This window comes from Symsagittifera roscoffensis, chromosome 7, assembly GCF_963678635.1.
Source record: "Symsagittifera roscoffensis chromosome 7, txSymRosc1.1, whole genome shotgun sequence".
NCBI lineage: Eukaryota > Metazoa > Xenacoelomorpha > Acoela > Convolutidae > Symsagittifera > Symsagittifera roscoffensis.
In genome coordinates this window covers 57167340-57239428 of record NC_087068.1, presented here as the reverse complement: position 1 = coordinate 57239428, position 72089 = coordinate 57167340, and the positions used below count along the sequence as shown (strand labels likewise).

General features: G+C 36.2%; 2 protein-coding genes across 3 annotated transcripts; both read left to right on the top strand.

Moving 5' to 3' along the window:
- The first annotated feature begins 3841 nt into the window (after positions 1-3841).
- Positions 3842-30138, top strand: LOC134851335 (TBC1 domain family member 1-like). Of its 2 annotated transcripts, XM_063867373.1 has the most exons (15): positions 3842-4122; positions 6501-6695; positions 7602-7789; positions 8256-8424; positions 13550-13639; positions 16236-16365; positions 19830-20167; positions 22787-22855; positions 22957-23227; positions 23764-23964; positions 24787-24858; positions 25611-26015; positions 26604-27181; positions 28525-28848; positions 29532-30138. In XM_063867373.1, the coding sequence occupies exons 1-15, from the start codon at positions 3952-3954 to the stop codon at positions 29922-29924; spliced, it is 3594 nt and encodes a 1197-aa protein (XP_063723443.1). In that variant the 5' UTR covers positions 3842-3951; the 3' UTR covers positions 29925-30138. The 2 variants fall into 2 exon arrangements, with proteins under 2 accessions (XP_063723443.1, XP_063723444.1); XM_063867374.1 differs by lacking the exon at positions 24787-24858.
- Positions 30139-38676: 8538 nt separating this feature from the next.
- Positions 38677-51293, top strand: LOC134851103 (uncharacterized). Its single transcript, XM_063867033.1, has 8 exons — positions 38677-39098; positions 39503-39582; positions 40734-40888; positions 41727-41987; positions 42527-42812; positions 45516-45700; positions 46408-46691; positions 50433-51293. The coding sequence occupies exons 1-8, from the start codon at positions 39061-39063 to the stop codon at positions 51118-51120; spliced, it is 1977 nt and encodes a 658-aa protein (XP_063723103.1). The 5' UTR covers positions 38677-39060; the 3' UTR covers positions 51121-51293.
- Positions 51294-72089: the final 20796 nt, after the last annotated feature.

Sequence of the window (72089 nt, the reverse complement as noted above, 5' to 3'; positions counted from 1 at the left end):
AATTTTCTGACTTCACAAAAACTACCATTTCAAATTTAGGACTTAAAATCGAAAAAAAAACTGGTGGTGATGATCTTTTGAGCACAAAAGGCTATGCTCTATTTTTCATTTTGAATTATTGTGGCCTCAGAAAGACATTTTTTTGTTATTTTTTACCGTTTTTGTGAAAGCATTCAGATTTGCTCGAAGACTACCCTCCCAAATTTGAGTTTTAAGTATCAAAGAAAGAAAGAGATTTGGGAATATTCCCGGAGTAAGCGGCTACGCCCCAATTTTGGAAAAAAAAAGATGGTAAATTCCGAAAAGTTTTGATCGTTTTTTTGGAAAGTTTTTTTTCTCGAAAACTACTCTGCGTTATCTGATATCAAGGGTTTAATCGATATAGAGGGTTCATACAATCATTGTTGCACTGGCTTTTGTAGCTTCATTTTTGTAAGAACCAATCACTTACCTTGGGAAAAGTTAAACATTTTATAATTTGACCGTTTTTGGAAACTGGGAAATTGACTTTTCTCAAAAAATATCCCGCTAATTCTTAGGTTAAGGATTCTATCGAGAAGCTCGTTTGTTTGAATTTTCTCTGCATAATCGGCTACACCATAGTTTTAGTAGAAAAAATGAGAATTTTTTCACTTGCGATTAGCAAGCTTTAACAGATCGGAATATATACTTTTTCCGGTTAACAAATTATTTATCAGAATCACTTGGTATCTTGGTTCATAATGAATTCAAGTTTCTAAGCGTTTCCGTTACACTTAGTGTGGAGGCAACGAATACGCTCTGGACGCCAAAGGTCCTAGGTGTGACTCTGACCAGGGCCTGTTTTTTAAAGCAAAATTTCGTTTCAAAAAATTTTCGGCTTATGTTTTGTCGGCTTTTTTGCCACAGCTCATGAGATTTTCTGCTACATGCAGTTCTCAATTTAGTTTCTTTCTTATGCTTTCATTTACCTCTGCGATTTATAATTCTTCTAACCTTGACTTCGTATTTACTCCATTTTAGATTTTTTCGCTTATAAAAATTTCCCGGACGAATTGATTTCGGCTGATATTTTATGGGCTTACTCACCTATTCTTGGGTCGTTCAGTGGAACCATCATTTGTATGCTTTCCTCTGGATTGCACAACACGTTAAAAATCTCAAAATTGAATTTTTAGTTCAAAGTTTTGCTTGGAAACAATTTTATTTTTGCTCAAATTTTTTTTGGCTCTTAATAAACGCCGCTTAATGTGTTTCTGGATGTGTTTTCCGCAAATAGAACATCCTTCCAGACAACGTGTCCAAGTTTTTGAGTGGCTTCTTCAAAAAATGTTCCGTTTTCGTTGACTTTGTGGCTCTGTTTTTTTTCTGTCTGCTAGCTTGCACTGGCATGGACTTTCGGCTGTTTTTTTTGGAAACCGTTTATGGACTGTTCTCAAAAATGTTTCTACCAATTTCAACATTTTTGGTTCAATTGAAAAAACTTATTTTGGGCTGCTTCGCTGCTTAATTTGGTAAGTCCTTATTTTTGTAGAAAAAAACTAGTCTCTGGAAAAATTCATATTTTTCATTTTTTTTTGAAGTTTTCGATTTTTTTTCTCAAAATGTTTTTAAAAAACTATCCTGCCAAACCTGAGATTGGGGTTGAGTCTGAGGAACAGGAGAAATTCCGTGCCCTAATTTTTTAATGATATAAAAGTTATGGCCTTAGGAGAAGTCCTATGTCTGAAATTTACAACGTTTCTGCAATTTTTTTGATCTCGAAACTTACCCTGCCATATCTGAGACTTCGAGTTCAATAAAAAAATACTGGTGATAGAAATCTTTCCTGTATAAGTTTCTCCGCGATAATAGGCTCAATCAAATTAACAGCCTGTGTGAATCTTCACTGTTGAAGCAGCTACGACTTGTTTTCGTAGAAAACTGTAATGAAGAATAATCAAATTTTGATCGTTTTGGAAACTTTTTTCCTTTCTGAATTATTGCTCTGCCAATTCTGAGGTTATTAAGATTTAATTCAAAATATATGACTCAAAGATATTTTCTACATAAACTTAACAACCGATTGTTTGTAGAAAAGCAGGCATTGTTTAGGAAAAGTACGTTTTTAAAATATTTATCGATTTTTTTCTGAAGTTTTTTTTCTACATGAACTTCTCCAAATCTGATGTTAATATCAACTGAAAGAGCGAAAAATAAACTCTTTTCTGTATAAGCGAAAAATAACTTATTTGACTAGAAACCACTAGTATGAGCTTGACGCATTACAACCCGCATCAGTGCATATTTTGTAAAGACTCTTCAAATTTCATAGCTCAAAGTTTAAATATCACAGCAGTTTTTCGACACAAATTGCTTTGCTTTGTTGCCGCTCGGTAATCACTTTTTTTTCATGTTATTTTAAGCAATTTTTTAAACTTCTTTTTTCAGAAAAAAGTCCGACTTCAGTCTCTTTTTCAAATAGGAAGTGCTGCAAAGCTGCTCCGCTTGGCCTTTGAATTTAGTTTGCGGTTTACTAGGTTATCAAATCGGGCATACACTTTTTCAATACAACTTGCGTGAAACAGAATCAGCATATCGATTTTTGATGCTATTTGGAATTCATCGAAAACAAAAACGATTGAACAGTTCGAGTAAAAACTGGCAATTCTCTGCAAAGACGTGAAAAGAAAAAGACGTGTAATAATTTTTTTTGCAACAGTCGAGGTTTTGGTCTCAATTATTGGCGATTTTTTAATCTATATAATTCACGCGCTGATTTTTCCTCAATTGTGCTTGATAATTTGGTCGTCAAGCATAAAATCGAAATACACCTAATATCTTAATCTTGAGGCTAAATGGCTTTTGCAAAATGGCAATGACACAATGTCACCAGAAGTTACCAGCAATTCTAATTTCAAAGTGATCCCTTAATGGCTTTTTTCTCCCCGTCTAATTTCTACAAGTCACTGATGACCTCAGATTTATAATCGGAAATGAGAGTAAAAAATTGGTGACGTCAGGCAATCGAATCTTGTTTTTTTTTCTTTTGTGACTGATTGTGAATAGGTAGATTATTTGTATTTTTATTACAAAAAGTATGCTGCCATAGAACAAAATGGTATAAAAATAAGCTACCATATAAACCAACCAAAAACACCGAGCACGTATTTAATTGTTATATAACAAGTATCTAAGAGTTTCTAAAATCATGAAAATTTGAACTGAATCGTCAGCTATTTTTTTTTATTTGGCTGATTTTTTCATGCTGCAATTTATTATGGTGAAGGGAGGGTATAAATGGCTTTATTCTTCGGATGGTTTGATCTTTAAAAAAGTCAGAGTTGATTAAAGACAGCGTTATTGACGTAAGCTTGGGAGATTGACAAAAGGCTATAATGAGTTCTGAGGCTTGTTTTTCTCTGTTGGGTAAGTTTCTGAGAGGTCTATTGATGGCCTGGTTTAATGAGCTATTTTAGCCCCTGTTAAAAATGTTTTTTTTTTGTCTCAGTTTTTACTAGCCTTTGTTAACATTTGAAGCCGTGGTTTCTTATCTTCAAAATAATAACGATTTGGACATTATCAGATTTTCATTGAAGATTGAAAAAAAATTGAATTGAATAGTTGAACAATTAGTTTCGACCTTTTGAACTTTTTACCACAGCTTAATGGCCTTTAATGTTGTGATGTTTTTGAATACCTGATTTAGAACGTCGATAACCTCATCTTTTGGAATTTAGCAACACTTTTTGATAACTTATTTTGTTATCGGGATCTCGATTTCCCCTTGTCACTTATTTATAAGGTCCACCCCTCTATATATGACTAATTCAGTTATTAATCATATGCGGATTTTTTACGGTCTTTTTGAAATGGGGGAGGAAGTTGTTTAATGAGATCCTGGTATCGATTTAATTGGGTTATCTTATTCAGATAGTCATGTTGTGACCTTTTCTACCCATAATTTAACTCCCAACCATTCCATTGCGGTCCATGATGGATGAAAACAGTGCGGACAATTTGTCCTATCTGGGCACTGTGACTCTGACGCCCTACCACACGCAGACCATGCTGCCCTGGATCCTCGCAGAGATGCAGAGTAGAAGCACGGAGGCTGGCGCTAAAATAGACTGCACCCTGGACTTCGATGAAACCAATGTCAAAGTGAGTGACAAACATTTAGACATCTGATAACATCAGTATTTGGATCATTGGTTTCGGGAAGGGGCAGGGCGATTCACTGTCTACCCTAATAGTTCCCCTTTTCGTACTACATTGTCGCATCCATTTTTCGGCTTTGACTCTGACTCCAAAAATTTTCAATGTTTTTGTCTGCTTGAGTTGTAAGTTAATGGTATTGATTTTGTCCGTAATGTTTACACTTGCGAGATTGCGAGCGTTAGTGTATTAGTACGAACCTCCTTTTTTGTAACCTAACTCGCAAATAAAAGTGTTCAAAAACGTGTTCTATTTTTTGGTGGCCATTTTGCTGTAGTCACGATCTGTAGCATTGGAAATCTCCTAGCATCTGTTCTCTGCTTTATGTGTGGCGAGTGCTTGAGTGTGAGGCAACGTTACCCAGCCCAGAAAACTAGCCGAAAAAAACTTGCGTGTAATTCTTAAGCAGGGGCACAACAGCGGTTCTCCGTGAAGAGCTGAACAAATCGTATATTGGTTTCTTCACTTGTGGATAAATTGTCTCTAAGCTATTATTCTTCCGACTTCCGAAGAAGTAACAAAATTTTTGAGTAGTTTCTTCTTAGTCGATATTAAAACGAAGTTTCTGACGGAGTTTGCTTATACCTTAAAAGTTTTAAAAATAGTTTTTTTTGTTATGTTTTAACCTGCTAATTTGGCGTAATTAAACGTGCGATATATTTTGTTCTAACGTGTAAGTGGCAAATCAATCCGGCTGAGAAATTGCTTCAAGTTGAATTGCGGTAAGCCATTTGATTTTGCTACTTTATTTGATACATATCGCGTGGGAGAAAGATTTTTTCATAGTCAGTAAATTTTTTCTAGAACTTCATTTTTCTTGCAAACGGAGTGGAACGTCTTTTTGTCAACTTCGATCAATTACGTTGCTTCAATAAATAGTTTGAAAGTATTGATATACCAAACCAATTTTTACCATGCTTGTGTAATCTTTCATTTTTTAAAGTCAAAGGAATCCTTTTGAAAGATTTTTCTGTACAAATCTAGGAATTTAAGGAAAAGTTTAATGCATCCATTGATGAATTTTTTTCCAGGTCATCACTGGTCTGATCCTATTATCCCCACTTCGTTCTAAAAAGTCCGTTAGCGATAAGTTAGGTAACTACCTAGCAACTTTGAGCATCGCTTTAAAGGTTTTCTAGAGTAAACGGGGTTCGGAAAAGCTCCACGTTGCTTATAAAGTATCTTAGGTTTGTTCATGTTTTGTACAGCCGTAGGACTAAATTACCCTCTTTTTAGTTCGAAATCTCCTATGTTCAAATGAAAGATAACTAACAGGAAAAAAATCAAACAAAGAACAAGACTGTTCGTATCAGGGCAAAGCTCTGAAGAACGTCCCGACTGCCCTCGATCGTCAATCACAAGCTTTTTGATTCTAAAAAGTACTGCTAAAATGTTTGATAAATAATTAGAAATATTCGAATAGCTTTTGATATTATTTATGTTTTTGATCACTCTCACTAGATATCTAAGGTACCTAGTGGTATATTTTGCGCGGGGTGAGGGACTATTAAGAGCAAATTGCTTGCCTTAGTTTAATTGGTAGGATTTAATTTTCCGCTTACGCTTAATTAGATTTGTTAATTATCCCGATTTGAATTATAGTCGTCAAAGTAATCCCAAGTTTAAACCATTATAATTTAGCGAGAAATGATTACAGTTAAAATATATTTTTTTAACATTCGAGCTCAGGACAACAATATCTTCCAGATGGCAAAAAAATTGTCAAAAACGCTTAGTTAAAAAATCGGAATAAAAAATCGCGCCAAGCATAAACTTTCCGTACTTTTTTCGGAAGTCGGAACAATTGGAAGATTCAAAGCTAAAAATAGTAAAAAGGGTTGTTTAACAGCTATGGCTTTGAGGTCGTCTAACTGTTTTTAGTTAGCAGCAGAGAATACTGTATTTTTTTGATCTGCCAAAGTTTTCCTCCTTTCTTGAGTGTACATTTTTCCCTATATGCATTTGAGAAAAAATAAATGATTGCGACTGCTAGCACGGAATGTTCTCTATGAATTCCATATATCTAGTTTTAGGGGTAGAGGTTCTTTACTAGATATCATAGGCGGAGGGGCGTTGGAAAATAGTAAAAGAGATGCCTGAGTTGTAATAGGTACCTTTTGAAAAGTAAAATGGCGTTGTGGCGCACTGGTAGTGATGGTGCCCCTCAATTATATGGTTACAGGATCCAATCGCACTTGCGCTGCAATTACAAGGTGAGCTTTCGTAAGATCGCATAGCTTGGTTAACCTTAAGTAATTAACTTTCGGGTTAGGCCTCTGGCTGGTTAACTAAAAATTAAAGAAACCAAATGTTATTTTGTTCAGGCGGTGTCTCAAGATGACGGGACAGTAGTGTTGTCTCATCCAATTCTCTCCATTTCTCGATTCGTACATCCGAGAACAGAAAGTGTGGGCTCAGGCGGAAACTCCAAGTTCCCGTCGTTCGCCTACATTGAACGAGATTTACACAATGGAAACTCGTACAAGATTCATGCGTTTCAATGCTTCAATAAGTCACAGGTTAGAACGCAAGGCGTGCGACCAACAAGCCGATAGTTTTTATTTCATACTCTTCAGTGAACTAGACAAGTTTCATAATTCTTAATTATGTTTGACTGAAAAATATTTGGTTTTGAAATACTCTTTCGTATTTCAAACCTGAGTTATCCATAGGCCGCAGATAAGTTTTGGGACACTTGTTGAAACTTTAAGCAAATAGAACGAAGTAGATAATAATTTGTCTGCATACTGGACTGTCTGTTTACTAGTACGTCTGCAATTTAATTGTTCAAAACTTTGTTTTGTTTAATTATTGTTCGGCATGATTTTATTTGTCCTTATTTGAACTGGTGTCGAAATATTTGCCCAGGCGACAAATATTTTCGAAATTTATTTGAGGTGATTGTTTGTCGCTGGCTATTATTGCAGTTTCTTTGATATTTTTTTTGTCAAGTTCAAGGTTCAAATTACATGAAGTGTGTTCAGACTTGGCTTTTGGTCTTTTGTAGGTTATTATCTGATTTGGATCTTAATTGAATTGGATAAATTATTTATTTACTTGCAAGCGTAAATTAATGTTTGCACGATATTCAGCCACTCTTGTTTTATTTTGCACCACACTAAATTCTCTATGTCATCGGAAGCATCGTTTCATCAATTTTATTTTATTTCTAACTTCGGCATCTATAAAACTGATCGATACATAATTTGTCTTCTGGTTGAATTTCCAGATCTTTCGAACAACATAATTCTGTGAGGCATAAAATTTGAAGACAACAATAAAAAAAAAGACTCGGACGCTTTTGTCTCGTATACAATTGTCGAACCATTACTTACCTATCGGAAATTTCGCGTGGATCACAATTTTCCCAGAACAGAATGACAGAAATATTTTTGTACTTATCCTTTGATGTTTGTTTTTCTTAGATCGAATCATACGTGAAGCTGTTGAACAGTGCTCTGGAAGGCGCGTTTGCTTTGAAGTCGGAACGCGAAATATCTGGCAACGATTTCCAGTCGGCTCTGACCAACTCAGTGTTTAAATTAGTGGCTGTAGGACCTGTGAATACGAAAACACTGACATCTCTGAACGTAGACGAAATTATAACTAGCCGGTGAGCATTATCTTTTCAGTAATGTCATGTTATGTTTTAAGAGTGAGTTTTTGAAATCAAGAGAAACCTTCGGTTCTTCGTAAGGAGCCAGCCAGTTTTTTTTATTGTTTTCAAACCGTTTTTCTCGACACAATGGCGTCCGAACATTTTGATTAGAGCTCGAATCATGACTGAAAGGGTGTTAATTGGCGATGTATCACTTGGTCCCATCTGAAGTTTATTTAAGCTTCCGGATTTTGCTACCGGTTCTTTCTATTCATTGTGTACTTCAGGAAAATCTCAAAACCCGACGCTAATTTTTCGGCAATACGTTCGGCATTAAGTTTTGATTCTGAGACGAGGAATTTCTCTGGAGTTTTTGAGACCAGGAATTTTTACGGATGTTTCAAGACAAGCAATGTATGTATTCTATTAGTATCCGAATATCCGATAACTCTCCGGTTTTTACTGACTTGTGTTTACATAGACTGCCCGGCGGACCGAAGAACTTCCAGATTGTGACTCACTTGCGAATGATGGAAGTGGCCACTTACATCAGGACGGGCTCAGACCACTTTTACATTGTGAGCAGCTACAACACAGCCAAACAGACAGTGGTGGCCAGGAGATACACTGACGTCACAGGATGCTCATTGGTAAGATAAATTGTTGAAAGTTAAGTAGGAGTGAAGGTGAAGTAGCTAGTATGTCCGCCTTGCAATCAATAGATTGCCGGTTCGAGGTTCATCGTGATCCCATTTCGTTGTTTGAGGGTGACTCATAATTTTCCAATTTGATAAAACAGCAGTTGCGAAGGTGAAGTAGCTAGTGTGTCCGCCTCGCAATCAAGAGATTGTCGGTTCGAGGCTCATCGTGATCCCATCTCGTTGCTTGAGTGTGAATCAACATTTCCCAATTCAATATCATTAAGAAAAGATTGCATGTACAGAATTCCAATGAGCTTTTTTGCCGCTGTTTGTTTTTTGTGTTTGCGCGGTAAAATAACGCATTTGTAAGTTTTTTCTCAGAGCTCCAATACTTTAGGCAAAACATAGCTGATTATTTAATGCTCATTGGACGGTTTTTATATCCTGGACGATCTTGAAAACGCATTCTAAAGAATTTGGCTAAATCTCCCTTCAAATTGAAATTAATTGAGGAAACTGAAATTTTTGATGGGAGCTTAGTCGTATTTCAACTAATTAAGAGTCGATGAACGCAGTTCAGGCTCTTATATAGGTCGCTATGATTTCCCCTTCTTTCAGCAAAAGTGTTAAAGTTTTTTCAGCCCATATTAATTTTTTGCGGTTTAACTTTTTTTTTAAGTTCGGTTAATTTCCTTTCTTGAAAAGGCAAACTCAACTATCGAACAGAAAAGTGTAAAGGTCACGAAAAACGTGTTTGACTTCTACTTTCGAAAAAAGAATTTAATTTTCAAATTTTCCAGCGAAGTAAAAATTTTGCTTATTGATCCAGTTTTCTCAAATTGGGTTATTTTTTTATCAAAAAAAGTGTCTATCATAAATTGTTGAACAAGTTTAAAGAGTTTTAAGACCATCAATTTTCAGTTTCCTTGCGTTCATCACTCTTCTCCAACTGTCAGTTGGCTGCTTAGATTTTGTTTGAAACTTTGATTTTGTTTTTCTATTTTTTATCGAAGAGAATTAATTACGGCTTCATTTAGTATCACTTTCGAATATGCTTAGGTTCTAGGCTTGGTTTTGGTTCCTTGTTTCAAATAATGCCGGTTAGATTTTTGCATTAAAGTGCATATGGGAAACTCCGTTGGAGAAGCGGGAAGAGGTTGCTTTTGTCGAAAAAGTTAGGCCTGTATTTTTTTGCCGAAGGGTTTCCGATTTTTTTCCGAAATTTTTTTCTACTTGGTATTGAAATTGGTACTTATGAAAGTTGTTTACGCTCAATTTTTACGTTTCATAGTTCGAATTTTGATATCTTAGCAAGATCAATTCAAATTGCTTAAAGGAAGACATTTTAAGTTGCAATTTATGCTCTCCAATAACAAGGATGATTTAACTGCAGATTTAACAAATTGTCTATTGATTCAGCTTCATCAAATTGGGTTAGTTTAATCAAAAACGTGTCAATGATAACAGATTTGTGAAATTCAAAACTTTGAAGGTCATTCAAGTTTTTGTCTAAATTATTGACTCCTTTCCAATTGTCTGTTGGCTGGGTTTTTTTAAAAGTTGCAATGGGTTTCTTGGAATTGTGTTTAAAATTTCTTGTTCGCAATTTTTTGATTCGTATGGCTGGGAATTAACCTAAATAGGCTATTTTCATCTTTCTAATATTTCTTAATAGTTTTATAGCTTTAGATTTTTGTTCATGAATTGCAAGTGATGCGTTGTTTCGCTTCTGTTCTCCAAAAACAATTACTGTCGTCTCTGATCTTTCAAAAAACATCACTTAGTTTGGGGGTCAACCAGAGTGTCTTTCTGATGACTCGTTTCAAGCCTTGCCACAATGTTTCTTCTATCAAAATGAAAATTAGTATCTGTTTCTAGGTGTGTTTCCAATTTCTGATTTTTGGAGCTTATTGATGTGAACGCCTTAACACTAAGTAGTGGTCCTCGCCTGGATACGTTTAAAAGTCGATGGACGCAGTAATTTTTTCCTGCTTCTTCGAGTTCATTGACTCTTTTCAACTGTCTGTCATGGGTGGCTAGTGTTCGTTCATTCCCAATCGATGCTGGCGCAGATGCGAGGACGTAAGACTCGTAATCTACAATTCTGGGTTGGAATTCCTGCACATTGAAATTGTTTTATTTTTATTTGCCAGCAGTTTTGCTGCATAGCATTGGCAATTTAATAGCAACTGTAGCTGTTTTATTGACACCCAGTTTTAGCAAATTTTTAAGGGGACCTTGGCGCAAATCCGAGGACGTGAGACGCCAACTCTTGATACGGAGGTTCGAAAATAGCAAAAAGTTTTGCTATTCTAGGCGTTTTTTTTTTACCTTTTCTTATTTTTTTAGAACTGCTTTTTTTTCGTTTTCTCGCTTGTTTGCGATTTGCAGCTTCGACTCTGTGAAAAACCAAATTTTTAGGAAGGTCATCAAATAAATATTGTTGCAAACTATCAGAGTAAGCATGTGCGTTTTCCTCATTCACAAAAAATACACCATGGAAAGTTTTTAGATTTTGAAAATTTTGACAAAGGACGCTTGTGCCGAATTATCTTTGCTGAAAATATACCACGGCCAAGAAAAATATGTTTTCTTACGTGTTAATGAACATAGTGAAGGCATTTGTATAGGTCGTTTTTAAGAGTAATGAACGCAGTGAGAACTCTTATATAGGTCTTGCTAATTTTTTTTTCAGGAAAAGTCTTCAAATTTGTTCACGCTCAGTTATGATTTTTCGCGGTTTGATTTGTGATTTCTTTTTAAATTCAGTGCATTTCCATTGTTGAAAGGAAGGCAAAATCAACTATCTAACAGCAAAAATATGAAGGCCAAAGTGATGAAAAACGTGATTATTATCAGATATCCCAGTGAAATGAAAGTTTTGCCTATTGATCCAGTTTTCTCAAATTGGGTTAATTTTAACAAAAAAGTGTCTATCGTAAATTGTTCTACAAATTAAAAGAGCTTTAAGGCCATCTATTTTTTTCTCGAAATTCAAAAGTGGAATGTTTTTGAAAAAGAAACAAGTCAGTTTTTGTTTCAGTTTCATTGCGTTCATTACTCTTTTCCAACTGTCAGTTGGCCGTTTTTTTTTGTTTTGTTATCAGGAAAATGATCAAAAATTGTTCTTGCTCGTGAAAAACGAGCAAGAACATTATTGATTAAATTATTGATTGATACAGTTTTCGCGAATTGGCAAATTGGGTGAATTTTATCAAAAAAGTGTCAATTATAAATTGTTCTTCAAATTCAACGAGCTTTTAGGGTATCTGTTTTTTCTTCGAAATTCGACAATTGAGATTTTTTCAGAAAACAAGTCAGATCTTCTTTTCGGTTTACTTGGTTTCATTCACTGTTTTTCTATTGTCTGTTTTTACTTGGGTCTGTTGGCTGTTTCAAGCTAATTGCCAATATTTGTTAGCGTTTTTCGACTATGTGCTTAATGCAGAAACAGGGGCATGGATTTTAAGAAATACAGAATTGTAAAGAGAAAATTTTGGGGTAAAAGACCTTGAAAGATGATTAAAAGAGTTTTCAGACGTGTCCTTTGGTGCGTGTAATTACATTGGCAAGAGGATATAGTTTCCAGGGTAATCTGAGATCTTTTATGAGAATTAAAACCGTTTTAAGCTTAAATCGCTAATGAAGTACCGGGAACTAGGGCAATTTGCATTAACCCTCCGCTCCGCCTACACTCTTACAGTGATGTTAAATGATTTACAAAATTGTGTTTTATATGTTTCACTGGATTTTTCATCAAAAAAGAAACGCACAAGCAGTATTGATAGTCACATTTTCATGATTTATTATTGATTCATCTGCCATGAATAATCGCCAAAAGGAAGTTGGCTTAGCAGTGATTCAAAAGAGAAAAGCAGCCGTTTCATCAATGGCTGGAAATTAATTTCGGGATGCAAAGGTGGGCTTAATTAACTACAAATTTTCGAAAACTTGGGGTCAAAAGAATGTCTGGAGGGTATGGTGATATTGTATCTTCTTTCAAAAGTTCAAATCATCACCACTCAAAAAGGGTAGCTCCTAAGATCAGATCAGTTGTTTTATTATATTAAGAAACCATGCGTTGAATTGGCATTTAAAATCTCATCGAAAAAGTGAATATAAAAGTTCATTCTGAGACCAATTTTGGCAGATAGAGCGAACATTTTTTATTATTCCGACCATTGAAAATGGGGAGGAACTTTGTATTCGGGTGTTAGTTTTTCCACGCAAAATCAGGTACTACAAATAATCATCGGACTGGGTTAAGTGATATATCATTTTAAAGCCCTTAAAGTCGAGATTCGAACCACATTTAAAAATTTTAAAATAGGTTTCCTAGTGTCGAGAAAAACCGGTTTGAAATTTTTTATTTTTCGTGTTATTTCCTGCAAACAAAGGGGGCGAGCAGTTTTATTTTTATTAATTAATTGCTTAAAACCTTACAATAGCTTAATTAAAAACGTAAAAACATAGTCTTGGTTGTATTTTTTAAAACTATGGTCGAAACACTCTGTGCTTCATGCACAGTAACCGGCTATCCTTGTTTTTTTTTGTTTTCCAAGCAAAATCAGGTACCACAAATAGTGACTGGAATGGGTCGAGTGATATATCATACAAAAGCGATTTCAATCGTGATTCGAACGACATTAAAAAAAATTTTAAGTTGTCCCAGTGTCGAGAAAAGCTGGTTTAAATTTTTAAATTTCGAGCGAGAGAAGCGATCGATTAAATTTCGTTATATGTAAATTTGACTTTTTTTGGCTTTGAGGCTAAGCAAACTTTATTTTACTAAAAAGAAAATTAAACCTTGTTTTCTAAAAGAAAATAAAAATATTGCAATTTTTTTTTCATTTTCTTGTTTGTTCATTTTTTGAAGACAGGACGATTATGCCTAATTTACCAACTTTCCACGCTTTTTGTATAGTTCTCCTATCACACGATGCACTTAAGTTTTTTTTAATGATGGTGATCGGAACCTTCTCTGCTACTTGCACAGCAACAAGCTATTCTTGTAATTTTCAAAAAAAAAAACATATTCCTTGTCAATTAAAAAAACATCCCGTTCCTTGTCAAAAAACATAATTGTCAAATGTTGCTTGTTTTCATTGTGGCTTAAGTTCTTTTGTTATTTCAGGGCAAGACATACAGCGATGGAATGGCCATTGTGTGCAGGGAGAACAACACTTTCGTGTGCTACTGTTTAGTCAACGATGACTCAGAAATTGTGAGTAGAATCAACTCATTTCCATTATAGTACGTCTGATCTCTCTCTCTCTCTCTGAACGAAAAACGGTAGGAAGGCTTAGATAGTTTTGAGGGTGAAATTTTTGAGGGGTTGGAAGAGTGATTGTTTTTATAGTTTTGAGTGTTCATAAATTTTCGAGGGGTTCGGGTTGTATAAATGGGAAAAGCCGCTGAGCAGAATCTGAGCTTGAAACCATTCTTCCTAATTGAACTAACTTGTAGCAGTTGTCACTGTATCATAATTCTGTCAGAGGGTGTTAACATGATCCATATGTTGACCAAAACAAGCACTCAAAGCAAATCATTACCTTGATGTAATTATGTCTATCATGTAAAGTTGATAATAAAAGGTTCTTTGTTATTCACCTTCATAATTATGGGCCGTTTCTGTGTAATTGACGGAAAAATCAAGTAACTCGATAAGACAGAAATTTTGATTGATGAGAATATATTATCAAGGGTCAATGAACGAAGTTAGGACATCTAATTAGCCGTGCTGATTATTCAGGGATTTTTTAAAGTTCAATTCAAGTTCATTTGCTAGAAGGAAGGCAAATTACGCACTCAAATTACGAAGTGCAAATGCGCTAAGAAAGTGAATGATTTGATATTCAAAAGTGGATTTAATCAAAAGATTTTGGAGTTTTTGTAAAAAAAAAATTTGAGCCAGTTGTCTCTAATTGGATTTGATCCATCGAAAAACTTTGATTCATTTTTTTTTAGGTTCACAGAGCTTAAGGTGACATATTTATATCTTTGAAATTCGAATATGATTTTTTTTGAAATCAGAATTTGGTTTAATTCTTAAGCTCATGGACACTTCCAACTGCCTATAGGCTGTTTTTTTTTAAATTATAAGCCACTTTTTTCTTTGAATGAGCTCCACAATTGAGCACTAAAAACAAAGACTCAAAACACGTTGTTAAGTCCTTGATTACCCCTGCGATAAGCAAGGGTATTGCAATCGGGTAGTTGACTTTTTTCCCGTAAATAACTTTGTTCACAGAATGCTAAAATGGAAATCAGTATGCTTTATACACATTGGTTTATACGCATGGTTGATTAATAGAATTATTACTCTTTTGGCATTGTGTTTAGAGTAAGAGATGCCTAAAAATATTTTATTTGATTCGAAAATTTTTGGAAGATTTTCGGCACTGATGTCGTTCGGCTTTAATTCTGTCGGCTTATTTCCTAATGTTTTTAATCTATAAGTTATGTTGATTTTATAACGATTGATCTCTAACAGGGAATTTTTCCAAAATCGAATTTACCCTCTTAAATCCTCCGTCGTACAATTAGAAAAACTAAACATGAAAAGAATTATCAAGCTTTAGAAAACAATTTTGAATTTTTTACCTACCGTACGTTCTTTATCGAAAATTTCAGTAAGAATTTTGATCGATTTTTTCTTTTTTAAAAACTACCGTGTCAAATCTGAAAGTAAAAAATGAAATTTTTGAAAATTTTGGCCGTTTTAGAGAACTTCGTGATTTTCTCGAAAATACAGTGAAAAATCTGAGATAAAGGGTTCATCGAAAGAACAAGTAGCAGGGGTATCTCCTGCATAAGCGGATTCTCCCATTTTTGACAGGGAATCTTCCATGGTTTTTACCACTGTCCCATATATGACATTTTGACCCAATTTATGGGCTTCGTTCAATTTCTTCCCAAAACGACAAAATTAGGAAATTTAATCGGCTGGATATTTTTTAATGATCTCTCCTGCAAAAGTGTTTGCTTCAAAGTTTTGATAGGGAATCAGCCGTGGACTCGGAAAATTTCCAATTTTTGACATTTTGACACATTTCGAGAATTACGCATTACCTTTCGCATCAGTACATATTCTTAAAATTATCAAACATGTACCTCCAGTTTTAGCTGAGACCCTAGATATATTCCTAGATTCGTTGGCCAAAAAAGTTATTGCCTTCAATTTGGCACTAACTATTGTTAAATTATTGGCAATATTAGTGACCTCGAACAACTGATTTGTTCAAAAAATAAGAATTTACATAATTTAGTTTTTGGACACGGTTGTTACGAGTGGAAATGACTGAAAACTGGAATCCGACGTTAAAACAGGGGCCAATTTAGGGGGGGGGGGGCGGACGCCCTCCCTCACGGATTCGACCCCCTGCAGACGCAAAGGGTCCCCGCTTTGATACTTTTAAAGAAAACCATTTTGGCCGAGCGACCCTAAGAATTTTCTAAAGGCGCCTTCGGCGCGAATATATAATAACTTCGAGGAGCGCGCGCCAAAAAAAACGCAATTTTTTTGTCAAAATTTTTCAAAAAGTGCCCAAACACGGCTTTTTCGACTGTTTTTTTTTAAATTTGCCTGCGGCGCTGAAAGTTTCGCCCAAAATAGGGGGAAAACAGTGCTTTAGGAAAGTTTCAAAAATCAATTTGGTCGTCCTAAAAAAAAGATCGTCAAAATTTTCGAAAATTTTTTGAAAATCCGCCCCCCCCCCCCCCCCCTCGAGAAAATCCTAGATCGTTGACCGAAGAGAATATTGCCGACAATTTGGCATAATTTATACAAATGGTGGAGTGAAGATCTTGATTTGGTTTAGACATTCATGATCAGTCAGAAGTTGCAGGAGCTGATCAAACAGGGTCTGAAGCGACTGCAGTCCAGCAGAGCCACGGTTTGCAGCCAGTGTCCCATGAATGCGTTCCACGAGTTGTGTCGAGACCTCGAAAGTAAGTAGCTTTTCCTTGGTTAAAATCTTTTATTGGTTGATCTCCAGCGGAAAGTTATCTCTTGGGGGCAATGATTAACGAAGCTAGTTAGAAGTGGTATATAAGCGAAATGCACGAATAGTCTTGAAGTTTATTATAGTCTGAATCAGGATAGAATTTTTAGAGAGATTTAAAAACTTAATTTTGACTAGTTTGCAATGGCTCCTTAACAACTTTTCTCCTTTAGAACTATTTGTCAACTTTGTTTTGACATCCCAGTAATTGCGAAATTCTTTTTTGCAATTGAAAACGTTGATTCAGCCTCGTACTGAGAACGAACTTAGTTGTCTGATGTTTCATCTCTTGAATTGATAGTTCAAAAAAATGGCCTTTTTAACGAATTGAATGTAACCTTCAAAATCGGCTTGAATTGTTCTATCACTTGAAAAACACTTGTTTTTGCGATCCAATTCAAGCCTTCAAATTAACTGAAATGTTTCAGTTTCATTTTTTTGAAATGCTCGCTCGATAGATTTTTATTTGGTGAAAATAAATTGAATGTGTCATATCAAATTGAAAAGTTTCAAAAATTCATCGGTGGGAAATCATAAATTGCTTTCAGAAAAATTAATTCTTAGGGGTAATGAACGCAGTGAGTACTCTTTTGTTTTGTTTTTTTTTTCAGAAAAAAGTCTTAAAATTTGTTCACGCCCAATTTTGTTTTTTCGAGGTTTGTCTTGTGATTTTTTCAAATTCAGTGCATTTCCATTGTTAAAAGGAAGGCAAAATCAACTATCGAACAGCAAAAGTGTAAAGGTCACGAAAAACATGATCGACTTCTAATTTCGAAATTGGAAATTAATTATCAGATATCCCAGTAAAATAAAAGTTTTGCTTATTGATCCAGCTTTCTCAACTTGGGCTAACTTTAACAAAAAAGTGTCTGTCAGAAATTGTTGAACAAGTTTAAAGAGTTTTAAGACCATCAATTTTCAGTTTCCTTGCGTTCATCACTCTTCTCCAACTGTCAGTTGGCTGCTTAGATTTTGTTTGAAACTTTGATTTTGTTTTTCTATTTTTTATCGAAGAGAATTAATTACGGCTTCATTTAGTATCACTTTCGAATATGCTTAGGTTCTAGGCTTGGTTTTGGTTCCTTGTTTCAAATAATGCCGGTTAGATTTTTGCATTAAAGTGCATATGGGAAACTCCGTTGGAGAAGCGGGAAGAGGTTGCTTTTGTCGAAAAAGTTAGGCCTGTATTTTTTTGCCGAAGGGTTTCCGATTTTTTTTCCGAAATTTTTTTCTACTTGGTATTGAAATTGGTACTTATGAAAGTTGTTTACGCTCAATTTTTACGTTTCATAGTTCGAATTTTGATATCTTAGCAAGATCAATTCAAATTGCTTAAAGGAAGACATTTTAAGTTGCAATTTATGCTCTCCAATAACAAGGATGATTTAACTGCAGATTTAACAAATTGTCTATTGATTCAGCTTCATCAAATTGGGTTAGTTTAATCAAAAACGTGTCAATGATAACAGATTTGTGAAATTCAAAACTATGAAGGTCATTCAAGTTTTTGTCTAAATTATTGACTCCTTTCCAATTGTCTGTTGGCTGGGTTTTTTTAAAAGTTGCAATGGGTTTCTTGGAATTGTGTTTAAAATTTCTTGTTCGCAATTTTTTGATTCGTATGGCTGGGAATTAACCTAAATAGGCTATTTTCATCTTTCTAATATTTCTTAATAGTTTTATAGCTTTAGATTTTTGTTCATGAATTGCAAGTGATGCGTTGTTTCGCTTCTGTTCTCCAATAACAATTACTGTCGTCTCTGATCTTTCAAAAAACATCACTTAGTTTGGGGTCAACCAGAGTGTCTTTCTGATGACTCGTTTCAAGCCTTGCCACAATATTTCTTCTATCAAAATGAAAATTAGTATCTGTTTCTAGGTGTGTTTCCAATTTCTGATTTTTGGAGCTTATTGATGTGAACGCCTTAACACTAAGTAGTGGTCCTCGCCTGGATACGTTTAAAAGTCGATGGACGCAGTAATTTTTTCCTGCTTCTTCGAGTTCATTGACTCTTTTCAACTGTCTGTCAAAAAACATGCATGTTCATAGATCTGACGTTTAAATTCATTAATCAGATCTGTGAACATCTTGCGTGTCCATAGCGAGCTGCAAATTATTCCTAGGTTTAACTTGACAACCTCCTATTCGACTATTTGTGTAAGCCATGAAAATATAGATTGTGAGGAAGCGAAGTGAAACTTCTTTTAAGCATATAAACATGTAGCGCTGACTGCTCGTGTGGCGCCATCATGTGTTGGTTTCTAGCAAGGTGTCATCAATAAAACTGGAATAAAAAAGTTTACAAAAAAAACTGAGTGAAAATTTTTTTCATTAGTTCGCGCAAATCAAAAAAATCACAATATTGGATCGATATTACTAAGAAAGATAGGATAATAAAATGGGACCGGCAAAAATAAAGCATACTTCATCTAATTTAGACTCATTTTTTCTCATAGATTTCACAATTATGAAACTAAATGCGTTTTTAATTGACGTTTAATTTGCATTTTGTAATTTTCCAAGTTGATTAAACGCTCTGCATATGCATTTCCCATGTAAAACTGATCCCATTTCATTATTTAGCGAGTGGGCGGGGGGGGGGGGGGGGGTGGGGAGCCAAAAAGACTACATCCTTGTCTGTGGGAAGCTATTTCAAACGATGTTTTAGACTATTTTGTCTCTTCAAAGCCTTGTGGTTTTACCTTTGCATATTTGATATTCGGAAGTTAGCATATAAATTAACACTTTATCACAGGGTTGATTTGTCTGTTAGGATCAACTGAAGGACTCATAATATCATCAGTCAATGACTTTTGACACCCCTAATTGGTTCTTCATCTTCTGCAGCGGATGAAGCCAACCAGATTTTCTTTTGATAAGCGAAGCACGTAGGCGGTTACAATAGACCTTGCGTGGGGCTATATATGCGTTGCAAAAGGCAATCCATAGTTATTTCATTTTACATGGTCGAACAAATTACTTATTTACATTTATTTTGTTGATGCAATGTTTTTTTTTATGTAGGAGCAAGTTGTTGTCTTTTTTGCCATTGCTTTTAGTTGCACTTAAATCGCAGAATGCTTGTTACTTTTCCAGCAAAACATATATAAATATTACTTTAGAAGTGTAATTTGGGATTTATGGAAATCTTTCATAAAAATTGAGAATGGAAAAAGAGCCAACTGTTTATTTGGTGGTATTTAAATCAGCCATTGCTTAATTCAGATACATAAATCAGCCGGAAGTATTGATCAGCTTCATAATTTTGATGTTAAAATCATATAAACTCACGAATATGAGGCATTTCTCGACACAAATGACATAACTTTTTCGACTGGATTATATTCTCTACTCGTTTTCGACTAGATTTTACTGCGGGTAATTTAACCGCACTTGTTTATTTGTACCAGAGCTCGACGACACCTCAATCAACAGTGCAATAAGGACAAAGTTCGAGTCAATTTTGACAAGTATAGGCCAGTTTGGCTCCAATTCGAACCCGAATTTAAATGCTTCTTTCGTGGACCCTATTCAACAATTCGTCAACCAATCACAATCGGGAAGAAGACTTTCTGTGGCGACTGAAAATGGGGCTATGATGGCTCTGCTTCGGCAGCACTTCGAATCGATGCAGCAGACACACCAACATGTTTTCGGATCGGAATTGGGAAATAATTTGAAAGGCGGATTTTTTGACAACTTCAACAAGGCCAAGAAAGCTATGCAGGGGTCTCTGCAAGAAATGAAGGTGAAATTAAAGGAGATAATCAATTATCCGAGTAGATAGAGAGCGAATCATGGCTTAGAGTGTTTGTTAATAATACTAGCCCAAGTAAAGAATCTTTTTAGGTCAATTTGTTTTGAGAATCATGATATTTTGAGATATGACTTCTGAGTTTTTCAGTTCACTCCAAATGCATATGATCAAAAGAAGGCAATTCGTCTGAAAAAGTGACTTGACTTTTCATTTCCAAAATGGATTTAAGTTATCAGATTTCTAATAAGAAATTTACTATTTGAATATATTTGATCAGTTTCATCAAAATTGATCAATTTTATCAAGAAAGTGTCAACCTTAAAATTTTCCTGAAATTGAAATAGCTTTTAATGATATAATTTTTTCTTTAAAATCAAAAAGTCTTCTTATTGGGTTTATTAACACTTCCAACTGTCTTTTGGCTATATTTGTAATTAATATTAAGATTGGTATTGAAGCCACAGGAGGTTTCTTCGATTTTTTCTTATGAAAATCTTTCAAATATATTCTTAATTTTTCAAATTTTGCATACTTATTGGATATGCGTTTTTCAGATGTTCAATCGAAGTCTAACTCTTTTAATTGACGCGAACGTCGTGTGAAGTATTTTGAATATGAAAATTTTTGAAATTTTCCTTTCAATATCGTTCTATTGAAATGTAGAAGGGAGAATATTGAAAATTAAAAGCAAATGGCGCAAAAAACGCCATGTAAAGTTTCAAAAATGATTGCTTAATGAAATGTCAATGAATGGAGTGAATGCACTTATTGAGGTTAATGTGTTTTTTTTTCAGCAAAAATCCAAGAGTATTTTTTTTCTCAAATCTGATTTTTCGCGTTTGATTTTTTAAATCTTTTTAAATTCAGTTCAGTTCCTTTGTTAAATGGAAGACAAAATTCACTATCGAACAGCGAAAGTGTAAAGGTCGCGAAAAACCTGATCGTTTTCTAATTTCGAAAGTGGAAATCAATTTTCAGCTGTCCCAGCGAAATATAAAATATATTTATTTATCCAGTTTTCTCCAATTGGCTTAATTTTTATCAAAAAAGTTTCAATCATAAATTGTTCTGTAAAATCAAAAAGCTTTAAAGACATCTATTTTTTTCTTAGAAATTCAAAAGTTCAATTTTTGAAAAGTGATTCATTGAGAAAATGTTTCAAAACGACATATCCAAAATGGCAAAGCCAGAATCTGGTATTTACCTTATCATCCAGTCTTTCATCCACACAAACCAGGAGAAGTCAGAAGGTTTCGAAATGCAGCTTCGAAGTATCAAGGGATATTTTCGGAATCAAGGGATAAAGTTCAGATAAAGTGGATTTTTTTTCATTTTTCGTAGCAGATTAAAAAATACCGATTTATCCAGTTTTCTCAAATCGAATTAGGCTATTTAAAAATACCAATCATTAAAGCTTTTTTTAATTAAATGAAATTTAACGTAATATATTTTATCCCTCAAACTCGAAAGTTGTAAAAATGCTCAAAAATAAAGCATTTTTTTCACACTTAACTCTGAAAAACCTTTCCATTGGTCTGTTGGCTATGCTTGTAGATATTCGAATGGTGCGTGCTACGTAGTTTTTGAAAATTTCTGGAATTTCTCGTGTAATTTATGTTGGTTTCCAATGGTTTCCTTTTGCACGTATAATCCATACGCCCGGGAGTTTTCTAGAATTAAATGGAAGTGAGATAATATTTCAATCTTCTTGAATGATGTGTCAGTTTTTTTTTACTGTTGAACATGTTTTGTTTTGCATTTGTGTGAACCTCGGTTCGTCTTGTACAAAAACATTAAAACCTTTTAAAAGGATTTTTCGAATCTTCTGTCTCCATTTTAAAAGTCGATGAACTTAGGGAAGACTTTTATATAGGTCATTATATTTTTTGTTATTGTTTTGTCAGAAAAAGTCATAAAATTTGTCCGCGCTCAAATATGAGTTTTCGCTGTTTGACTTTTGGTTTCTGTTTAAGTTCAGTTTGTTTCCTTGGTTAAAAGGAAGGCAAACTCCACTATCGAACAGAAAAAATGAAAAGGTCAAGAAAAATGTGATCGGCTTCTAATAGCGAAAATGGAAATTAATTTTCAGATTTCCCATCGGAATAAAAACTTTGCCTATTGATCCGGTTTTCTCAAGTTGTTAGTTTTATCAAAATTATAACAATAATAAATAGTTACTGAAATTTTTCACCTTTAAATTTGAAAGTTGAGATATTTGAAAGTTGAGAAAAAACAAGTCTTCATTTGTTTCTGTTTGCTTGCGTTCACTGAATTTTTTCCAACCGTCTGTTGGCTATGTTTTTATATGTGTTTATCTGAAAAAGCCTAAATTGATACAAAAATCATAGAATAAAATAGTTATAGTTTTTGGTGATATTAAAGAAGCGAAAAAAATTGATACATTTTTTTTTTCGAATTTCGCAATTTATTCAAGCAATATTTTTTAAGGTGAAAAATGAAAATGTTTACTTTCAATGTAAACATTACTAATATGGGGGAGCTGTAATTTCTTGTTGTGGCCATAATGAAAATGAGCTGAAAACAGGGTCAACATTTAATCTATGCGTAAAATGTCAAACAAAGAATTAAAAACATCGTTTTCCGTTTCAGCACGTGAAGAATGAAATGATTGAGGAAGCTTCGAGGAATACGACATCCATTTTCACTCTTCCCCAGAAGGTATTATCATTTCTTCTTGCATTCGGAAAAAATCAGGATTTTTTTCTAAATGATTTTAATGAAAAAAAACAGCTATAAAAAGAACCGGTGGATTATTTCAGGCCATTGGAAACGGAAGCAATAAAGGTCTGATGTCTACTCCCAAAAACTGGAAAGAAGGCACAAATGCACTGGAACACAATCTGAAGGTTCTAGCCGGACGTATGAAAGGTCAACAGATGACCCCTGACCCGGTTGGCAGTTTGGCTGAAGAGTGGCTGGCCCTGAGGTCAAAAGGACGCAAGCCTTCTTTGCCGGTGTTCAGAGGCATTCCCACCTGGAGGCAGGACATCTACACACTCGTCACCACTCCAGTCAAGAAATCCACTGAAGGTCGGTTCATTTTCATTTTATGGACTCGTGATGTGGCCTATGGTAGTATCCTAACAAGCCTATGGTTGCCGGTTCGAAATGCGCCAGTGCACTGCAGTTATTGTTGCAGTTAAGTCGCAGCTTAGCTAAGCTTATTTTTGTGCTTAACGAAAATATAATGGTTAAGATACCGCGAGTCTTTATGCGAAGAAAATGAAACGATTGATTTTGCTCAAGAAATAAGCTAACATATTGAGTTTGTTGTGCTAGAGAACGTTCCGATTATAAGCTGTTTTTTTTTTGGACAATGCCAAAAAATAACTATAATACTTTCGCCCAAAAATAGAGTTTTCAATAATTGTTTTGGCTTAATATCGTAGACGATTTATGAAATTTTTGTATTCCTTGTGTGAAAAAATGAAACCCTGCAAATTTCAAATATTGTTTCTGAAAGGTACCGGCAAAATGACAAATTGGACGTGCATGTGATACGATATCAGCAAACAGCCACTATCAGCAATAAATAAGTTGTTATATGAATTTGATTTTTTTTTCAGAGCCAATCGGAGCCGTTGGATATGCGAATGTACTAGAGATACCAATGGACTTTAGTGACTGTTCTCCTCTGGGGGTGAAGCCAGACCTAGAGGTGGTTGTAGCCAAAGTTACCAAACGAGACTACAAGGCCATTTGGAAGCGGGCCATTTTAGACCAGATACTTCTCATTCGAATGGAAAAGGCAAACTCTACGCTTAAAGGTAAACATTTTCTGTTTCGAAAGGCAGATAAATTGATTGACTTTTGTCATACTTCAAAACTTCTGATTATGAAAAACAACTAGTATTTTTTTTCTAATTAAGGCAGTTGAACTATTACTATCAAGTTCTGTGCCGAGAACCTTATTTTTTTTTCTAAATCACCTGCGATAATTCTATTCCGTTTCTGTATCAGGAAGCTAGGGCAATGATTGATACTTATGATTGCTACCTATGTACTTTTTAAAAGCATTTCTTACTGATTCTTAAGAGTTTTGATCTTCCGACCTCGTTTTCTGTAAACGGAGAGGGTGCTGTCCGAAGTGAACGATTGACTGCTTCATTAACATATACGGCTTTTTGTTTTCGTAACTTATGGCGATTCTGGCTCTAAAGAGAAAACTTCTTCAACGAAGTCTTCGTTTTTTCATGACACTCAAACATTTTTCTCACTTTTCAACTCGAAGTTTGACTGAGAGGGCTTCAATGAAATAGATAATTCAATCAGACGTGACGTTTATTTCCGGAACCTGAATTAGCTTAAAAACAGCTGAATCCAAAATTTATCGACGCCTTTAGTGGTTGGAACAGTAATAGTTTAAAAGTACACAGCAGTGCTTAGTTGGGGACGGTCAAGATACGGAATGCGTAATGGGTGGAATGGATCGCGGCTGAAATTACCTGAGAAAGGATGGAATTTGAGCTGGGTTTTGTTTTTATCATAGATGCAGAATATTTAAACGCCAATTTGAGTCGACATTCTTGTGTAAATGATGGTTTTAATAATTGTTGTTTATTTGTAATTATGGCTTGCGTTTGGTTCAGGCTGCTTTTTGCTGCACATGGGAAAACGTGCAATGGTGTTGTTCCCAGCAACACTCACTCAATCCGATCAAGGTACTGAAATGATTTCTGTATCACTTTTCTGCATCTCTTCTTGGAAAAACACCGGCATGATTCTAGCTGATTCGGCTCTTTTCCACTTACCCCTATAGTACATTATCATGGCTAAGTGTGGGACCAAAGGATGTGAAATGTATGATCAAAAATTTGTTCAGAAACGTTTAGTTATTCATCATGCTATATATTATTTAAGGCGATGAAATAATTTGCTTAATTTAATTTTGAGTTTGGTGGTTAAACTGGAAAAGAGCCATTAATTTAGCCCATGTAACTTTTCACTTAATTCCTTGAAATCTTTTTGCACTTTTATTTTGATTTGTTATTGATTTTGCCGAATGTCTTTCATTTTTTGAGTTTCTCAATAAGTATTTATTAATGGAATTCAACCATTTTGGGAGCTATGAAATTTAGTAGATAGCTTTTTCAGTTCGAAAATTTATCTATAAACCCAGAAGATAATTGAATGAGCTTGAAGTGTTTCACGCGAGCTATTTGTGCAAAAACTAGAACTGAAAAAAGAGGAAATCAGCTTATCTAGTTGAATAGCATCATCTTAGAAAAGTCTATGCAGTTTTTACTCAAGCACAGCTTGTGATCTATAATGAAACAGCCAATATAATCCATGTTTAAAATGTTGGTCGGACACTTTGCATGTTTCATGTTCTTTCCAGAGCATGGAATAGCCGTAGCTATCAAAAGTACCTACTTGTACTATTGAGGGAAATTTAAATGATGTAATGTTTCAGCTTGCCAAGACTGGGTCGCTCACCGAAGATGCAAACTGGACTTTGACGATTCGATCGGAGGTCTCCGATGCCCGGAGGAGTTAGGCGAGGTGTGGCAGGACCTCCTGAACCAACAGTCTCTGCACAGTGTCAGGTACGACTACGTTTACGCTGCTGTGAAATCAGGGATACCTAAATTAGTACGAGGAGAGGCCTGGAAGTTCCTGAGAATGTACAACATGCAAAGGCTTCGGGAGTCCCACGGATGTCGGAAGACTCCGGATGGTCAAACTTTGGATTCGAATTGTAATCTGATTGAAAATGACACAATTGTGACTCCATTGTCCACTCTGGAATTTCAATACAACTACGAGAGTCTGATCAGGAAGAAGAGCAAACATCAAAACGACATTTTTCTTGATTTAGGTAAGGATTTTTCGATGAAGTTTTTCGATACTTAAATTGTTCTTAATATTTTATAGCTACAATGAATAGCGGATTTAAAGATGAAGCAAACGCCCCCAGCCCCTCAGGGATTCGACCATCTGATGATCCAAAGGGTCCATCCTTTGCTAATCTTTTTAAGATATGCCATAATTTTTCTGAAGGCGCCTTTTGCGCCAATATATACTTATTTTAAGGGGTGAGTGCGCGCTGAAAAAAGCAATTTTTTGGTCAAAATTTTCCAAAAAGTGACTAAAAACCCCTTTTTGGCCTTTTTTTTCTAAAAACTTCGCCTGCGGCGAAGACAATTTGGTCAAACTAGCGTCTTTATGGTGGCCCTGGGGTCAATTTTTTTTTGAAAATCACTCCTCGAGAAAATCCTAGATCCGTCCCTGCCTGCAATGAAATTGGTTTTTAACGTGTCTGGCGCGAAGTATTCGTCTTCATTGGTCATTTGGCGAAGTAATGCTGTTATGTATCGGTCATGGAATTGCAAAAAGTGGCTTAAAGGAGGAGAAAATAAATCCTGTTGTCATCTGATTTACCGCAATTGGCTGCTTCTGTTTTCAGATCGAACATTCCCTACGCATCCCTTTTTCGCAGAAAAGTACGGGATTGGACAACTTGCTCTTTACAATGTCCTTAGAGCCTACTCCATCATAGACGACGATGTGGGATACTGCCAAGGCATGAGTTTCGTCGCATCTGTCCTCCTTATGCATCTAACCGAAGAGGAATCCTTCGAAATGCTGAGATACTTGATGCAAGCTCTAAACTTACGTCGCCAATACAGACCTCCAAACATGACTGGACTTCAAGTTAAGCAGTACCAACTGCAAAGGTTGCTGCACGATAGATTGCCGAGGCTTCATTCACATTTACAGAAATTAGAAATACCGCCGACACTTTATGCCACAGCCTGGTTCTTAACCTTATTTTCGTCCCAGTTTCCACTTGGCTTGGTGATACGTCTGTTTGATCTCATACTGCTGGAAGGACCCGATGTTGTGTTTAAAGTAGCAATTTTTATTTTTACCAAGTTTGAAGGCGAGTTGCTTGCTAAAACGTCTTTTGAAGGCGTCATAAATTGGTTCAAAACTTCGTTGCCGACACTGGTGGCTGAAAATGCTTCAGATATTATTAAATCGGTGAGTGCGAAGTCTTCTACCTTTTAGTTTTATCGGACGCATTGCTTGAAAAAATTAACTAAGGTCGAGTTGAATGGTTCGAAGTTTTATCGCTTGAATAGATTGCTCAAAAAACTTTGCGCGAACCGATTTCCTTTATAAAATTACTTCACAAACTTCTAAGTTTTATCGCTTAAAAAGATTTCTGTGAAAAAATTTCGTTAACCGACTTGTTATACGAAATAAATGATATATTTCGATGTTTCGTCGCTTCACTAGCTTGCTTTGAAAAGATATAGCATTTTTCAAACCGATTCGTTCTAAGGTATAAACTGAAAATTTTCAAATGTCATCTCTTTAATAGCTTACTTAGAAAAACTTTAAACCTTCTCGCGAACCGATTCGTTCTTTGAAACAGTTTGGTATATTTCAAAGTTTCATCGCTTAAATAGTATTTCAAATTTATCGTGAACTGATTCGCTTCTTGAAATTACAAAGTTTGTTGCTTGAACAGCTTTCTTCGAACAACTTAATTCTTTTGCTAACTTATTCGCTCCATGGATTTACATGATTTATTGAATAATACATGAACGTTTCATGGTTTGGTTAATTTGCTTCGGAAAAATTTTCTCGAACCAGTTTGCTCTACGGAAGGACTTGAAGTTTCATTGCTTCAATAGATTGCTTCAAAGACACTCCAATATTTTGCAAGCCTATTCGCTCTTTGAATTAACTCGAAGAAATTTCTATGAAATAACTCAAAGAAATTCAGTTTTCATCGCTTGATAAGTTTGCATATAAAGACTTGATTTTTTTTCAAATCTTTTTTAAACCTAATTTTGTATTCCCGAATTCCATCGCTCGAATAGTTTTCTAAATTATGACTTTACATTTCCGACTTTGTGCTGACGTGATTTGCTAAGATAAAATAAGTTTTTGCAAATCGATCTAAGGCATGAAATGACATCAAACACGAAAATTTTAATTACTAGAATGGTCTGCTCTGAAAAGACTGAAAGATTGGTTCAAGCTAGAATACCTTGAAGGCTTTTCGCTTGAAGTAACATAGCTTGAATGAATAGATTGCTTCGAAAAGCTTAAAAAATTGCAAACCGTATCATGATCTGGAATAACAAATTATTCAAGATTTATTGCTTGAATAGCTTGCTCAATACAACCAACATTTTGCGAGCCGGTTGATTAATGGAGACGGGCTTACTAGTATTATTTTGAAAAACAAGTAAGTAATTCATATTTGAAGAAAATGGGTGATACTAAAATCGTTAAAAAACAGTGAGTTCTGAAGAACCCGGATAGCGTTAAACTTCGTTGTTCTAGAGTTAATGATTTTATTTTATTTTCAGGCTTTCGACAGCAGCTTTGAGTACTTAAACAAACAACTGTTCGCCTACGAGGTAGAATACCAAGTAATGCGAGAAGAAGAAATCATCAATTCGCCAAGCGGAGTATCAAAATTAGGTGAAAACAATCTACCGAAATCAGAAACATCTTCAGATATCGCAAATAGCAGGAATGACTATTCGGGTCGAAATAGTGGATCAAGTCTGCAGAAACACAATGAGTTCTGCCTTGAAAAGGTGGCAGCTCTGAACAAAAAACTGGAGAAGGATAACTATGCTCTGGAATTGAAGACACAACATCTCCGGTCGCACAGCTATGAGCTGCAGGTGAGTTAAGTGCATGATAAACAGTGGCGCATTTGACGACCTCCCAAAGGGTCCCGCTCTTGTGCTATTTTAAGGCGTCCACTTTTGGCTCACGGACCCCAAAATTTTTGTAAAGCCGCTTCCTGTGCCGATACAATCTTAATTTGAGGAGAGTGCGCGTCGATAAAACGCAATTTTTGGGTCAAAAACTTCAAAACAGTGCCTGAAAGCGTCTTTTCTGCCAGTTTTTTTTTTCAAATCAAAACATCGCCTGCGGCGCTGAAAATTTGGCCAAACTACGATTTATACAGTGATTTGGGAGAATTCGCAAAATCAATTAGGGGACCTAAAAAAATGTGCACTAAAAAGATCGACAACTGCACCCACGAGAACATCCCAGACAATATCTGTTCAATTTTTAAAATAGCAGGTATAAGTTTTTAGAATATCTAGTTTTGTTTTAAGCGAAATGGGTTTTTGGAAATTAAGTACTGAGGTTTTTGGGCGACGAACAATTTTTCAAGTGATCATGTTCTCTGAATTACACTTTCAGCTACCTTAAATGAATTTTATTGAATATCTGAACTACTAACTAAAGTAAAAAAAAGAAAAGTTCGGTCACCACAAAACAAAACGAAATGGTGTTTTGCATGGAGCAGCTTACACGTAAATTAAATCTCCTAGTGAACGAATTTTGTTTTCAGGACCAGGTCGCTTCTCTGCAAAAGGAAGAGTGCAAACTCCACTCGGCTCTGTTGCAGCTAGCACAGGAACGCGAGTCGCTCAAACGAACAGTCGAGGCTCTCTGTTCAGAACTGGAAAAGACTTCTCGCAACCCAAACGTCAATTCACAGATACCATTGAGCTCAACGGTTTTAGCCGATTTGCAATTAAGTAATTTGGACGACATTTTGCCCGAAAAGTTGGCATCTAATCTAAACCAATCACACTCAAACTCAAACGTGTTTCACCCTCCCAACGCTCTTAATGGAGATTCATTGAGCAATATTAACAGTAGTAAATATTACGCCAATAGTGCAGTATCAAACAACAGCCAAGCTTATATGTCAAATTTCACAAATGGAAGTAGTTTTTAATTTAGTTGACTGAAATAAAATTTCTTATTGAAAAAAATCGATGATGCGACTTGTTAACAATATGTATAGATGCTCTTTTCCTTTGTTGTTGTTATTCATTTTGAAGCTTTATGACATCTGACGGTTAAAAAGCATTAGAAATACAAGAAATGTTGCTCGGATGCTGAGCAAGCCGCACAAACTGTTACGACCACACAAAATGTAAAACATAATTAAACGGGAAAAAATATTTGAACTTTTTCGGAGTTCTGTGGTAGCAGGAATGAACTGAACAGTTTTTTAATGTCGTATAACAGTTTTGCTTTATCAATTGTGATCATATAACATTTCTAATGAAATAAGATTATAATTTATAAGGCAAAACTAATCATAGTTTAATTGGATATCGTATAAAATAACCCGAAATACCCTTTTCGCCTACGTTTTCGGTCCATAGGCATTTTTTTGAAAACGTCTTTAAAAGGACGGATTTAATGAGATAAATCTTGCTTTTGAATCTTCTAATAAATAGCCAGTACTGAAGTTTTCTCAGGTCACTTCAAGAAAATTTTTTTTCGAAGTAATGCATTGCTTAGCAATTTTCAGTTTATTTCAAGAATGCGAGAAATTAATACAGCTTAACCGGTCAATATTTTGTGATTTTGCTTGAGTAGTTTAGAATTGTTTAGAATATGCAACTAAAACAATGAAAACTCAAATGAGTATCTAATCGAAACTGGAATTCTCCTATTACCTATTATGACAAAGCATTCTAAAACTATTACGAAAACTCAAGAGTCTTCTATGTTTGATTGATTGGCCTGGCGATAAGCAAGGGTATTGCAATCGGGTACTAGATTTTTTTCCGTTAATAACTCTAGGCACAAGACTCTCTTTTAATCTCGACTCATTTCCTGAGGCCTCTATTAGCAACAGATTTACCGCTACCATTGATTTTTTCTGCATGTCAGTATTTTTAATACCTGTCCTATAGGAATTTATCTTTTTATGTTGGTTGTAATTTTATCAACTCGATTTGATAAAATTCATTTTTTTGTTTTTTCTTTTTTGTTTTTTTTTGGCTTGTTAGCCAATAATTCACAACAACAAATCCGTTACTGAGTGGTAATACCGTTCCGTTACTGAGTGTATAAATGCTGGGTAAGAATTAATTTCAACAGTAAACATTTTCAATTTTTTTTAATTTTGAGATACCGAAATTCCAAACCAATCTTAACAGCAAGCTAGTTTAAGTGAAATCAAGTTTATTTTATACACAAGTCTGTGATATTCTATTTATTTTGTTTTGATTACTTTTCTTTTCTACGAGGGCAGAGGATGTTGATATTACTCAATAAGGTGGATTTGTCTTAAGTTATTTTTGTTAAACATTTGTGTAGCCACCAAAAAAACAGCCGATTTTAGAACGGAGTTAAACTTGTTTTTACTAATTACCACTGTCGTGATTTTGGGAGTAGAGAGAGATCAGTTGGAGCAGAAAAGAAGAGTGTCTGACTTAGCGTCCTGGAAATGTAAAGTTTAAAGAGAGAAGGTTTAGTAGGTGCGCAGCTCGCACGAACGAAAGGATTGAAAAGAAGCAGAAGTTCAAAAGAAATTAAAAGGCCCGTGGACGTAAAGTAGTAATGCTTGATGCTTGCAGTAACAGCAACGTAGCTTAAAGGAAAAATAATTGTCCGGAGTGCTGACAACACCACTTCAAGTCCAAGCAGGAACTCCAAAAAAACATAGTTCTTTATGAAAGATGAGAAAAAAGTAGCAGGTGCAAAAAATTGAAGAGGTCTGCGGAAACATAAAAAACATCATTTAGAGTTTAGGAATTTTGAATGAGAATGAGTTAGAAATTGCAAATAGAGGATTCAAAGCAAAAAATGATTTAAAGAAACCTAATAGTGTTCTCAATGATTCGAACTAACTTCACTGTTCTACGATCAGATGATTTACCTCTGAACTATTCCCCCTCAAAATGCACAGACCATTTGCTACAAGTCAAAACAAAGAAAAATGAATTATTTGAAAATGAAGAAAAGCTGAAGAAAAAGAGTTTGTTCAATAGCTTTGAGTGCTCCTAATTTCATTGTCAGTTTAATACATCTGTCAAATAGGAGATTCCAGTGAGGACGGATAGTTTTAGCTTTTGAACTTGAAAATATAACATTTTTGTTCTCTTTAAAAAAGCATAAAAAACAGAAAAGAAAAAATTGCTTTTCACTACGGGCATCAAGCCTGGTTTCCTCTGATTGGGAGTAAAATGAATTTAGGTACAAAATCTTTTCCAACTGTTTTCGATATATGACGTAAAACAATACGAAATAATTTTATACGGCAGAATTTTTTTTTGTATACAGAAAATGCTTCTAAATTGAATAATATGGCTTCTATACTTTCCTTCTCCTTAGCATTTTTTTCTATGCGATTGGAAGCACATCAAACACATTTCGGACTTTTCAAATCAGGATGACTTGATTGTTTCAATCAGTTCAAGCTAAAAATTGAAGAAAAAAAATCATGTTTTTTATCAGCTTCTCGATCTACCAATTACAGCTTCTCGATCTACCAATACATAAGTGTCAAATGGGACAAAAATTTAGTTATCTGAAATCATCATGTATAACCACAGTATTATGTGTGAGGCGATCAGGGGGTGGGGGTCGTGGTTTCGGTCCACCATGTATTAATATAGGCTATAGATTTCCGGTACCGCCAGCTACGCATTCGGATAGAGAATAGGTTTTCAATGTATTAAGATAAGTCTTAGGTTTCCCCATGTATTACCACCGAGCTATGACCCATGTTTCCCAATATACCAAGTTACATTAGGTTTCCTCGGCGCCCGAAGTATCCATGTGTTGACATAGTGTATAGACCTATGTATTAAGATCAGTAATAGACCCAATATGTATTAGAATTAATAATAGACTCATTAGGTTTCCCAATGTATTCGGATAAGTTACAGGTTTCAGAGTTTTCAGATGGTTTCGAAAATTTTTTTTGGTTTTTAAAAAAGTTTTGGCGCCCGGTTTTGCCGATGTAGCAATGCTTAAGATTCAAAACGGGAATGTCAAAAATCATATGTATTAAGATAAGTATTCTCAACGTCCTAAATGGGTTTCAGAGTTTCGGATGGTAAGATGGTTAGTTTCAAAAAATAATGGGCACCCGAATTTTCCGTGTATTAAAATAGGGTATAGAATTGTTCATATATTAGGTTTGACATTAGATTTTCTTTGTATTAAGTTGTGGTTTAGAATCTGTAATAATTTAAGACGCAACGCTTTTGTATCATGGTAAGAAAACGCGATATGTATCAAACGAAACCGAATGGCTAACTGTAATTCAATTGGGAGTGATTTCTCAGCCGGATTAATTAGCCGCTTACACGTCAAAAGAGTGTTCAATTACGCCAAACTAGCAGGTGGCAAAACTACAAAAAAAATACTACTTTGTATCCGAAGTGTGAATTCGCCTCAGAGTTGTTGTGTGTAGGCCGTATAAAATGCTGACGCGGGGGGGAGGGGTAAACTCCAAGCTCTCAGTAAAGTCCATAAGGGCGATTGGTTTCTCTTGCAGGCCTCAGTGTCATAATGCTTAATTCTCAATATCTATTGTATTCCTAGTTGCCATTTTGCTCTGTGCACAGCTGTATATATAGACTTACCCTGTATATTTTGCAAGATTGATACTACGCCGCGTTGCTGTAATTTTAACCAATAGTAGTTTTTAGTTTGATGAACGTCTTAGGTTTAATTTATAAAGAATCTTTTCCAGTCCAAGAACCGATTTGAATAATTCAAATTCCGGATTTAAAAAAAAAACAAACTAAACTGATTTAAGACATAGACTGGAAAATGTTCTTTCCTGTATCTATTTAATCATTGTAGATGGCAATGTTGTTGGAAAGTATGTAGAAATTTAGTTTGTTGTAATGATGTTGTTTATTTTGATAATGCATTGTAGCCAGTTAATTGAAATCTTGCTGCCTCGAGTTTCTACTTTGAGATGAGCTAATTGTGAGTCTTATCTGGCACATGGACGACCAAATAAGATGATGTTTGATGGCTTTTTGAAAATTAAATTAGGTTTGTTACAGTTGGAATCAAAAACAAACGCCCCTGCCCTCCCACCCCCAGAAATTTGACTTCTGCAAAAAATAGGTCCTTTTGACGCGCTCGGAAAATCAATTTGAAGAACCTGCAAAAGGTCGACAAAATTTTGGATTATTCGAACTTGTCAGATGAGTTGAACATGATTTGTTATAACGTTCAACTATTTCACTGAGAAGTCCTCTTGAGTAAAGAAGTTTTATCTTTTTGAGAAATTTTGAAAAGTGAAGGAAATTGTGATTTATCATAAATAAACTTTTTTTTCGTGATTCGAACGACATCGAAAAGTTTTCAAAAAGTTGTGTCATTGTGGAGTAGAATAATTTCGAGTGATAAGAGATGGTAACGTTAGTTAAATTGGTTATTTAGACTAATCAAAAAAAAAACTTTTTTAAAAAATTAAAAATTAGTTTTGGAAAAACTCATTTGGCGCTTCCATGGCAAAAAAAAATATTTCTGAGAAAATCGAGAAGTTATTTGTCCAACAAAATTTGTCGTTACTTTTGAGTGTTTAAATTCATCAAAAGTTCTTTTAGTACGTTTTTGATGAGAAATTTTTATACACCAAAAGAATTTAGGTAAACTAAGCATAAGCGACAACAGTTTTCTTTAAAAAAATTATGTATGTGTGTATTTGTGTGTGCGTACACACATATGCACGCACGCACACACACACATTGTTTTTCTTGAAGACAACTCTTGTCAGTTATGCCTGATTAACCAAATTTCTACTGGTATGCTTAGTGTTCTCATCACAGAAGGTACTAGAAGAAATTTTGATGAATTAACTAATTTCAGGAACTTCTTTTGAATTTTATTAATGTTGACGGAATATTCTGAGCTACTTGCACAGCAACCGGCTATCCTTGTTGGTTTAATGATTTCACCTCCTTTGATTTAAAAAAAACACGGAAACTTGGAAAGTCAAGTCGGTTGCATTGCAAGCAGCAGCGAATGTTCTGACCACAATAATCATTTCTAAATTTTCTGTCGTTTTCATGAAAAAATAATATTGAAAAAATTGATAATAACATGACCAAATTTTGAGCTCAAGTAAAATCATATTAAGCGTGATTTTTCTAGCGGTATACTGGTCCAGTAAAAAGAAAAATTTTCTGGAACGTTGCTTATTTTACGCCTCGAGACCTGCTTTTCTATTAAGAGGATTTTGTTTTCAATTTTTCATCAAAAAAAATTTCGTAAAAGATAGACAAATTGTTGGTTATTATTATTTTTTTTCGAATGAAAAGTCGTTTTTTTCTTTTTTAGTAGAAATTTGCGCTTAGTTTGGCAGTGCAGCTCTACAAAATATGGCTTTGGAAACCTTAAATTTTCGATTAAAGTTTTTGCTGGGTTTTCAAGGCATGAATATGGAACCCAATATGCCGAATTCGATTGTCTGTCCACTGCCTTTTGGGTTGTCGGTGAGAATACACTTGAAAACAACATCCATAAAAAATCAAAACAACTTAACTCACTAGAGTTCAGAGTGCAAAACAATTAACTAATTTTTTGTGAAATTGTGCTTAAGTTAGCGGTAAGTAATACACGCTAAAAATCCTAATTGATGTTAAAGGCCTGAATATATAACTTGAAGAATGCGATATAAATATAAAAAAGCTATGGTCTGTCACTTCTTGAAGGATTGTCTGTACACTGCTTTGGGTGCTCTGAATGTAACTGAAACCGAGAGCTAAACAAACCCTTGTTAAAAACACCGGATTATTGAGATAAACAAGAATCGCAGGCACAGCAATTAGCTTTTACGGCTACAACCTTAGTGACAACGCTGAGCTTTCAACCATTTTGAAGAGTTATCTTATAATCTTACCGTTTCAAAATCGTAAGCTCATATTATTTATTAAAATGGAACAAAATCCAATTGTACTAATTACCCACTTGTATTTTATTAAACCAATTTTGGGGACGATTTTCTTTAAGTTGAATAACAAGCATTTAGGAAATATTATAAATAAAATAATGTTGTAACACATTTTCAGTAATGGATTCTAAAACAGAAAAGTCAAATTGACGCTATCTTGGACCCAACTGAATAATTAGTTAAAAGTTTGGAAGATAAGATTGACTAGATTTTGTTTGTACTTTAATAGGCTTGAAAAAAAAACGTTTGACACTGAAGGTCATTAAAATTTAATGAAAAATTCGAATTGTACGGTCTACAGTAAAGCTTTCAGTCTTTCAATATCATACATAAATTGATAATTGCGAGTAGTACGTTAGTTATATGATGTGATTTTCCAATGAAGAAATTGTTAAATATTGTGTATCAAAAGGTGCGGTCTTGGATTAATTGTTGTTCTTGCTTTGTAGTTCTGACGAGCCAAATATCTGTCAGCTCAGTACAGCAGTGTTCGTTGTGGATAATGCGCATTGTATAGCATAATTAAAGCTCGAAAAAAATATCTAAAGGATGAGGCAAGTGTGATGAAAACAGGTTTTTTGAGAGCAAGCTCAAAATAAACAAGTTTAAAACAGCCGCTTCAGAATTCTAGAATTATTAAAATTTTACAGAAGACTCCATGAAAACTTGAATTTTTTCAATGATGAAAAGTTGAAAAGCTAATCACATTTTGATAACGTTTCACAAAGAGCAACTAGATCATGCGCGATGATATATTAACTCAAATATTAGGAATTAGCAGTGTTAGGATTCAACATATACCGTCAACAGATTCTTAAGCAAGAAAAAAACTTGGATGTCGAAATGAGTTAAACTGCAAGCACAAAAAGACGCAAAATTGAAAATGTGACTTGTTTTTGCATAATATTGTTTTTTCAATTGGAGAAGATCTTTTTTCAAGTGTTACAGTAAGCATTGGGGCTCTGGTTTGTTATTAATTACGTAATTAATCTACATCTTTGTTTGTGATAATAATTCCTTTTCTAAACAGGTTGTTTCGTTTTTTGGATTATGTCTAAGTGATGTAATCTATTAGAATACGCGAAAGGATTTGGCCGATGAAGATAGCACGCGACAAGCTAGTGCTTTTTTTGTATTCGTTCAACCCAAGATAAAGTGCAACCGCACATTTTCATACAATGTTTTTACACAAGCAAAACTTGTGAGATAGTTTGAACTCTCTTTTTTTCAACATAAGTCGCAAAAATTGGTGCGAAGCAAATATTTTTGCGACAAAATGTATTCATTTTGAAAGTGTTCATTTTGATCAATAACCAGCTATTAAGTAGAGCCATTGCTAAGGATATTAACGCAGACTATTATATTACAAATAGCACTTTAACTTCAAGGTATCATGGATCTAGCGTAGAGGTAGTGAAGGGGACCCGCAAAAAATTAAGAGGGTTCGAGCCTGGGCAGGGTCGGATGTTTGTATACTTTGGAACTTTTTTGTATACTCATTGAAATGCGTCCGCTCTATAAATTGAGGCATGTTACTTGGTAAATTTCTTCTTTTTTTTTCAAACTGACGGGTATTGCTAATGCGTCACAATTGGCGTGCGTCACTTAAAAAATTTTGTAGACTCATAGTTTTACTCATTCAGTTTTTCCCAGTAGCGTTATTGGTCATATTTTTGCTTGTGTACGCGAAATGCAACTTCGCCTCTGTGTTAAATTTTAAGGCTATATTCTAAAACGTCCTAGGTAAATGAATTTATGGCACTCTAATTTGGAAGACATTTTTTTTCGAAAATCTTATATAGTCATGTTGTTTTGCAGAATTACACCAATTGAGAAAAAAAAGATAAATTTTTGAGTGCAATTTCGGCCTTGAATACTGGGCTATTTATGAGAAAGTCATATGTTTTTCAGAAGTAGAAATTTCCAAATAAAATCTTGAACAAAAATTTCTAAGCTTTTATCTTTGATATGCTGATGCCAAACAAAGCCTTCCAATTGCGAGTCTCAAAGATCTTGAGGTTCTCAAAGTTTCAAGGTCTCGAGATAAACAAATTTTTCTTTCATTTTTCAATTTTCTTGAACAAGTGATATGTTTTACTCTGACTCAATTTATGGTTATTATCGTATTAGGCTAGTAAAACATATTTTTTGCCATGATTATGGCTGTTTTTGATGAAACAGAGCATGTCGGCCAGCGGCTCTGACTAAAACTCGAAAATTCGATTTTAATTTTCATGAAATAAAATTTCCAAGTTGAAACTCGAAAATGCACCATGTTTTTCTTGGATTGATAGTTCTGACTGGTTGTAAGCTCAGTTTTTCTATGCAGCTGTGTGGGTTTGCTGCTATTTTATAAATTTTTTGTACCATTTTTTATTAGGTTTTATTAGGAGATCAACGCCTTAATCTTGTGAAACTGTCATGCTTTGCCTTGAACTTTTTTAAAGCTATTTGATTACTGAGTTTTATGATAGCTAGCATTGTTTTTATATTTGAAGTTCTCTTCTGTTTGACTGATTGTTTGCGAAGAGTTACTTTTGCCTGTATATCATCTAATAATAAATATATACACGTCACATGTTAAAGCGCATTTTCGCCTATTATGTTTTTTTTGTAAACGTGGGGTGATAATTCTTCTTGCATTTTTTAGGCAACATCTTAAAGTTAAAAGTAAAGGCAACATGCTTTCGAAATCTTCAAAAATAGAAATTCGAAAGAATGTTTGGTCAAAATATCGTTTGGTTTTATTTTCAGCCAGAAAATTGTTCGCAAATCAGTTGTGTTTTATTTGGCGCATTATTAAAAACATTGCTCTCTTTTTCAAATAAAAATTAATTCAAACCAACCAAGCTTTATACAATTTTTCATTTTAGCTCTATGTAAATGAACTGTGCAATGCATCGCTTTGCTTGAAAGTAATATTTTCTTCGCTTACTATTTTCATGCAACCTTTCAAAAATACGAACAATTTGACCACGGTTAAACAGCAAAGTGCTAATTACTTGTCCAAGTCAACCTGTATATTCATCTTTATTCAGTTTTTTGTTCCTATACTTTGAATAAGGTTTTAAAACTGGAAGCTCAATTTCAGTTTTATAGTTTATTTTGATCATATCGTGTCTGGTTAGTACATTGACTATCTAGTTGTTAACCAATGAGTGAAGAGGACTGGGAAGCGACACCGCTCGAAGGGTAACTTGAAACATTCGACAATTCACAAATATGAAAATATAAGTTTGAATACAGAGAAAAAAATCAAGTTTCAAATATTTTCAGTCATAATTTTATCTAAACTACAAAATATCAAAAAAGTTTAGTCTGTTTTCGGCTGTGAACACGATTACTTTGCTGTCCAATATATCTGTTGGAGCGATTCCACTTTTTCAGCAATCCTAATTTGATTTTGTGCTGAGCCAATTTTTTCCGAGTCTTGTTCGTTTTGCGTTTTTAAAGGTGCAGCTTTACCTCTGAGTGATTTTTTTGTTATCATTTCGCCAAAGCAGTAAATATTCGCAGAATTTTGTTAAAATGATCAAAAAATCTTGATGATTTGAACTTCTGACTGAATTTGGTGAACTGTTGGATGTTTCAAAAAGACGGCGACTGGAACGCACTCGTGATGACAACAACGGCAGACAAACAGAAGAAGGTGACGAACCCCCCCAGACAGAACGACGTACGAAATGCAAACAGACATAGCAGACTAGGCATAGAGACCAATCAATATCATATCTTTGAAGTAAATTTGCTAAATGTTTTTGTATGTTTGTTTGATTTGCATTTTATAGCTTTTAAAAGGCGATTCAATGCATTGAAGGGTACCTAATTAGGCATTTTTGATCCGACCATTGAAAATGGGGAGGAACTCTACTTTCGGATGTATTTTAGTTTATCTTTTTCTCTTGTTTTTTGTTTTCTTTTTTTAGTTCAAGTTCGAGCCAAAAACACGATCAAGAAACGTTCATTATATGGAAATTAATTTTTTTAAAATCTTTTTAGGCCCATAAAATTTCATTTTACTATCAAGAAAACTAGTGTTGAATTTTTCTTTCAGCGCATATTCGACAATAAGATTTTCAAAAAAAATTTAAAAAAATTGTACGAAAAAATTAGAAAACTCTAGGATCTAGGATTTTCTCGAAGCCGGGGCGGATTTTCAAAAAAAATTGAAAATTTTGACGACCTTTTTTTAGGACGACCAAATTGATTTTTCGAGCTTTCTCAAAGCACTGAAAAGTTCCTGTTCTTGCCGAAATGTCTGCACCGCAGGCAAATTTTTGAAAAAAAAACAGGTCAAAACAGATGAATCTATCATTTTTCCTCAAGTTTTTTCCCTTTTAGTTACTAAAAAAATAACCCTATGAAAAAATAAATAAATAGCTTTTAGTTTTTTCTTTCATAGGACTATTTTTTTGTTAGCTTGCAAGTTTGCCATAAATTAGTCTGCAGGAAGAATTCTTCTTAAGAGCAGGCAAGTACATTTATGAAACTTTTGTTTTTTTACTCTCCCAGTTTATTTTTTTTGACAGTCTAAAAACTTTTGTATTGTGTGCATATATTGTGTGCATTAAGGATGTTAGTTTCCAGAAAAATAAACACATACAGGCTCCAAAATGTTTTGTATCCTGGCTTTTGAAATAGTTTTCCGCAAAAATTGAAGATATAAAGACAGCAGTTATGATTTTCTTATCAGCAGCCTAGAATTTTTTCGACCTTTTGAATTTTTTTCGAATTTTTGAAATAAAAATTAATTGAAAATTTACAGCGAAAAATCCGAATTATTATAGTATCTAACATGTAATGCATAGTATGTCTGGTTGGTATTAGCCAATCGAACCAAAAATTCATCGTCTGAATCAAACCGAGAGCAGAATGAAGTAAACAATAACAACAACGACAGCGGAAGAGGCCTCAAAAAATCGAGAAAGAGAAAGTCAAAAAAGAAGGCAAAGGTCAGGTTTGCAAGTGAAGAGGAACAAGTGGTGAGTGCAATTATTGTATGTATAGTCGGGGGTAGATGTAGGGGGGTGGGGGTGGGCGAAGGGGCGTACGTTTCTTCTCTTGGCTGACGGAGCTTTGGCGCCAATATATACTAATTTTGAGGGAGTAGTGCGCGAAATTTTTCAAAAAGTGCCTAAACGCCTTTTTTGATCTGTTTTTAGTGCTTTAGGTCTTTTAGTGGTATGAGAGAGCTCAGAAAATCAATTTGATTGACCTAAAAAAAAGGTCGACAAAATTTTCGAATTTTTTTTTTGAAAATCCGCCCCCCCCCCGCGAGAAAATCCTAGATCCGCCCCTGTGGATAGTCAAGGACAAATTGTAATCAATAGTCTTTTAAGTAAGCGAATCTAAACGAAATTAATTAACCTAAAACTGCTCTTTTTTATTGTTGGAAACCATTTGTTTTTACGTATTTCAGCAATTGAACAACCGTTTCAAAAATTTCAATTCTGAGCTATTTTCTGAGGAAAAAAAGATGCTCAAGGCTACCTATATGGTCAACATTTTGATATTGAATATCTAGAAAAATTAGAATCATTTCACATCAACTCAAATAAAAAATAAAACTTCAACATGCAGTTTTTAAGTTAAATTTTTGCGTTAACCACTATTTAATGTTTTTCAGTTGGTAAATTCTTTCGGAACTCCGCTCTGTGTTTGCAATTTCGGTTTTCTGAAGTAATTTTTTAAAAGTGAAAATTAAATTTTACACCATAACATTTTTCTCTTGTTATCTGCAGTTTTGTATTTGATAGTAAGATTTAAAATATGATATTTGACCGGAAAATTTTTTGCGAATTTTGGTATTTTTGTAAACAGGATCTGGCGATTGCACCAGTGGCCGACGAACGAGACGGACTTCCTGTGACGTCAGATGAAGCAAGCACCATCGCCGACTGGGAACAGACTACCCAACTTCTCTCGTCGACTCTTCAGAACATGGACGACGAGATGATTGCATCATCGCTGATGCGCACCCAGTACATCGACATAGCTCCAAATAGCGACCAGTTCGAACAGCAGGAGACCCAGAGACGCTACAGCAGTCCTAAGAGTCGCGATCGGAAAGAGCTTCAGTCGGTAAGTAATTATACCACCTATAGTTAACTTCCATTCTTGACAAAATCCTTTTCGGCCAACAAATCTAAACGAAGTTAGATAATCCAGAACCAGGGGCGTATAAAGAAGGGAGGCGGACTCCCCCCCCCCTCAAGGATTCAACCTATTCACCAACCTGCTCAGAACTGCCCATTTTGAGGTCTGAAACTAATTTTTTAAAACTATTCTATAAACGTAAAAACCTTTAATAAGCACCGTTTTTTGAGGTGCTCATGATCGCTGATATTGTCACGAGCTTAGCGTTTAATTTACATGTACACCAGACTAGCTTGTCTTGAAACTGAAAAATTCAAACATATAAAAAGTATGACGCAAACATCATCAGTTTTCCTGTTTAATTTCGCAGAGCGCATTACATTCGCGTCGATCTAGATTTTTTTTTTTGCTGCGGCAAATATTTTTGAAGTTTTTTTCACATTTGTTTTTAATCACTTCCAAATTTTAAGCAGTTTTCCAAAACAGCAGGTCACAAAAGTTTGGAATTTGTTTTTAATTAACAGTTTGATAATGAGCAACCAAATGACGGCAACAAAGGTCGCCACTTTCCCCGAGCAGATCCCGACCCGAATAGGTCCAACATGAACAACAGTTATGTCACAATGCATGGCGGCAAAACCGAAGACGGCAACGACACGAAAGTCGAAGATGACTCGGGGAGAAAAAATAAGAACGAAGTGAACGATACCCAAATATCGAAACGAACTGTGAATGAGATCTCGTTTGACACGACTTATCAGATACCGAATAACGAGACGACAATCAGACTGAACAGAAATGATGTTTTGGGTTAGTTAATTTGTTTTGTTATTTTTTTGTGGTTTTGATATTTATCTCTCCTCAATGTATTGCATCAACGAGCTTGCGATTGTTGTCTTATACGATTTGTCTTCTCAACCCAATTAGCGCATTCTACTGCAAAGTTGTTGTGCAAAGTTAATCAAAATAATCGTTTCTGCGAGAATTTGTATACACTTTTGAAGATATCGCCGCCCTGAGCCCAAACGTATACTTCACCCGCAATCATTTTTTTCGATCTTTTCATTTTTGTTAATTTATTAAGAGTACAGTGCTGATTTAAATTATCCGGACAAAATAAACAAAACTTGAATTTTCAAACGCGTTTTTCTCAAATTGGGTCAAAAAGTGAACAGAACAAAAGTTGCTTAGAATCTCATCAAAGTTAATATGATGCAGTTTTTTCTCCGAAATTCTCAACCAAAATTTTACCCCAAAAATGGGTCATTTTGGCTTTTTTCAACTAATCAAGAATTACACTGAAACTACTTTGTTAATTGATGAGAAAATTGAATCACAAGAAGCCTGCTATATAGCCCAACAAAGTTTAAGAAGAGTTAAATCTCCAAAAACCAGTATTAGAGAAAAAGTTTGTACTTCATAGTCAATAAATGTGATTTCTACTACGTAAAACCCAGCATATCTGTTAAAAAACAAATTTTAAACAATTTGCGCAAACTTAACCCTTCTTAAACTTAAAATTTAACCCTTCTTAAGCTTTGTTGGGCTATGTAAGAGGCTTCTTGTGATATAATTTTCACATCAATTAATAAAGTATTTTCAGTGTAATTCTTGATTAATTGAAAAAAACCAAAATGACCCATTTTTAGGGTAAAATTTTGGTTGAGAATTTCGGGGAAAAAATTGCACTATTTTAATTTTTATGAAATTCTAAGCAATTTTTGTTCTCTTCTTTTTTTGTCTAATCTTAACCCAATTTGAGAAAAATGCGTTTCAAAATTCAAGTTTTGTTCGTTTTGTCCGCATAATTAAAATCAGCACTGTATTTATAGGCAATTTTTTTGCACTTACCTATGAAGCTGACAGCGTGAGCGGAACCTGAATGAGCGCGGCAAATAGATCCAAAGACCGAAATAGTTCAAATAATCAATCCAAACTGATTTGAGGCAATCCATATGGTTGCATTAATTTTTCTTCTATACTCTAATGATTACACTTGCGATCAGCTTTGTGTTCATATAATGAACCTGCTTTTTTTCTAACCTAACTCGCAAATGAAAGTGTTCACTTGGAAATTTCACTGTAGCATTGGAAAATGCATAGCATCTGTTCTCTGTTTTATTTGTGACTGAGTGGTTAATGGATCCTATTAAGCTTCGTGTGCGAGACTCCTAATCTCTAGTTCGCAGGTTCAATTCTCAGAAGTAGATGAAATTTAGCTAATTCGAGGCTTATTTCTTATTTTTTATTGCACTTTATAGAGCTGCTTTTTTCGTGTTCTCGCAAGTGTTTGCGAAGCCAAGCTTTGCCTCCGAGTAATTTTGTTATTCCTACTTCCTGTTATTTTTTCAAGGAGAAAATGAAAAAAAAATGTGCTCGGGAAGGTTTTTCCCCAGACAAGTTTCGAGTTATAAACTAGCAAGTTTCGTCAAAGTTTTTAAACAATGTGCATTATATTGATGCCGTGAGCTCATACTCAGAAACGTTTTCTGCGACCATTTTTTGCTAAGTCTGAAAATTGCCCACATGGAACTTATTTCGCGCAATGTTTCCAGTTTTCTAATAGCACCTGGCGTAGACAGTGAATTAGCAAGTCTCAGAAACCATTAAGAACTGAGCAGAGGCCAGCTAATTGTTTCAAATAATAAGCTCATATACACAAAAAATTTCTATTTGTAAACGAAATTGCGTAGAGCGAGAATTTTTTCCGAATTTGAATTATTTTTAAGCCACAAATTACTACATATTTTAAGGGTAGTCGAATTTTTCAATGTTCCGCTCTGATACAAGGAGCAGTACTTGAAGTTGATTGTGGTTTAAAGCCTTTTGCTCTATTTTTTGCTTTTTCAGTCCGATCACATTTTTGCTTTTTTAGTCCTATGGCTTGGGTGTTTTTGTTTTTGCCCATTTTTGGGTACTACAAAAAAAACTCGCTGGGAGTCAAATACACCATCTTATCAAAATTGTGCTGGTCGTGATTTCAATTTTAAAAAATCTCTGTCAAAAAATTTGGCCTAAATTTTTTCAAACTAAATGAAACAAAACATAGAAATGACCCGATGAGAGGATAAACTAGATCTTTTTTGCATTTTGAACAATATTTTAGCTATTATTGCAGATCTTTTAGTAGATCAAAAATTAAAAGTTATGTTAAGGCAAATATGACTGCTTCTACTGCCTTCTTTTTTACTGTCACGTTAAGACAAATTATTTATTCATTTGTAAATTGTGGTTTTCTAAGTGCTGATAAATGAAGTAAAATTCAAGTAATTTAACATGCCTGATTTTTGTTTTTTGTTAATCAAAGCTTTTTACGCCCAACTTTCCATGCCCTTAAAAAAATCCCATTCCACGTTACTCCAAAAGTGTTTTTTTTTCCTTAGGTTGCAATTGCAAGATTGTTTTGTATGTCTTATAACTCAATGTTTGCAACTCGCTAGATAAAATTGATGTCGTTTCTCGGTTTATCTGTTGTGCATTGTCATCATTTTATTGAAAACTCTTCTGCTTTAGAGGAAAGTGAAACGCCTGCATCAACAATGGAAGCAGAAATATATGGGATGACGGAATCTCCAGGAAATTACGGTGAAATCGACACCCCTCTTCTAGAACCCCAGATAATATCGCTTCCTCGCTCGGAAGTGACTCTGGTCCTGGTCAACATCGGATGTCCGGAAACATATCAGCAAGATTTCCAGGCATGTTTGCTGACATTCCCATTCTTTGATCTCAAAAAGAAACGCAGATTAGTCAGTTTTGCTCAAGTACTGATAGTTTATAATATTTGTTAAAAACAACGTGAACTTTCTCCAAATTTTTATGCATTTCGCTTTGTTAAATTGTGGCGCTCGGGTAGCGATGATGCCCAGCAATCATATGATTACTGGTTCGTATCGCGCGTGCGCTCCAATTTGCAAGGTGAGCTCTTGCAAGTAAGTCATAGCTTAATAGGTGCTTGTTATATACTCTCTTGTCAGTCTAAATAATGAACCTTTGGGATATGCCTCCGGGTTGGTTGACTAAAAAAATGGAAAATAGATATATATTTTTTGAAATCTTGTAATTATGCGGTTTAAATAGTTTATCTGGAATTTTTATAAAATCTTTTTTTATTACTAACTGCTTCTTGAAAGTTTAATTATTAAAAATGATAACTCTTTTCAACTCCCCTCCACACATTTCAAAGTTTTAATTTTTTTCAGTTGTCTTACGTGTTATTATGGCTGAAGCGTGATTTTACGATGCAAGTATGTATTCACAAAAATTGGTTTGTTCACCATGCAAAATTTCATTACAATATGACTGCGTAAAATTTGTTTTTCAAAACTGAAATTCAAATGTGGGGGGGGGGGGGGGGGAGGGGTTTGAAAAGAACCAAAATGAACTCTTAAACACTGTTCTGTAGGATTTGATTCGAGAAGTGAACAACGTACAAATCCTCGGCCAATTCTTTGTCGTCTCCGACATCCGACTCGTCAGCTCGGAAAATCCGACTTCGGCCGGCATATTTTCGAAAAGCAACCAAGACAATTTATTCGTGATGGCATTGTACGACGCGACCAAAACGAATGAAGACAGTTTGAAGAGGTTGAGATCAAATTTTGAGAAGGTGAAGTTGCCACGTGAACATATTTTGCTGTGTGGAATTTGCCCAGAAGGAACGAAAGTTGAAGAAAATTTTGACGTCGGGTCAGTATTACGTTTAATTTACCAACCAACTTAAGATATAGTCTCATTGCAGTTAATTAGCATCAAAACGTGCCCGTAACATTTGGAATTTTACCGATCTCTTCTGAACACCCAGAATGTTCATATTGGGCAAAGATTTCGGCGCCAAAGGCGAGGTTTCAAAAAAAAATTTGAGCATTTTTTGAAAAATTTTAACCAAAAACTTTCGTTTTTCACTCAAAATTAATGTTCAAAAAATAATTTTTTTCATGGTTGGTCAGCAAGAGATGAGTGAAAAGAACTCTGCTTCCCCTTCCCCTCCTCGGTACGCTGCTGGGTGTGGTAAACTTTGCGCCCTCATCCTCACAAAAAAACCCGGGTTAAAGTCCATAGAAGAAAAATGCTTATCATACAGTTTCATACATGAAGTCTATGAAAATGATGCTTATCATACAAATTTCATACAAAACTTAAAAATTGTTAAAAAAAATTTCAATGAACATTTTAGGTTTTTTGCTTTTTTGAAGCTTTCTGGTCAATAAAAAATGATTTAAAGTTTTCGATAAAACAATGCTTTTCATACAATTTTCATGAATGAAATTATAAGATAATCATTTTGTCATAGAAAAAATGAAATTTCCATAAATCAACAAAAAACGTGTCTGCGTAACTTTAAATAGATTTAAATTATTTTATCTAAGATAGAGGTCATTTTGACAATCAAAAACATAATTTTATTTTCGGTCGGAAAAATGCTTGTCATCTAATTTCCATACATGAAAATTGTATATGCATTTTTTCATAAACAAAAACACAAATTTGCGGTAAAACAAAATTTAATCCTTTTTTTGGTTGCAAACTTGCTTTTGTGCTCAAATTAAACTTAACGAAAAAAAAATTGCTTGCATAATTTGACTGTTTGCTTATAACGTAGTCCAGGATAAACTTTTCAGCCAATAAATCCAAAAAACACAAAAAGTGTTTTTTTGTTCCATTTGCTAAAATAAAATTAAATTTCTAAAAAAAAACGGCCTATTTTTCTCAACCACCAAAATATTCAAACTAAAACTCATCTAGCCATATACAAAAAGTTACATTTATAGAATATAATTCCAAGTGAAAATGTTAAAATTAACTTACATGGCTAAAATCACCAGTTTATCTGCGTGGTAACTGCCAGTTACACTCTGGGCTTTCTTATGACGAAAAATCTTTGGTTAGTGTTTCGGATGACCCCCAAAACTTCAAAAAAAATTTTGTGTTTTCATTTAAGGAAAAAATGCTTGTCAGACAATTTCATAGTATGGAAAAAAAAGCTTATCATACAATTTCATAGTATGGAAAAAATCTTATCATGCTATTTTTATACAATTTTGGGGATAAAAAACTGATTAAAAAGCTTAAATTTTAATTCCAGTGTATGGAAAAAAATGCTTGTTATAAAATTTCATGGAAAAGTTGTTTCTTTTGCTACTTTCATAGATTTTCTTTTGCTCTATGAAAGAGTAGGATAAACTTTTTTTTTCATATATGAAAATTGTTTAAAAAGCATTTTTTGTCAACCCGGAAAGACATCTGAAAACAACATCGAAAAAATTAGCCCCTGTTCCACAGTTCCCATGATTATTGTTTTTCCAAATCTGCTTCTTGATTTTTATCCAAAGTTTTCACCAAAAAGTTAGTTGAAGTATGAACGCAAAGTTTAAAATAAGCCAATATTTATTAGATTTCAAATAGCCGTATGTCACGAAAAATTGTAAAGTCTGTCAAAATTTTCAGCAGTATCTTATGGTTCCTACCTTTTTTTGTTTTTTCCCGCAAAATCAGTTACCACAAACAATAATCGGACTGGGTTGAGTGATATGTCATTTTAAAGCTCCTACAGTCGTGATTGAAACGACATTGATAAATTTCAAAAAGTTTTCCCTGTGTTGCATTTTTTGATTTTTCGAGCAAATAAAGCGAGCGAGCAGTCTTATTTTAACTGCTTAAAAGCTTACAATAGCTTAATTTTTAACAAAAAAAAATAGTTTACTTGAGTAACGTTACTTTGAGTATTTAAGCGCTTTTTTGGAACCAAAGTTTTAAAAAAATAAAAATACTGCAAAACTTGAAAAAAAAATTGTTTCCATTTTCAAGTAAAATTTCTGAAAAATTGTTGTTCAATTGACTTATTTTAGTATGACTGTTGAATATACCTAATCTCCAGTTTTTTTTCAGCTTCTTTTATCACACCACACCAAAAAAAAACGACATTTGTTTGAAAAAATTTTGTTGTATTTTTTTAAGACTATGGTCAGAACATTCTGTGCCACTCGCACAGTAATCGGCTGTTTTTGTTTGCTTGCACAGTAATCGGCTGTTCTTGTTCTTTATTCTCGATTTTATACAGAAAAGTCTGCAAATTTACGTAAGGATAGATTCGATTTAGTTACAACCATTTTGCGAACGATAAGCGATTCTTTACAGATAGCATCTTTTTTTCCACCAAACAAAATCGGTTTTTAGTGCCAAAATAATCAATTGTTATTTTCTATGAAATCTTTATAAAATCTTGAGATAATCTGCACGTAGTCAGTTTATACATAAATTTACTAATTTACAATACACAGTAGATAATCTGTAGATAATATATAGATAATCTGTAGATAATCTGTATAAATTTATAGGGGTTGTGATCATTTATTTTTTGACCATTCAAAATTTAAATTAATGATTCTTTTTTTTTCACAAATTTAACAAAAATTTGTAGTCAGGAAAGATTTTTCTTGGTGTTACAATGAGCTGAATTCAATAGAAGAAAATTGTTTACCGAAAACTACAAGTTTCAAGAGATCCCTCTAAGATTTCGCAATTTAAGGGTTCCCGCGGAAAAGAGTAATTTCTTGCAAAACTTCCTCAAATGTCATTTAAAAGATCAACTTCTTCAGCGCAATTTTGAGAGAAAACATCCATAAAAATTAGAGAAGTTAACATAGAGCAATTAGTTTTGGCTGCAACTTATTTCCACAAAAATGATTTTAAAGTTTTATTTCAGATCAAACATCAGTACAAAAATAGCATCGAAAAGCCTACATTATAGTTTTGTTTCAATTTACTCATATTGTCTGATTGGCGAGAATGTTGCGAAAATCAGTATAAAGTCTGTATATAGTCTGTATATAATCTGTATATAATCTGTTTTTAATCAGTATATAATCAGTTGATAATCTGTAGATAATCTTTAAATAATCTATATACAATCTGTATATAGTATGGATGCAATTTGATGCAGAAAAATAGTTTAAGAATGTTCTGATAGTGGTTATATGATGAAGATATAAAACAGTATAGAACTTTTGCAAAACAAAATGCATTATAATTGATTATTAGATTTACATAATCGAAATTTTACTAGATAAAATTACAACAGATCTGAAACCTGTAAGATTAAGACTATGCTCGGAACATTCTGTGCCACTTGCTCAGTAATCTGCTATCCTTGTTTGCAATTTATATACATTGATAGATTTTATGGTTGTATAAATCTAGCCGAAGGATAAGCAGGCTGCCATATTAAACCAGCTAAAGATTTATAGTGTTTACGTAATCATTATCTAAAAACTGCTGTGAAAATCAATTGAATGCGTCAATACAAATGACTTAGCTTATGGCTGGTGTTACACGCTGCTACTTTTGGTTCGGATTTGATTTGGCCAAAGGTTGAATAAACCCGAATAAACCCATGTTGAATAAAGACAAATCAAAACCCAACTATTTTAGCCTTTTCGCCCTGAAGAACAAAATGCTGCACAAGATTTGTCACCTGACATTCCCAGCTGTCTCGCAATCCATCGAGTGGGCAATCAGGATGCGCCTGGACTCCACCTCCCAGATCACCCTCGTGCCCTCCCGATCCACCCCCGGCTCACCTGTTGTGAACAGACTCGTGTCCGACAAACACTTCGACTCCGTGTCCGTCAATCACAAACACGATATCGATCTGACATTCTCCGTCTGTTTAATTGGACCTCCGAGATCTGGAAAGTCCAATATAGTACAGAGGTTCGTCTACAATTCGTATCAGGAGTTGTACCAGAAAACAATCGGCGCCGACTTTCATCAAAAAGATGTTCGATTGAATCATAAAAATCTGCGACTTCAAATGTGGGACTTCGGAAAAGGTTTCGAAACTATTGTCGAAGATCATTTGGTTTCAGCGCGATGTGTGATCGCAGTTTTTGATCACACAAGTAGGAGTTCGCTCGAATCTTTGTCAAACATGTTAGACGAATACAGCGGAGTCTTATCCGATAAAGTTCTCGTGATAGCCGGAACAAAGTCAGACTTAAACGAAACCGATATCAGAAAATCAAGCGAGATCCAGTGTGTCGCGGAGCGCTTCAGTGCCATCGGGTGGTTCCCTGTCAGCAGCAAAACAGGCGAAGGGTGTGGAAAACATGCTAGTTGATTGCTGTATAATGGTGATGCAAACGGAGAATTTTGAGAAAAAAGATTACACACATGAGCGAAACCACGGAAATCGAAGATCAATTGGCGAAATCGGGAATCATAAGCAATCATCCACTTGTACTATTATTTAGCTTTCAGTAACTTCATTAAAAATTCAAATTTAAAGTCAAACTTGTTTTTCCAGCCTTAACCGTTTGTTTTGTGTAAAAAAAATATATTTTTAGCTCAATTACTGCAGATAACGATGGCCTTTAAAATTCATAACTAAATTAAAAGCAGTTTTGTGCAATCTAGATTAATTATTACGTGTACAACTTCACCGTACAAAGCACTTTAGAAATCCACTCTGCACTTAAATTTAGCCTGATGCACCCGTGTTGCGCAGTTAGATTGGCAGGTAGCAAAACATCCTTTGCCAAGTTTTTTGGGCGTAGAACGACAAAAGAATTGACAAGAAACCTCAACAAGCTTTCTCGAGAAATTATCTCAATTACAGAGAATTATCTGCACGCTTGTTAAACATGCTTGCTACCCGGTAAGACAAGCGTGCGGATAATTCTTTGTGATTGAGATAATTTCTCGAGAAAGCTTGTTGAGGTTTTTTATCAGTTCTTTTTGCGTTCTACGCCCAAAATACTTGAGGAAGGACGTTTCACTACCTGCCAATCCAGCAAGATTTTAGAAATATATATATATATATATATATATATATATATATATATATATATATATATATATATATAAATTAACTTTCTGAATCAGGAATTTTTAAGCTAAATTTGATCATGTTGAATTAGTTGGCTAAACTCAAGCTATCTGTCAAGGTTAAAAAATAGATTTAATGTTTTTTCCACCTCAAGATTTTTTTGATAATGCAATGAATGCTATTTTCTTAAATCATTTAACAATGTGCACCTTACAATATGAATTGAACCAAAAATATATAACCCGAAAAGAGAACTGATAACAAAAAACCTTGTCTTGAGTTTTCCCCAAAGTTATTCGGTTTGTTAGAATTATCAGGTTTGGTTACCCGGATTATTGTACCATAATGTTTGATCATGTTGAATTAGTTGGATGAACATCAAACTAAATCTATTTTTTATCCTTGGCAGAGAGTCTGAATGTTTTTTTTAAACCTGAAGATTTTTCTGATAATACAGTGCTGATTTAAATTAACCGGACAAAATGCGTTAAACTTGAAATTTAAAACCCGTTTTTCTCAAATTGGGTTGAGTTTAGGTGAAAACTTATGAAGACAAAACTTGCTTAAAATTTTAGCAGTATTAATATGGTGTAATTTGTTTTGCGAAATTCGGGCCCATAATTTTACCCCAAAAATGGGTCATTTTGGCTTTTCTTATTTAATCAAAAATTACGCCGAAAATACCCAGTCGATCACAGACATAATTATATCAAAGTGAGCTCCTTAGGTAGCCCAACAAACTTTGAGAGGGTATAATCTCCTAAAAATTGTATAAGTTAATTTATTTTTGTTTGATAGACAAAAAAGGTCGTTTTTACTATATAAATTAGCAACTTTTTCTTTGAAAACAATTTATAAACGATTTGCAATTTTTTTTGAGAATATACCCTCCTTAAAATTTGTTGGGCTACGTAAGGGGCTCACTTTGATATAATTATGTCGGTGATCGTCTGGGTATTTTCGGCGTAATTTTTGATTAACTAAGAAAAACGAAAATGACCCATTTTTGGGGTAAAATTATGGGCCCGAATTTTGCAAAACAAATTACACCATATTAATTCTGCTAAAATTTTAAGCAAGTTTTGTCTTCATAAGTTTTCACCTAAACTCAACCCAATTTGAGAAAAAAGGGTTTTAAATTTGAAGTTTGACGCGTTTTGTCCGGTTAATTTAAATCAGCACTGTACAATAGAAATTCACGATTGCACTGATCCATTATTAAATCCAGACAAAAAACTGCAACAAGTACTGTTCCAGTATATGATTGTGAGTCTGCTTTAAAAAATGTCGCAAAACGACTATTTAACATAAAGATACTGTTATAGCAACCTATTCGTCTTAAAGTTAAATAGAACAAAACTTTTTGCACCAAATCGAAGCCCTGAATATTTCGACTGCCTTTTAAGACTGCTTGACTCAGATTCGCTTCACAAAACTTAATAAGTTCGAAAAAAAACAAAAGGTTTGTTGAGATTTTTTTTGTAAAGTACAAAAAGATATTATTTGCAAAAAGCGAAGTTTTAAATAGACCAAATGGCGTGGCTCATTTTAAAATGGAATGATTCTGATACTGACTGGATCTTCCCGTCCTATGTGTTAATAGCACGGAATATATAGCGCATTGAATATCCCAAATTGGTGCAATTACCAATTTTCGAACCCCCCAAAATTTAACAAAAACTGATCAGAGCTGATTTATAGTTTTAACTTTGAGCCCAGGAAGATTTTTCTAGCTCAGCTTAAAACCCTGGATTAATTACGTTTGCCCTCTTTCTTCCGAATTTAAAAAAGTCACAGAATAATTGCGCTCGATTGGTTTTTTCTCCAGATAAGTTTTGTCTTTTTTACTTGTAATTTTAGACTAATTTTTAAAATCATATCAAAAAGTATCGTCTTCCTGAGCTCAAAATTAAAACTATAAAATTTTAAAAATTAGTCTAAAACTACAAGTAAAAAAGACAAAATAATATTTGTCTGGAGAAAAAACCCATCGAACGCAATTATTCTGTAGCTTCTTTAAATTTGGAAGAAAAAGGGGAAACGTAATTAATCCAGGGTTCTAAGCTGAGCTAGAAAAATCTTATGCGCAGTTGCTTCCAAAGGTTATCCTCTAGCTGAAATCTAATACACTTCACGGAGTCTTACGTGAGTCACTCCTCAAAAGCATGTGTAGCATCAGTAGTGGAAATAGAGAGGATGGAAATAGTGGAAATAGACGCCCCCATTCAAGCCTTTGACCGCCTGCTGACCCAAAGGGTCAGCATTTGTACTTTTTTGTGATGTCCATAATTGGCTGACCTTCAGCCATAAATTACATTATTTTTGAGGGGAAAATTCGCTCCGAGGAAACCCAATTTTTAACTAGTTTTCCAAAAAGAGCATAAAAACGCCTTTTTGGCCTATTTTGTTTTTCAAGTTTTTTTGAAAAATCTTGTCAAAAACAGGTCTTTATAAGAAATTGGGAGAGCCCAGAGTATCAATTTGGTTGACTAAGAAACAAAATGTCCAAAAAGTTTAAGAAATTTTTTTATATGCCCGCTCGAGAAAATTATATAACCGAGGCTGTGTATTGTCTTGAATGGAGAGGAAGTTCAGAAGGTTTAGAAGAAAAATGTTTGAAAAAACCAAAACAACTGCTGTAACAATTGTAACTGCTGTTTTTTCTTTAAAAAAATTGTAAAATTTTGTAAATATTGCATTTCAAACCATTTTTGAATGAACCTTAAAATTTCATAAACGCAGAAGCGGAAAATTACTAAGAGCAAGTTTGGAAGTTTTTTTAGACTGATCGGAATCTGCCCAATTTATCCTAATTTTGTCAAAATGTAACATACATTGTCGTAAAGTTGCTTTTTGTACATAACGAAAATAACTTCCCATAACTTTTTGTGTTGCTCAGCAGAGTCACCATAAATTCCCAAATCAGCGCCACAAAAGCCAACTTTTTCATGATAAATGATTTACTTAACAATCACTTCCTAAGTTATCTAGTAAAGAATCACGATCTCTATAAATAACTACGTTAAATTAGCACTAGAGCTTTGTACTTATAGTTATTATTTTCAACTTAACCTACTTGACAATCCCCGTCTCTTGAAAGGGTAAAATTGTTAAGTAGGTCCGGTTTAAGGTATGCATTAATGGTAAAAACGCGGACACTTGGCTTCAATAATTCGTTTTTAAGGATAAACTGTTTTGCCGCTTTCTTGTCCCTATAACTAGAAATTCAATAAATAAGCACTAGAGCTTTCTAATTATAGTTCTCATTTCAACTTAACCTACTTGACAATCCTCTTCTCTTGAAGGAAGTAAAATTGTTAAGATTTTCCGGTTTTTGGTATGCTTTATAGGTAAAAACGCGGACACTTGGCTTTTAATAACTTGTTTTTTTTTCTAGGATAAACTGTTTTGCCGTTTTCTTGACCCCTATAAAAAATTAGTAGTTTAGCTTTAGAGCTTTGTACTTATAATTATAAATTGTAATGTAATCAAGTTAACGTTTTGCTTTTCTTAAAAGGGGTAAAAGTTAAGTAGACTGGGCTCAAGGTATGCATTATAATTAAAAACATGGACAGTTGGCTTTCAATTACTAGTTTTTTGGATAAATTGTTTCGCCCCTCACAAAACTTTAGTTTTTGCTCTTTTTTGTAAATGAAGGGTATTTGATTACGAATCATGAGTCAAGTTTATTTAGATTCTTTTTGTATATGTTTCTTAACTTATGTGGTACTTTGAAACATCCAAACCTTACACAGATTTTCTTGTAGACCTCAAAAAAGCCTTAATTCAAGAAATTTTTTAAGTACTGATTAATTAGCGCCTCAGATTTGTTTCTGTTTTTATCAAAACTAACTGTTAAAAAAAATTATTACAATAAGGCGCTCTAGCATCAGAGCAAGTGGAGCATGATTTAATCCATAATTCCCAAAAAATTAAGCAAAGTTTTAACACCTGAAACTCAAAAAGATAGCTGTGTAAAAAAAATTTACAATGCTCAGCAAAATACGATCAAAGTAGTAGCAATATTCAATAGTAATCCAATCATTAGATTAGACCTAAACTCTCCACAAAATTGGTATTGAAAAATTAGTTTTCAAAGTGTCTGCCAATAAGGCAAACCTTAAAATTCCTTCAATTGAGTTTCTTTCCAGTCAACTATAGATCAAACAAGACTACTTGTATCAGTTTGAATCTGCGAGTTATACGATTGCCTGTTTTTTACCGTGAAATGAAGTTTTTTGTGTCATATGATTTTTGTTTTACCACCTCGCTCACTCTAAACTATAAAATGTTACAAGGTTTAAGTTTTCTTCTATTGGAGCTAGTCACGGTCTCTTACCAGGCTTTTAACTGCTCATTAGCACGCATCCACTTCTTTTGATCCTGTAGTCTCTTAAGATTGTTGGGCAGTTTCTTCACCTTACTACCTGTTCACACAAAAGGAATTAAGCAGACAGAGGCTCATATTCTTCGCCAGATGTTCTTCTAATATAGACTCTCTCGCTTTTGTGTTGTCTCTAGACACTTTGCCAGCTCTTTTCTATCCAGTAGTTATTCCATTGTGATGAGTGAGCAGTGGCCGATTAAAAGCTTCTAGTTCAATTTCCACCATGAATTGACGGTATTGCTTCTGATGTTTCCTCGTTTGATTTTTCGCAAAGATATACTACCAGGATGTCAATGGTGCCCTGAACCACGAAAAAAAACATATACGGCTCTAGATGCGCTTCAGTTCCACCGGTATGCGAACGCCTCGCAGGCAGTCTCAGACAACTCAAGCCTCCTTCTGTTATCGATTGCATGTATAGTCTCCACTGTGGGTGCCTTCGATTCTCGATACTTCAGGACATTTTCTTCAGTCCATCGTAGCGCCAGCATTGAACTCACGAACAAGATGGCAGCATTCTGTTGATGACTGGCAAATTTGAACGAATCTCTTCCACATCCCAGATCAGACAGAGAGGGCTCTTTTCAGCATATCAAATACTTTGAGCTGTGCAATGACCTGGCTTGTCTCCAGATATTATTCCGATTCTAACATCTCGAGCAACTCTGGACTACACATCCTTCAAAAGAATCCCAGCGCTGTTGCTAAGTTCACAATTGTGCTCGCGCAGCAATCTGCTAAAACTTGTATGTCACCCTTTTCCTCTGTGAATTCACCAAATCATAAGGCCAAGTCTTTTCTTTGTAAGGGAGAATCCTTACGCAAGATCACTCGTCACACAAATGCCCTCCTCCTCCTGTGCCTAAATCATGACAAGTGCCTGGCTCCATTTTCTTCAGCTCATCTCTAGACTTATCCATCCAGTCCTTAGACTCTTCCTGATGAGGTAGTTTTAGCTTGTGTGTCACGTTCAGACACCCAGGTCTTCATCCTTCTCTAGCAACAGCCTGATCTTCTCGGTGGTTTCGACATTCAAACGCGCTTGTGAATGCGGGCACGATGTCCGCTGCTACACTAGGTTCCCTCAAAGCATCCAATAGTAATCATACATCTCGGGTAATCAATGGTAAAAATCACTGAAAAAAAACTGGAATCTTTTTCTCAAATTCTGCTGAAACTCAGTTCAGTCCCATTCAAAACGCTCTTTAAAAGCGCAATGTAAAGTCGCAGTCTGAGAAAAGCGCAAAAATTAGTTCCAATTTAAAGCAACCGTTTTGCAGATTTTCTTTCTAATTGAAGCAGACGTTCGTTCTAATCGATACAGGTGCGTCAGTCTATATTAAATTAAGATGAGCAAGATTTTTAAGAAATGAATATTTACAAATAAATTTTTTCGTTGGTTGATTACTTTCAGCTGAATTTGATCACGTTGAGTTAAAAAACATGTAACTATTTCAGGGTTCAAAGTCAAGCTAGAAAAATCTTGTGAGCAGTTTCTCCCGAAAGTTTGAAACGATCCTGTAGCTGAAATCTAATACACTTCACGTAATCTTACATGAGTCCCTCCTCAAAAGAATTTGTAGGGTCAAAAATGTAAATTGAGGAGGTACAGTAGACGCCTCCATCCAAAAATTTGACCGCCTGCTGACCCAAAGGGTACGCACCTGTACTGTTTTGTGATTGGCTGACCTTCAATTTTGACGTAATTTTCCAAAAAGAGCAAAAAACTACCTAAAAATTTGTCGAAAAAAGGTCTTTTTAATAATTTGGGTGAGCTCAGAGAATCAATTTGGTTGACTCAAAAACAAAATGCCCAAAAGTTTTAGAAGTTTTTTTCATATGCTCCTTCGAAAAAATGTTATAACCGCGGCTGTGTAGTGTCTTGAATGCAACGGAAGTTCAGAAAGCTTGAAAGAGAATTCTTTGGAAAAATCGAAATAACTCCTGATTTTCAAAAAAAAATTTTTTTAATTTTTGTAAAAGTGTTGCAATTCAAACCATTTCATTTATGCACTAGCAGAAAAGTACTGAAAACAAGTTTGGAAGGATTTTTAAACTGTTTGCAATCTGCCCAAGTTATCATAATTTTGTCAAGCTCAAACTAGAAAATGAAAAAATTCAGGAAAGGTTTAACGCCTTTGAAGCCTCGGAGGTGGAAGAAACGAAAGCACCAAGCAGTTTGAGCATGAAACTAAAAATGATCTCCGGGCAGACGTTCGGCATGGTGCCACAAGGAAGCAAAATACAGTCAATAATCTCAGTGGCGGGACATCAGGTGATCAGGAACATAGTTGAACCCTCAGAGTTCACTATGATTCATTTGGATACATATGCAGATTATCTGAGACAGGTAGAGCCACGCACTGAATCAAGGGCTGTGCGACCGTTGTTGACAACTGGTGGCCCTCGAATAAAGAAACTTCACGGGCGCTACGTGGAAGTCTAGGGAGCATATCACGTGATGTTGAATGTGGACGGGATCAGTATCTATACTAGGACCTACGTCACAACAGATAGTGACCAAATAGGGCAGATCTATTTGGGTCAAGAAGATTTTAAGGTCCGTAGAATCGGCCATGACGCCATGATGGAGTAAGATGCGGTTTACATAGGATACGAAGCAAATGTGACTGTACATCTGCTAGACACCAATGAGAAGAAAATCGGAGTAACAGGACTTCTAAATACAGGATGAGTGGTTAGCGTTATGCCAGTAAAGACTTGGTAAGAATGGGCTTCACGAGGGAAGACGTAATTCCGACTAACCTCAGATTGGCAGCAGCCAACCCCAGAGCAATGTACGTAGCCGGAAGAACACCGATAACAGTCAGTCCTTCACATGGGCGTACGGGACCTTTGAATGAGCTTCCTTGTAGTCGAGAATCTGGACGACTCACGCCAATTCATCTTGGGCCGTGCCTTCGCCAGGAATTTTGATATGATGATTGACTTGAAAAAGGGACTACTAAGGATTAGAAACCCGGACCGGAAGTATGTTAAGCGACCGATTAATAGAATAATGACGGACGAGGTGCCATTTTTTTGGACAGAAAAGTAAAACTACAGCCGGGACAGGCTGTTGTAGCGATTTTTAGGATGAGAAACTTAAAGTCATTAAATGATAGAAAACAAGTTTGTCTGGTACCCAAACCAAATATTCAAAGCTCAGTGATTTTAGGCCGGAGCTTTTCAGTAACACGAAACAGATTGTGTGCCAGTGTGTTATTGAACACACTGGACACCACGATTTCAATCCAGCATGGAAAGAAACTTGGCAACGCTTTGCCGATTAGGACCGACTATGAGGAGACACTAAACTTGAAAAGAAACAATGTGAAAGACTGCCCCAGCCATGCCAATAAAGATATGATTTTAAGAAAAATATTGAATTGAAATCTTTCAATAAACAGTTTTCACTGAAATCAAAAACGGACGACGGCCTATTGAGCTGCTCGAATTTTCCGGAACGCCCCACGTAAGATATTGTCCGGGAATTTAGATGGATGAGCAGAGCGTATAAATCGGAACCAGCAATGGAGACGTGCTCCGTGGCAGACTCGTCCGTTGACAACATATCGAAGAATTCAGAAATCGACACCTACTCAGAGAGGTTCTCCAGCACAAGATCAGAACTGGACACCACGGTTTCACACTATTGAACACACTGGACACCACGGTTTCAATCCAGCAAGGAAAGAAACTTGGCAACGCTTTGCCGATGAGGACCGACTATGAGGAGACACTAAACTTGAAAAGAATTAATGTGAAAGACTGCCCCAGCCATGCCAATAAAAATATGATTTTAAGAAAAATATTGAAATGAAATCTTTCAATAAACAGTTTTCACTGAAATCAAAAACTGACGACGAACTATTGAGCTGCTCGAATTTTCCGGAACGCCCCTCGTCATATTGACTAAAACCCGACAAACCGGTTTTGTCGGAGATAGAACACTTGAAAGGGAAAATAGGTGAGGGAGAATTTGAATTATTGAGGGCGGTTTTAAATCGGAACGCGGATGTTTTTTCAAAACATAAGGCGGATATCGGTTGTTGCAATTTTGTTGAAGACGAAATCAAATTAGAAGAGGGCACCGCGGATAGATGAGAGCCTCTCAAAACTTGGCGATGCCAAGTTCTTCACAACACTGGACATGGGCTCTGCCCTCTGGCAGGGCCCTCTGCGGAAGAAGGACAGAAAAGACTGTATTCGCATAAGAATTGGGTCATGAAAAGCCTTCGAGAATATAAAGAGGGAACTGTGCGAGGCGCCAGTGCTAGGCATGCCCACAGAGAAGGGCATGTACGTTCTCGACACTGATGCTTCAGTAGTGTGAAACGTCGAAAGACAGTTTTAAAACAAGAATCAATTCTCCTTGTTATTTTATCATATAGATAATATAGATAGATTAGTATTTAAATAATGTCATGACAATAGAAGTAAATACAACTTAAATCTTTCATAAGTTGAATAGAGAGTGAATAGAGCGCATGCTGTTAAGGTTCAAGTGGATTGGCAGGTCGGTAACGACCTTGACCGATAATGGAGTTTAGCACGAATAGCTAGCACACTGATGACGTCATGTTTAAGACTAAACAACGACGCACCACATTTCCCCCTCTCGGGAAAAGAATTCAAACCGTGTTTGAATTTCTTTACTCTTAAGTACAAAATTAATAAATGCGCTTTTACAGATGAAACCATGAAGAACATCATGTAGACAAAGAGATTTATGGAAAATGACTATCATAGATAAAGGTTTGATATGAATTTAAAGATTATGGCGAGAACAAGATACAAAAATTTGTATAATTTCTGGATCAAATGCTGAATTGATAAATGCGAAAGTTTTAATTAGACAAGGTACGATAGTTTGTATGATTTCTGGACCAAATGCTGAATTCGAAAATACAAAAGTTTTATCTATCTGACCGACGCGAAGGATAGTCGGAAGTACTCGTTTTGGGGAAACGAATAAATTTCCTATGTTTTGGGGAATCCTCGGGTATATCAGCCCGAGACTGGCTTACTTGATTAGGACGATCAGAACCTGACACGACAAAACGGACTTTCTTATCCGGAGAGGCAGGAGTTGACGGAGGCGTAGTTGTTGACTGAGACTGAATGACATTAACTGAGTGTCTAATAGGGCTACCGTAGAATGTAGTTTGCTTTTTCCGTCGAGAAGAAGATCGTGACGAATTTGACGAAGAAGACATATTCCCATCCTGTTCCGAAAGTATGCCGTGACTATCTTGGGTGTTAGAGCCCGATGCTACCAATTTTGATGAAGTTCCTACTTGTGACTTCGAGATTGACGATTCTTCGTCTGAAGAGATGGGAATAAGATCTGAGCCTACTGGGGTCATTATTGGAATTGGCGCCTTTGACTTGATGCTAATAGGAATTTCCGCTCCTGAATTGCCAGACTTAGAGGAAGAGACAATAACTGTAGATTTCGGTTTGACGTTAATACACCTTGGTTTGACGCTAATAGGAGCCTCTGTTCCTGGATTACCCGACGTAGAGGAAGAAACTGTCAAGTCTACCACCGGAGTAGAATGCTGTGGATACGGGATGTTCTGTATACCCGGAGCCTCCGAAGTTGCATCTTCCCTTAATTTCGACGCCACCATTTGACTGCGGGGTGGAGTATGTGAAACTGGCATAGAGGGGAATTTCGAATGAGCAGGCACGTACACTGTTTTCGCTGAAATACGTTGCCTGGAACCCGATTGTTTGAGAGGCCTATTGTCTTCCGATGATGATGTTGAAGATGGCACGTTTGGGCGTTTCTTCCCTTTCTTCACAGGAGTTAGTTGTTTTCCTGAAAAACTTAGAGGGGTTGATTTAAGACGCACTGCCAAGTGATTCCTTCTAATAACTTTCCCTTTATCAGAAATATATGTGGAATCAGTGATCCGCACGATTTTGCCCTTATAAGGTTTGAAAAGTTCTTTGCCAGACTTCCTATTTAGAAATTTCCGAAAATTTTCGACCTTATTTGGTTCGTTCAATACTAAATAGTCCAAATTACGTTTTGGCAACGAAGGGCGAATTTGTTCCGTTGGCATTTGGTTCCGGAATCTGAGGGTACCAGCGGACAAGTTCGAACGAAGAGTGGCTGCGAGGATTTGATTTCTCTCCGTCAGGGTCTTCAGGGCTTTGACTCCCTCCTGATGTGTCAGAGACTTTTTCAATGACAACCACTGGTTTGCGGATTGTGCCAAGCTCTCCAGTGCACGGTAGTGGGGTGTATCCGCTACTGAGTCTGTGGTTCCACCAAAATGTGGAGACACCGTCGGGCTTGATTGCCCTTTCTTGACGACTTTGATTCTGGGACGACTATCGCATTGCTCCCGTCGCTGCTCTGGTGTGAGCAAGTCCCGTTCCAAACGTTGGTTGTCTAAATGAATTCCCGAAGTTAAACGATCAGCCGCTATAGATAGCTCCGTATTCGGAGGACGACCAAAATGAAGTTCAAACGGGGAGACCCCGGTAACTGAATTTTTTGTAACCCGGATATCTTCAATAATATTCCTAAGGGTATCCTGAACATTAGAGAAATCCGAACTTAACCGAGAGGCGCCCAAACGACGCTTAATTGTTTGTATCGACCGTTCGACTAAACCACAGCCACGATGGTCCCCCACCGGACAAAAATATTGTACAATATTTTTCTCTAGACAAAAATTTTGCACTAATTTATTTTTAAAACCGGAGTACTGGTCTGTTTTAATGGATCTGGGGATACTGTGCTGTTGAATATATGACTTGAGAAACTTAATGATCTTCCGTCCTCCCGTGGAACGCGTAATCATAGCCGACGGATATTTTGAATAACGGTCGATTGCGACCAAGATATAAATACTATTACCAAATGAGTCAAGTAGAGGGCCTGCGTAATCAAGTTTCAGCTCTTCATTAGGACCCGATAAAAGAGGTAAAGGCTTGGATGAATTAAATGATACGTTCGCTTTCAAATTCTTACCAAACTTTGTGCACTGAGGACAATCTTTGCACAGTTGGATAATGTCCCGATGCATTCGGGGCCACCAGATGTATTGTGCTGCGTCAACCATTGCTAACTGACCCGCATGCGATCTATGGAGTCGAGATAACAAAAGTTTGCGTAGACACATGGGAATAGCGATCCTATTATCCACCACAACACAGCCATCAACTACCGCTGCGCAATGCCAAAATGATTTAATATAGGAATCGATACGGCAAAATCCTTCGTAATCCCGGTTGACAATTGCACGTTTCATGAGGCTTAAACTGGCATCTTCATCCGTGAGCTCCGATAATACATCTGAGTCCAGAATTCCCACCAGTCCGGTTAACGATTTCTGGTCCGCAGCGACCACTGGTGACTTTAAGATCTCGAGACTGTTGACTGACTGAGATTGTTGTTTTGGTATCCTGCCCCGTTTGGGCCTGAAATTCGCTAGAATACGGGCGTATTGACTCCTCAGTTCTACTCCTCGTTGAACTGTTGAAGATCTTCTGGGTCGAACAGCCCCCGCGCGAAACCGCGGCCTGGCTCTATCTGAGGAGAACCAATGTTGAGTGACCGGCAGATACTGATTTAACAACTGCTCGAAACTGTCGTTTGTGTTGTTGGTACTTGTGTTGGGATTCATTGCAGTCTGAAAGTGAAAAACACTCAAACTAATTGCACTCCAACCAATCCGATATGATGAAATCAAGACAAAAAAATTGATTATTAATGCCAACAGATGACAACCGCTCACGGCCAAAGTAATAATCCACAATGAAATTGGAAATGGCAGATAAATTGTGATCCATGCTGAGAAAGTGGCAAAATTCGGCATGTTAATACTCGACGCTGATTGGCTAGAATACGAGCCAACACGTTGGACGCCCTCTAGCGGAGAAGAAATCGATAGATTAGAGGAGTTATTTTGACTAATGGCTAACATTTTGTCGCCCTCTAGCGGATAGAAACTTTCCGATGTAGGTTGAATGTCTTGAAATAAGACGCCCTCTACCGGTATATTTCCAAAATTGTCCGATGCAACAAGTGAACTATTGATATCGGGACAATTGATCCGAGATTGACAATTTCCCAATAACCCAACTAGGTTAATTTGATCAGGTACGACATAATCCTGACTTATTTCCGCGGTATTGGATAACTCCTCAGTTGAAGTATGATGCTTGGCCCAACCGTCCAAGAATTCACATGCATCAAAGAATCGACTATTGCATTTGACGACATATTGTTCGTCAAAACTGCTCGGTCGTGGAGCTTCAAATGTTGGGAAACGAGATAAGTAATCCACGATTCCTAGCTTACAGCCGGAGATATGGAAAATATCGAAATCGAAAGGTAATAACCTATCAGCCCATCTAGTTAAACGTGACTGATAAGTTTTGTTTCCGCGGTTCGTCTTTAATGCAGATATGATTGCTTTGTGATCAGTTAGAATCACGAAATGATTCCCTAACAAGTACGTTCGGAAATGCTCACACGACCATACAATTGCTAGGAGTTCTAATTCATTGGTACTATATTTCTTCTCCTGATCGTTTAGAAAACGTGATGCAAAAGCAATTGGCACCCAAACATCCTCTTCTATCTCCTGTTCTAATGCTGCACCCAGACCACTATGACTAGCGTCACATTTCACCCGCGAGTTCCGACTTTGGTCATAGTGATACATTTTTGTTATGTTCGCGATCAACTGCAAGATGTTGCGAAACGCCATTTGCTGACATTCCCCCCACTCAAATTTGCTTTTATTACCTGCCGTCAGTGACGGGCGTAATTGGTCGGATTGGACCTGAAGATTCGGCAAAAACCGTTGTAGATGGTTGAGTATGCCCATGAATGAACGGAGTTGTTTGAGTGTCCTTGGTGGTTCCAGAGCAAGTACTGCCTCTATCTTAGAGCGTTTCGGTCTGTATCCTTCTGAATCAATATCTTAAAGATAATTGATTTAAGGAAAACTCGCATTTCGAAAATTTCAGAGCAAAACCTTCTTTATCCAGACGACTTATCACCTTGTCTACAAGAATATTATGATCCTCGACTGAGCCCTTCGAAACAATCAGAATATCATCAAGGAAACAAAATACTCCTGACAGACCCTGGAGAGTATTGTCCATCGCTTTTTGGAATTCCTTTGGCATGTCCGTAAGACCATAAAACCCCGTCTTGAACCGATACGTACCAGTTTGTTCTCCGCAGACGATATTAAAATTGCAATGTCGGCTAATTTCCTCACTGAGCGGAATCTGGCTGAAGGCATATTTTAAATCTAAGGACGTAAACCAAACATCTCCTGAAATATCCGACGTGATTATCTGGGCGGCTGAGTCCAATAGTTCTAACAAATTTGGCATTTGGTAATGATTCTTATGAATTTGTTCATTCATAGGTTTAGCATCCATAGCTAATTTCACAGAACCATCTTTCTTCGCCGTAATTACGATCGGAGAGATGAAATACTCACTGGTACATTTATTCAATTTAACCACGTGCCCTTCATGAATGAGTTTTTGAATTTCCTGACCAACTTTATCTTGAATATGCACCGGCACTCTCCTTCCCTTTTCTTGAATGGGGACGAGTGGAGACTTGAACGTAGAGAATACTTTGTGGTTTTTGGCTTTGCCAATTCTATTGAACACCCGATGGAACTTCTGGTGAAAGTGAGATTTCCATGAATCCGATGTTAAATTCGGGTTTGATTGGGAGACTTCTCCCACCAAAGGTCGATCTGGTCTGACTTGCGTTGTTCTTACTCCCAATTGGGGTTGCAAATCCAAACCCAGTAAACAACGTGTTCGATTTTCTGATATAAGGAATTTTGCAGATTTGATATGCCATCCCAAAGATGATACATCCACAATCAACGTACCCATCAATTCAATTTTCTTCCGATTATAGTCAACGTAAACTGTATCAATTGGACTTTCTTGAACCGTGAAGAACTTGGCTGAAGGAACCGTTTTTATAATATAGTCTGCTGTCTTCTTATTCACGAAGGAGGCTGGACTCCCAGTATCCACTGTTGCCTTGAAAAACGTCTTACCACAACGTAGTGTAATCTGGATGGAACGTAACTTGCCCGTGGCTGCATTAACCACCTCCAACTTTTTCACTGATTTAATTGGGAGACTTGGTTTCACAGCTGCTACAGATAAAACAGTGAATTCCGACTCACTATCGGACGTGATGAAATTACATGTTTCTTCCACTGTCTCATCTGACTCAGCTTCCACGTTCGCTACATTCTTAGAATTACAGCATTTGGCAAAGTGACCCTTTTTGTTACAATTCCTGCAAGTAACATTTCTGGCTGGACAACTCTGCTTGTGGTTTGGTGAGAATCTGTTACCACAGAAATAACATGACTTCGATTTCTCGTTGATCTCCTTCTTCTTACCATTCTGGGCCCGATTAATCCTGTCTGAAAGTTTCTTACCCTGGACAGAGAAGGTGGGTTCCTGTTTTATCCGGGAATTCTGACCCATAGTAGCACCTGCCTGGGAATAATTGCCCGACGACGACGAACTCCCGAGTTGCCTTTGCAAGTCGGTGGCCGTCTGTGCTCCCTTTTCTTGCAGTAAAGCTGATTTCAGAGAATCCTCCGGAGTGGCACCTGGATGAATGCATAATTCTCTCTGAATATCCTTATATCTCATTTTGGCAATGAAGATATCTCTGACGACTTCCTTTTCTTGATCAATTGTCCATCCACACAGGGCGGCTTGTCCCGTCAATCGTAAATAGAATGCTTCCAAACTTTCTCGGTCTGAATGTACCGCGTTGTAGATTTGCATACGTTCAATGATGAAATTTTTCTCCTTTTTGAATAGGAGAACACAGAATTCATGGAATTCCCGAAACGTTAATTCACTCAAATCTGCATGAGGATAACTTTGAAGGAATCTTTTCCTCCCTTCTGAGCCGAGCGAGAAAAATAAGCGAGATTTAACACGTTGTTCAACCTCGAAATAATACACTCCTGGTGCAACTCGGGGACCTTTCGCCCGGCGCTCTTCATTCATTTCTGTGACTTTCCGGACTGCTGCGTCATTACGTGCAATACGACTTGCGATTGCTGCAGCATCTTCATCCGCCCCTACAACTTCTGGTTTTGAAGCAGGATCGTCGTGTACGACACCCGGAGGTTTTAATAACTCTCGTGGATCGCATCTCTCTCTTAGAGTAATTGCCAACTTGAATTGACCTATCCACGAGTCCCAGCTATGTGGTGGGTCCGCAGTTGGTTTATGCCAAAATACGGATACGCCCAACAGGTCAGTTCGATCCTCGGAGGTCGAAACTGCTGGCTGCGCCATGTGAAACGTCGAAAGACAGTTTTAAAACAAGAATCAATTCTCCTTGTTATTTTATCATATAGATAATATAGATAGATTAGTATTTAAATAATGTCATGACAATAGAAGTAAATACAACTTAAATCTTTCATAAGTTGAATAGAGAGTGAATAGAGCGCATGCTGTTAAGGTTCAAGTGGATTGGCAGGTCGGTAACGACCTTGACCGATAATGGAGTTTAGCACGAATAGCTAGCACACTGATGACGTCATGTTTAAGACTAAACAACGACGCACCACAAGTAGTAGCCATCTCAGGAATACTGTATCAGGAGCAAGAATGGAATGGGAGAACAGTTCTCCATCCCATTGCATATGGCAGCAAAGTTTTGAGTGACACTGAAATGAAATATGGTGCACTAAAGGCAGAAATGTTCGCAGTAGTCACATTCGTGAGAAGTACTTAGGGAGCGCTCCTTTTAAGCTACGCTTGAATAACAGAGCGTTATCCTGGTTAAAGACGTACTCTATGGACCAGAGCTACATTGGTCGATGGATAGTCAGGTTATACGGCTACCACATGATAATCGAGCACAGGATGCGTGACCAACACCAGAATGCTGACAGCCTCGGCAAGAAGACTGAATTTTATGAAAGACTGGAACAAAAGCAAGCCATTCAGGCGGAAATCAAGGAAAGGTTCTCGTTTCTGAACAAAAAACTTATGAAGCGCTTCCCTTGACGAGATCATTGGACAAATCTGGATATCCAAATCCGGGACACCCCGAGTTACTGGTGGAGGAGGCAGCAGAAATAAAGATCTTATCAAAGAAGGACCCAATGTCTTTGAATCTGTTGCTACGCTCAAACCTGTTGCTACGCTCGAAAGTGATGCGGATGCTGGGCAGATTGCTGAAGAGAGAGTTGATTACAGATGAGCCTGAATAGGCAGCAGCCATGGCAACGCTGACAGTCAGAGATCATGCCATCAAGGCGACAACGCAAGGTAAATGAAAGGGATTGTAAGATGGTAGTTCAGCAACTGGTAACCTCGATTCCTCAGAGCGTTTTGTTGAGGTCATCATATAAACAAAAAGAACAGGAGATCGGAAAACAAAGGAAGACTGTCACCTTTGAGAATCCCGATCAGAAGTAGGGAGAAGTTGAAGAAAACCCGAAACAAGAAAGTTTGTCTGGGGAGAAAGACGTCAAAGAAAGTTGTCCAGTCATTGAACAAAACCCGGAACAGGAAGTTTTTTTCCGGGAAGTCGGATGTTGAAGAAAGTGGTCGTGTGCAGGATCAAGACCGGGAGGATAAGATATTGTCCGGGAAGTTTAGATGGATGAGCAGAGCGTATAAATCGGAATCAGCAATGGAGACGTGCTCCGTGGCAGACTCGTCCGTTGACAACAACTCCGAAGAATTCAGAAATCGACACCTACTCAGAGAGGTTCTTCAGCACATGATCAGAACTGTCAGAGTTAGCGATCCACACGTTACTAGTGGAGACTTCAGCAAGAGACTTAGACAGGGAGGTATAACAAATCTGACAGTGATCGCTGCCTGTTACCGAGTGAAAGAGTCTATGACAACGCAGCGGATGATCTGGAAACAATAGCGGTATCGAAACGTTCGATGAGCTTCTTACCGCAGAAGGAAGCAGTCAGGACTAACCTTCAACCCTTCAGACAAGAGACAGAGCCATTGGCGAAAATTTGGTGCGTGAAGATGGAAAATAACGCGCATCAGCTCGATGAGCTGAGTAGTCAATTGAGGATCATGAGGACATACTTGAATGCGAGATACAGACTCTCAGACCTACTAAGAGCACAAGGAAATGACCGCATGACGGATAACTTGAAAAGGTGGATCGAAAATGGAACACCAGACAAAGGTGACCTGGAGCAAGACAGTTACCTTATTCTGAGACAGTACTTTATGCAAAAACAGGGAAGATTATATCTGAACAAGGAAGGGATCGTGGCTTGTAAGAGAAGAGAAGAAGACAAAGTCCTGTACGATTATAACGCAATAGTGTTGCCGCAACTCTATCAGACAAAACTTTTAGTCAAGTTGCTTGATCAGAAGGGTCACCAGGGAATTGATAAAGTATACTAGAAGATCCTGAAACGCTTTGAATGGCCTGGGATGAAAAAAGCATGTGAGAAGTGGGTAACAGCATGTCTGTGATGTCAACAAGTCAAGGATCCAAGGAAATTGCGACTTCCAGAGCAGTCAATTGAGTCATCTGAATTTAACGACCACCAGAAGGTATGTATGATAGAGAGTGGCTACAATCAGGTCCTTATCATGATCGATCACTTCACGAAATATGCAGAGGCCGTGCCCTGCATAACTGCCTCAGCAGAAGAGACTGGCGATCATGTAATCAATACGTGGATAGCGAGGCACGGGTGCCAATGACATTTCAATCAGACAATGGAACAGCCTTTGTAGGAGAACTTACCAAAGAGCTCATGAGACGTTCTCAAGTGGCTCAGGCTCATTCAACGGCGTATCCTCCCCCGACGAATGGCTTAGTGGAGAGACAAAATCGGACGCTAGTGTCGATGCTGAGGGTGTATTGTTCCAGGTAAATGACTGATTGGGACAGATACCTTCCACGAGGAGCTTATAACATCACGCATCACTCCACCACCGGCATGTTGACTGGACACGAAAAATCTTTGCCTTTGACTTTCTTTTACCCAGAGTATGAAAAAAAGAAAACATCACAACATGTTTATGTAAGTGATGTAATTAAACGTCAACAAGAACTGAACGACTTGTGTAAACGAAATAATCAGCAAGCGCAGGCAAGGCCGAAGAAAAAGGTTTGATAAAAAAGCAGCTGGTGCAAAAGCTTACTCAGTAGAAGACTACGTATGGGTATTTCAAAACGTTTTACCGCCGAAAGAAACCAAGAAGCTCCAGAAGAAGTGGAGGGGACGGTTTTATGATAACGGAGGTGCACCAGGAGGTACGTTTTTACAGACCGAGTACTGGCCGAGCCGCTCACTTTGAAAACATTAAGCCCCACAACCCATCTACAGAGGATTGGTGTATACCTGAGAACATGAAAGAGTGTGATTATCTGATTATGGACCCTGCCTGCGAGGTCAATGAAAGAGGAACTAGGGAAAAGAATGACGGGAATGAAGCCCTTGAAGAAGGAACAAGTCCACCACTAGACCTGAACCCCAATGAAACAATTGAAGCAGATGAAGAGACCTTACCCTACGCAGAAGAGGACTGGCAAGACCCCTAACCAGATAGAGGTTCCCAGGAACTAGATCTACCATTTGCAATACAGACACGACAAAGTGACAGGCAAAGAATCACGAAGAAGTACAACCCTTATGGAGACGACTTCTTAGTGGACAGGATAGATCTAAAGAAGATAGCGGAAGAATTGGTGGGTCTGGAGGAGATACCGGCGTCACAGGACATAGACATAGTCGATGACCAAGACGAGGAGTGGTTCGATGACCGGTCTAAGCCCGGAGTAGAGTTCGATGACGACCAACAGCAATCCTACGAACAAGAATTAGAGTGGCTGAACGAAATGACATCGGAACCAAAGGGGACCAGTGTCGCGAATCAGAACATAGATCGTAAGAGCATGAAATACATAAAAACGACAGGGATGATCCTTCCTAGGCTGCCCAGGAAGTGCAATTAATCATTCCTGCGTCCAATCTCAACTTAATATCCGGTATGCGATCGAGAGGGACGTCGATGGATAAATTTCTCCGGGGAGTGGCGGTGGGACTTACCCACACTGAAAAAATATTTTAAAAAAATTAAAAATAGCAAGAGAAACAGGTGACTGAAGTTGAATCAGGCGAAGATGCCAAGGAACTAGGCATAGCCTCAAGTAGCATAATACTTAGGCACATGCCTCTCCCAAAAGGACATGTACGATAGCGATCACTGCGGACATGAGTTTTAGAACAGCGTTAGCAGCAGATTTTAAGAGAGAATTTAAAAACATAGAAATCCTGTGGAAGCAGAGACCAGTAATAGGAGGTGTAGCAGCCTTGCCTCCGGCGGCTTCGTTAATACCAGTAAAGTATCTATGCTTCTTGGTGACGAGGGCGAGGGAGAAGCAGCATGTGGACCCTGAAGACTTGGTCTTGTCCTTGACGAGTTTGAGAGACTTCCTTGTGGAGAGAGAGGTTAAGGAGATCTCGCTTCCAGTATACGACCCAAATTGAGGACCACTACATCCACGGGAGCTAAATGCATTGATACACGTAATCTATTCTGATACTAACATACAAGTGTATTTACGTTAGAAATACTATTTGAGTGTAGCCTGAGTGTAAGTTGAGTGTAGGACGTGTTATATTGTACGTGATATGTTATGTGTTAGGTTATTAGGACCTTGGGTGTGGAGTGGTTAAGGACCTTAAATGACCGAACGATAATCAAAGGAGCAGACCCAAAGTTTGGACTGTCCATTTTTAGGTCAAATTCCAAAATTTAAGCAATAAACTGATTTTAACCTATTTTAAGATGAAAATCTTTTCATCTGACTGTTTTAATTTAAATTTAT

Bases quoted from the DNA above. Each gene is read 5' to 3' on its own strand.
- LOC134851335 (XM_063867373.1), top strand. From the start codon at position 3,952: ATGATGGATGAAAACAGTGCGGACAATTTGTCCTATCTGGGCACTGTG. The intron at 23,965-24,786 runs GTAAACATTTTC...CGTTTGGTTCAG, and splicing joins GGCAAACTCTACGCTTAAAG to GCTGCTTTTTGCTGCACATG. The intron at 26,016-26,603 runs GTAAGGATTTTT...TTCTGTTTTCAG, and splicing joins CGACATTTTTCTTGATTTAG to ATCGAACATTCCCTACGCAT.
- LOC134851103 (XM_063867033.1), top strand. From the start codon at position 39,061: ATGAGTGAAGAGGACTGGGAAGCGACACCGCTCGAAGG. The intron at 39,099-39,502 runs GTAACTTGAAAC...TGTTTCAAAAAG, and splicing joins GAAGCGACACCGCTCGAAGG to ACGGCGACTGGAACGCACTC. The intron at 42,813-45,515 runs GTTAGTTAATTT...CTTCTGCTTTAG, and splicing joins GAACAGAAATGATGTTTTGG to AGGAAAGTGAAACGCCTGCA.